We start from the raw sequence: 72089 nt of genomic DNA, 5'->3' as shown, positions 1-72089 counted from the left end.
GAGAGACAATGGACTTCAGTGAGGGTCTCAGCTTGAAATAGATGCTAGATCTCTTGGCCTCTTCTAACTGGAAAATGTTCATTCTTCAGTAAAAATTAAAATGAGGAGACAGTCAATATGGTCAGAAACTCTCTAAATTTGTGTTTTGTTATATTGTCCTCTGAGAATTCCAGGTCTGTGGCTTCTTTCTTGCTTTTGTTTATAGAGAGGGAAAGAGAACCTTGGAGCACAGGAAAACATCTTTTGTTTATGTACGTATGTGTGAGTGTGTGTGCATGTGCGTGTATGTGTGTGTGAATATGAATGTGTATAGGTATATGTCTGCTACAGGTGAATGCATATAGATCTGCATGTAGGGTAGTAATATTCTAGCTTAGTGAATTCTGGAGCTCTGAGTTTTGTCAATGCTGTTAAAATGGTGGAACTGTGAGAGTAAATGATGGAATATTTGGAAGACTGGAGAATGAATTCTAATCTTGACTTGGGTTCATGCTTTGGGGAAAAATTGGGAAAGTGGCTGAGGTCTAGCAGAGTATTTCTGGCTAAGTGGGAGAGTGAAACAGTTATATTTAGCTGTCCAACTATCTATCTAGATATCTATCTATCTATCATCCCCCTTGCAACCTGCCTCTCTCTCTCTCTCTCTCTCTTCTCTCTCTCTCTCTGTCTCTCTACATATATACATACACAACACACACTCATATGAACATATGAATACTATTTTATATATATATATATACATATGCACAAAATTCATGTATGTTTATATATATATAAAGTACACTTCCATATATATACACATATATATACATATACATATACATATATATGTGTGTGTGTGTGCGTGTATATATACATACACATACACATATATGCATGTCTGGATGACACTCCAACAATATTTTTATTGATATCTATGGCATCAATCTGTATATCTATATATCCATTCATTTATCCATTATCTATGTCTCTCTATGTATATTTTTATATCAGTATATTACTCTTTATCTCTACCTCAATCTTTCTGTTTCTCCATCATCTCCATCTACATCTCTACCTTAGCTGTATTTGCATTGGGAGACATAGTTTTCTCTCCAGCAGGTGCTCATAGAAATAAAATCACTACTCCATTCCTAATTCCTTTTCTAAGGCAATTAACTCTTGCAGTAGTTCATCCTCATAGTTTCTGATCTGGAAAATGGATTACTTTCACACAATAAGAAACAGTATGCAGACAACAAGCTAATTTTACAGATGCTGGGCCTTATGCCCAGAGCAAGCTGGTAGTGAGAGATGAAGAGGTGACACTAAGGGGGAAATGCCTAGGAAGGGGTAAAAATAACTCTAAAATTCAGATCTCTTGAATTGCCTGTTCCAGCTACTGATCATTGAACCAGATGGAAGACATGGGCTAGCCTCTGCCTTGGTCTTGTCTAACTAGGGGAAAAATGCTCTCACAAGAAGAAGGAAAAACCTTATTCACCTTATTTAAAGAAAAGATTCTAAGTGAATGAGGGTAAAGAGGGAACTTATTCAGGTGGGAAATCTTCAGCCTGGAAAGAAAAAGCCTTCTGCTAGCCATCAGTTTTGGACCACAAATGGGACATCTGTTTCTTATCACTAAGCAAAATCATTAATGTGGACAGTCTTAGCAAGAATGAGGAAGGACATCTGAGCAGTAAAATGCTGAATAGTTGCTTTCTTACAACCTCAGAATGAGAGCTCTAGAAATACATGCAAGTGCAAAAAAGTCTGGGCTAGAGAGATAGAAAACAAACAAAAATATGATGAGCTTTTTGGAAGATAGGACATTTCTACCATGTCAGGTTCTTTCTAGTTTAAGTCTAGAACATAACGATTAAACAGTAGATATTGAGTTGAATAGGGGATATTTTGTGAGTTCAAATCTGGACTCAGATACTTGCTGGTTGTGTGACCTTGAGCAAGTTACTTAACTCTGCCTCAGGTCCTCATCTATAAAATGAGCTGGAGAAGGAAATTTTAAACCATGCCAGTATCTTTACCAAGAAATCTTTACCCAGAAAACCCAAACGGGATTACGGAGAGTTGGACACAACTGAAAAATGTCTTTACAACAACATCAGAGTAATCCCTTTTACTATTTCTGAAGTTATTTGTATTTTGATTTTTTTTTCTATAAGAGGGACACTGCATTTGAAGTTAGAATAATTGGTTTCACGTTCTGACGTTACTACTAATGGTCTTTGTTACTTTGTAAAAAAACTTCTGAATCAATTTGGACCTTGCTTTCCCAAGCTGTGAAACAATACTACCAATAAAATTAACTTAATGTATATAAAGTTTGAATGTTTTTAAATCATTTTCCAGTACATATAGGAAGTATGTAAAAAAGTATTAATATTTCCCTCATCCTCATCTTTCTCAGTTTCTTTATCTATTATTATAGAAAAATAAATATAAAGATATATGTATAGATATAGATATATTTAATATCAATATATACATGTGTGTATACAAATACATGTTTTTATAAGTGTGTATAAATGTATATATGTATGTGTGTGGGGGGGTGCATGCATGCGTGAATGAAATCCATTTCTACTCTTGGTGGTGATAGTCCTCTTTATTAATTTTGTAGTGGCATTATTCACTTTCCTAATGTTCATCCTGCTCCTTTGGTCATTCTGCAGAGCTAAGTATTTAAAACTCTGTTCCAGAAATGTTGGAAGCATCTACTACAAGCTCTGCCTTTATCTGGTTTTGTCATTCAAATATAATCTATTTCTGATTTTGTTCATTTTAATGTGACAGAATAGTTTTCAAGTTCCTTTTGAATAACTCTTTTAATTCCTTCTTCTTTCCAACACTGTTTCTGCTACTCATGGTGTGATTTTATTTTAGTTAACTTACAGCTCAGCGGCAGGGATGGGCAACTTCTCAATCATCACAGAATTCCTCCTCATGGAGTTTTCCAGCAGGCGGGAGCTGCAGGTCTTACATGCTCTTCTGTTCCTATCAATTTACCTGGCTGCCCTGATGGGCAATCTTCTCACCGTTGCTGCAATTATTACTGATCCACAACTTCACTGCCCTATGTATTTTTTTCTGATCAACTTATCCGTACTGGATATCTGTACTGTCTCAGTCACTCTTCCTAAATTTATTGTGAATTCCTTGTCTGGCACTCAGTCCCTGTCCCTTCTTGGCTGTGCTGCTCAGGTCTACTTTGTTCTCTGTTTTTCAGCAGCGGAGTTTGCTTTGCTTGTGGCAATGTCCTACGACCGCTTTGTGGCCATCTGCCAGCCCCTTCACTATGGCATCATCATGACACCAGCACGTTGTGTCTGGGCAGCAGTTGGCTCATGGCTCAGTGGGCTTATTTATTCAGCTCTACACACAGGGAACCTATTCCGCCTCCCCTTCTCAGGATCCAATTTGATCCACCAGTTTTTCTGTGATGTCCCTCACATCTTGGAAGTCTCAGTCTCTGGTGTGTTTAATACTGAATTTGAATTAATTGTAGCAAGTTTGTTCTCTTTGTTATTCTGCTTTGCCTTTTTAATTGTATCATATGCTCGCATATTCTGCAGCGTGCTCAAGATTCCTTCTGTGGAAGGACGCTACAAGGCCATTTCAACCTGCTCCCCTCAATTGATGATCCTCATCTTATATCTCATTTCTGTAATGATTGCAGGCCTCAGCGGCACATCAGACACATCTCCTATACAGAACCTTTTAATTGCAATGACCTATACAATATTGCCTCCACTGATGAACCCTTTCATCTACAGCCTAAGGAACCAGAAAGTCACAGCTGCCATGAGCAAGATGATCAAGAGGATTTTATTTCACCATCCTTGAAAACCTAAAAAACACCTGAAGAATATATACTTGGGCAGCAATATGTTCAAAGTGATAGATGAGGTTGCCTAACAGGGAGAAATGGTACCAAAAATACCACTCAGGAAAACAGATCCTTAGATGAAATGTTACATAGGATGGAATGAATCCATCATTTATTTTAGAATAACATAGACCTATTCTACAAGTGGCTGTTGTCCGTAGTAGAATTATTATGACACCAGCCCCCATCATCTTGGGCAACAGTGCCATCAGAAAAATGGATGGATCACTCGTTGATCCCTAGAATATCAGGAGATAAGCTTAACCAAAAGTGGCTATCAGGATGGTTCAATTGTTTCTCCCCCCAATATGAATCTTGCCTTGTCAGTTGCATACTTTTGCTTCCACTCATCTTCCTGATGGTAATGATCTTCTCCTTTTTTGTATGTTGAAGGTGTATTCATCTTTCCAAACACACATGTATATCTACACACGTATACGCACATATATACTCATACATACATATCTGTGTAGTTGTGTGCATGTGTGTGTGCGTGTGTGTGCGTGTGTGTGTGTGTGTGTGTGTGTGCGCTTTAGTTCCCTCAGTGGGACTCTTTGTTCCTAAGTTTGCTCATTTGTAAAATGAGGGTGTTCGTCTTGATGACCACTATAGTTCCTTCATCTCAATTTTGATGCTCTGATTTTTCACAAAATTTTTCCTCATCCATCAAGTTGGAATTAATCATCTTTACACCTAATTTTATAGATTATTTGTCTTTTTATGTGCTTATTACAATTTATTTTGTATTAGATCTAAAAGTATAAATGCCTTATGTCTTCTGGTGGATTCTCTATTCCTTTTCCAATAGCATATAGTTACCTTAGTTGGTAAAAAAAATGGCACTCTTGAAGTGATCATACATATTCCAATTGAAACAGTTTGATATTACAATCATGTAAAATATAGTGATTGGTTCTAGTCCAGGGGAAATGTCTGCTGAGAAATTGAAAAATACAGCCACCTCAGGGGATAATTTATTTATTCTCATTAAGACCTAGTTAAATCTTTGATGACAAAGACCATTTCATTTTTACTTTTATATCCTTAGCATGGGTTATTTTGCATACAGTACGTGCTTCAAAAATTATTCTTTATTAAATTCGAGTTTCTTGAACAAGAATCCTTCCCTTAACTTTCTATTTTTCTAACACCTAGCATAGCATCTCTTTCTTAGGAGGCAATTTATGAAAATTTGTTCAATTGAAAATCTGGGAGAGAGAGAGGGAGAGGGAGAGAGAGAGAGAGAGAGAGAGAGAGAGAGAGAGAGAGAGAGAGAGAGAGATTGCAATAGGAATAAATGGATGAATGATTTTATAGAGAAAAAAAAAAAACATTCCTTACATGCTCACTTTTATGCATTTTAAAATGGTAGAGATTGCTAGAGATACATGGCAAAGTAAATACAGGAACTTACCTGAGGTCTTCCAAAATCCCCTCCAAAGAACTTTAAAAAGATGTGTAAAATTAAATTCTAGAGTAGCATAATCAATAAAAGGTCAAGATAAGAGAATTTTCCAGTCCAACATAATTTAAGAGGTTGGCAGTAAATGTCTGTTTCAGCAGATTGATGGTCAGGCCTGGAGTGCAGTGCAGTGTAGACTACACCCTGAAAAGCTAACAGTGGGCCATGAAAGTGGCTGCATTATTTTTAGGTTTAGGGGCAAGAACTCACTATTTAACAAAAATTTCTGGGAAAACTGGAAAGTATTTGGTCAGTAACTAGGTGTAGAGCAACATCTCACATCATATACAAAAATAAAGTGAAAATGAGTACATGATTTAGACATAAAGGTTGGTATCATAAGTGAATTATGGGAGTATGGAATATTTTACCTCTCAGATCTTTGGATAAGGAAAGAATTTATGACCAAATGAGGTAGAGAGCATTATAGAATGTAAAATGAACAACTTTAATTATATTAAAATAAAAAATTGTCCAATTAGAACCAACATAGCTAAGGTTAGAAGGAAAGCATGAAAGTGGGTTAAAAATTACAGCAAATTTCTCTGTTAAATGCCTCATTTCTCAAATTTGTAGAGAAATGAGCCAAATTTGTAAGTCATTCCCCAATTGATAAATGGTCACTATTGATTAAGAAAAGCAACTCTGAGGTATAATTTCATAACTATCATATTTACTAATATGACAGAAAAGGAAAGTGATAAATGTGGCAGTGGTTATGGAAAAAATATTACACCAATGCACTGTTGGGTGAAGCTGTGAAGTAGTCCTACCATGCTAGAGAGTAATTTGGAACTATGCCCAAAGGGACATAAAACCGTACATGCTCTTTGCCCCAACATTGTGCTATAAGATGTGATGAGCAGGAAGATTTCAGAAAAGCCTGTGAAGGCTTATATGAACTGCTGCAAAATGAAGTAAGCAGAAGCATAACATTGTATTCAGTAATAGTAATATTGTAAGATGATCCACTGTGAATGATTTACTATTCTCAGCCATTCAATGACTAAGAATTAAAAGGAAAAGTGCTATCTACCTGCATAGCAGAACTGATGTGGTCTAAATGCAGATCAAACTCTATTTATTTTACTTCCTTTATTTCTCTTGTTTTGTTTCATTATTTGTGGGAATTTTTGGCTGTGTTTTCTTTTGCAACATGGCTAATACGGAAAGAAATTTTGCCTTACTGCACATGTATAATCCATGTCAAATTGCTTGCCTTTCCAGGGTGTGGCTGGGGACAGATGGAGAGAGTGAGATAATTTGGAACAATTTTTTAAATGTTAAATATGATTATTACAATTAGTTTGAACAAAAAGTTTGTGGCTGAATTTTGTATGAAGGGGTGATTCTAAAAAGCAAACAAAATCAGGTATGAAAAGGTAAAAAGGAGCAATTATCTCATAAAAAAACCCAAATTAAAACCATGGAAGCAGACAGGGGTGGGGAGATGATAATAGTGGAACCTTACTCTCCTCTGGGTTGAAGAGGAAACAGAGTGTACATGTGAAGAGGTTTGGAAGTCTTGTCAACTTATAGAAAGGTGAAAAAATTGGGGGATAGGGTGGGAGAGGGGCTTTTAAGAGGATGTATAGAATAAGATTAAAAGGGGAAAGTTGAGGCGGAGCCAAGATGGCAGCTGGTAAGCCGGGAATAGCATGAGCTCCCTACCGAGACCCTCCAAAAACTTATAAAAAATGGCTCTGAACCAATTCTAGAGAATGGCAGAACCCACAAAACAGTAGAGGGAAGCAGGGCTCCAGCCCAGGACAGCCTGGATGGTCTCTGGGTGAGGTCTATCCCACACAGAGCTCGGAGCTGGGAGCTGGGAGCTGGGAACGGAGTGGAGCAGAGCCCAGCCTGAGCGGCATGGACCATCCAGACCAGAAGCCAGGTGGATGGGGCCCTAGCGCCCTGATTCAGTGAGCTGCGGCAGTTACGAGACTTCTCAACCCACAAATACCAAAGACTGTGGAGAAGGTTAGTGGGAAAAGCTGCGGGAGTAGAAGCAGTTCGCGGTTCGGCTTCCAGCCCCAGGGGCAGTGGAGGTGGGGCAGCTACAGCTGTTGTTACTTCTGGCTCCAGGCCCACCTGGTGGGAGGAATTAAGTGGTGGATCAGAGCAGGGGTGCACAGCCTGCCTAAGATCTAAGCCCAGTTCGGGTTGGGGGTTCTTGGGGAAGGAGCAGTGTGGGTCTGACAAGCTGGCACCTCCCCCCCAAACGTGAAACATAGAACTCGTTAGTCTACAAGCAGTCATACCCCACTGAAAAACTCAAGGGTCAAGTTAGTTGGCTGGGAATATGGCCAGGCAGTGAAAACGCACCCAGATTCAGTCTCAGACTTTGGATTCTTTCTTTGGTGACAAAGAAGACCAAAACATACAGACAGAAGAAATTAATAAAGTCAAAGAGCCTACAACAGAAACCTCCATGAAAAACAGGAACTGGTCCCAGGCCATGGAAGAGCTCAAAAAGGAGTTGGAAAAGCAAGTTAGAGACATAGAGGAAAAATTGGGAAGAGAAATGAGAAGGATGCGAGAAAACCATGAAAAACAAGTCAATGACTTCCTAAAGGAGACCCTAAAAAATACTGAAAAATACACTGAAGAAAACAAAACCTTAAAAAACAGACTAACTGAAATGGCAAAAGAGCTCCAAAAAGCCAATGAGGAGAAGAATGCCTTGAAAGGCAGAATTAGCCAAATAGAAAAGGAGGTCCAAAAGACCACTGAAGAAATTAGATTGGAGCAAGTGGAAGGTAGTGACTTTATGAGAAATCAAGATATTATAAAACAGAACCAAAGGAATGAAAAAATGGAAGACAATGTGAAATATCTCCTTGGAAAAACCACTGACTTGGAAAATAGATCCAGGAGACATAATTTAAAAATTATTGGACTACCTGAAAGCCATGATCAAAAAAAGAGCCTAGATATCATCTTTCAAGAAATTATCAAGGAGAACTGCCCTGATATTCTAGAGGCAAAGGGCAAAATAGAAATTGAAAGAATCCATCGATCACCTCTTCAAATAGATCCCAAAAAGAAATCTCCCAGGAATATTGTCGCCCAATTCCAGAGCTCCCAGATCAAGGAGAAAATACTGCAAGCAGCCAGAAAGAAACAATTTGAGTATTGTGGAAACCCAATCAGAATAACCCAAGATCTGGCAGCTTCTACATTAGGAGATCGAAGGGCTTGGAATGAGATATTCTGGAGGTCAATGGAGCTAGGATTAAAACCAAGAATCACCTACCCAGCAAAACTGAGTATCATGTTCCAAGGCAAAATATGGATTTTCAATAAAATAGAGGACTTTCAAGCTTTCTCAGTGAAAAGACCAGAACTGAATAGAAAATTTGACTTTCAAACACAAGAATCAAGAGAAGCATGAAAAGGTAATCAAGAAACGGAAATTGCAAGGGACTTACTAAAGTTGAACTGTTTTGTTTACATTCCTACATGGAAAGATGATGAGTATGATTCATGAGACCTCAGTATTAGGGTAGTTGAAGGGAATATGCATATATATATGTTTATGTATATATATATGTGAATGTGTATGTATGTATGTATCTATGTGTATATGTATGCATGTGTATGTATGTATATATATATGTGTGTGTATATATATATACATATATATATATATATATATGTAAAAGAGATAGAGCAGACACAGGGTGAGTTGAAGATGAAGGGAAGATATCTAAAAGAAATAAAATGAAATTAAGGGATGAGAGAGCAACATACTGAGAGAGGGAGATAGGGAGAGATAGAATAGGGTGGATTATCTCGCATAAAGGTGGCAAGAGGAAGCAGTTCTGTGGGAGGAGGGGAGAGGGCAGGTGAGGGGGGAATGAGTGAACCTTGCTCTCATCAGATTTGGCCTGAGGAGGGAATACCATACATACTCAGTTGGGTATCTTACCCCACAGGAAAGAAGAGGGAGGAAGATAAAAAACAAAAATAAAAGGAGGGGGATGATGGAGGGGAGGGCAGATGGGGGTGGAGGTAATCAAAACAAACATTTTGGAAAGGGGACAGGGTCAAGTGAGAAAATTCAATAAAGCGGGATGGGTTGGGAAGGAGCCAAATGTAGTTAGCCTTTCACAACATGAGTATTGTGGAAGGGTTATACATAATGATACATGCGTGGCCTAGGTTGAAGTGCTCGACTTCTTAGGGAGGGTGGGTGGGAAGGGAAGAGGGGAGAGAATTTGGAACTCAAAGTTTTAAAAACAGATGTTCAAAACCAAAAAAAAAGTTTTTGCATGCAACTAAAAAATAAGATACACAGGCAATGGGGTGTAGAAATTTATCTTGCCCTACAAGAAAGGAAGGGAAAAGGGGATGAGAGGGGAGGGGGGTGATAGAGGGGAGGGCTGACTGGGGAACAGGGCAACCAGAATATATGCCATCTTGGAGTGGGTGGGAGGGTAGAAATGGGGAGAAAATTTGTAATTAAAACTGTTGTGAAAATCAATGCTGAAAACCAAACATGTTAAATAAATAAATTTAAATAAAAAAAACTGGAAGTTGAAAAAAAATGTATAAGCAAGGAAACTACATCTGCTAGAAGGTACCATAGATTATGAACTAATATCAATACTAAGCATATATGCAGGAAATATTAAATGAATTAGAGGAGTTAATATGAAGTAAAATTATGCTAGTAGGGAACTTCAACTTTTACCTGTTAAATTAACCCTTAACCACAGAATAAATAAGAAGGTTTTTAAGGAGATGGATAGAGTTTTAGAAAAGTTAAATGTGATAAACATCTAGAGAAATGGAATGAAAATGGAAAGGAATATACAATTGATAACTTTAGCAAAATTGGAGCACAAAAATAAACTCACATAATTCATCAGTATTTTTGTATATTACCACCAAAATACCAGCAGGACAAGGCAGGAAGAGAAAAAGCTTTTAAACTAGCTGTAGATAATATAAAATGCTTGGTAATCTACATACCAAGACAAACCCAAGGACAATGTGAACAAAATTACAAAATAAAACACAAGATAAACTTCGTAAACAGATGAAGACAGATCAAATCAATGGGAAATACATTAATTGCTCATGAGTGACTCAAGTCAATATGATACAAATGACAATTCTAATTAAGTTAATTTATTTACTGCCATAATCAATCAACTAACAAAGAATTATTTTATACATGGAGAGAAAACAATAAGAAATTCCAAGTGGAAGAAGAGAAGGTGGAGAATATGAAGGGAATAATGGAAAAAATGTGAGGGAAAAATATCTACCAGGGCCATATTTTAAGCTATATTATGAAGCATTAATAAAAAAAAACTATCTGGCACTGGCTAAGAAAGAGTATAGGAATAGTTGAATACAACTGGTACCCAAAACTATAGCAAATGGCCATAATAATACTGTGTTTGACAAATGTAATGTACATAATTGCAATATTTGATGGTGATCAACTGTGTAAAACTTAGCTTCTATGATCAACACAATATAGAAATACAATTTCAAAGGGAACATGATAAAATGTACTACAAACCTACAAAGAAAAGTGATGAATTTTAAGTATAAATTGAAGCATAATTTTCCAGTTTCTTTATTTTTTTCTAAATTTTTAGGTGTTTGGTTTTGTGACATGCCTAATATGGAAGAAAAATATTTTACGTGACTTCATGTCTATGATTGATATCATATATTTGGTATTCTCAATGGAAAATGAAGCTTTTCGAGAGAAGGAGAAAATTAGGAATTCAAAATTTTAATAAAATTTATGCTAAAAATTTAAAATGTAATTTAAATATTTAACATATAAATTACATAACTGAAGTATATAATGATATAATACCAGATTGTTGTTTTTAGGACCAATTCCCTTGGGCATGTGCAAATGGATGTAATGATGGACCACCATGATCTCTGAAGGAAGAATATTGTTAGACGCACAGAGAATAATGAAGAGACATTTCAGCAGCATGAATAAAGTGTGGCAAAAGGGAATCAATGACTTTTTATAAGAAATATGTATGGGTGTGTGTATGTGTGTATAATTTATGATTTCTTTAATGCATGGGCCAATTCTCTTGTCCCTTGGAGTAATAGACTTTCGCCCAGACAAAAAACTGGCAAATTCTTTTGTATCTGTCTCTTCTTTATAGCTCATTACCTGATTGTTTCACTAATTGGATTAAAAAGAGAGGATGTATCATTCATCACAACATTTTTTGTGTGTCTACATAAATGACCCATTTTAGGTATCTGATGAAATTTTATGTTATGACAATGAATTGAATTGAAAATATAAATAATGTGAATTATTAAGGCATAGAGTTGATTTGGAGGGCAAAATAATCCCAGACTCAGGAAGGAAATACCTAGTATTTGAAGGTCATATTAAACACAGAATTGGATGGAACTTTTAGCAGAGACTGGTAGAAGCAAATGCTAGGTGTTAATCCACAAAGGAAAAATTAAAAATTCTCAAAATAACATGAGTCAGAGTCTGAATTTAATATTTGTTAAGGATTGTTTATGTTGCAAGGCACTGTATTAAATGCCCAGGAATGAAAGCACACAAGATACAGGACAGTTCTTGCCCTTGAGATGCTCACAGTTTAATGGGGAAAGACAACAGGTAAAGAGAAGCTATAAAGGAGGGATGAGTCAGCAAGGTCTCTGATGCTAGGGCACAACTAAGTCTTAAAGCCATGATGGGAAAAGATCTGAGGAACTAAGAGTTTCAGAGTTGATTTAATCTTGAAGAATAATGAGTTTGTGGAAATCACTAATGAAGAAAATCGGGTGGGAAATGTAAAAAAAAATACAGAATAGTTTTCATGGGAGTGATTTGAGATGAGGGATAGAGAGACATCCCTCTCACTTCTGAAGTCTTGGGAATCTTAGACAAAAATAAAATGATGAAATCAGAGTCAATTGACCATTATTTTGGTAGATGTTTATGTGAGCCTGAAATAAAATAAACTAATAAATAAACTCATCTGCAGAACAGAATTAATACCCTGAGAAGGGCTGATTTTCACCCTTCTTTGTATTCCTCCTTTTTAGCACAGTACCTGACATAACTACTTGATAAATTCATGTTGTCTGAGTGATACTGCAAAATGAAAGATTCTAATACATTTGATGCTGTAAGGATAAAGAGCATAATGGAAAGCAAATGGGTAGCAGTGTTGGCCTCCTTACCTGTGGTATTTTATAGAGTTCTAGCACCTTGGCAAATGGTACGGACAGAGAAGCAGCTAGCCCTCCAATGACAGCCACTGACTTTTGCTGCCTATCACAGCTGTAGTTAGGGATGGTCCTACCCTTCCCTGACAGCCATATCAAGGAGCTCTCCACAGCTAGAATGCTCTCATGGAAGTTATTGAGGAGTTGGTATCCCAGGGTAATGTTGGGCAGCAAATGGGGGTCCTTGTTGATCTCATCCACAGCAAATTGGAAGGCCAAGAAGTGTTGGTAGTGTTTAATCATCTCCCTACATTAATGGGAAAAAGTTAGACAGCTAGGCAAAATACGTAATATGCATAGAGGACATAATAGACTGAGTGATGAATATGGAGTCAAGAAAACTTAAGTTTAAATATTATACCTTATATTGACTTGCTATGGGGCCCTGGAGTCTCCTATAATCTCTTGTATCCTCAGTACCTTGTCTTACATAATGTAGACTTTGATTGAACTAAATATTTCCTAACTTCCTTTCAATCTCAAAATGAATCATCTTCTGCTTCAGACTTTATCACAGTACTAGACATGAAATGAACACGAACACACCAAGTGGTCCATGAAGGATTTTCTAACCAATGTCTCTGAAATTAAATTTGTGTCAAGTTAGAGGCAACTTCAGTTCTGAAGTTGATGTCCAGATCTTTTTGATGACCCTCTGGAAATGTGAATACATAGTTACCTGTGGATAGAAAACTTTCTTGATTACTTTGCATTGAGAATCTTAGTAGTGGTGTTTGAAATCAAAGGGTGAGAATTACACTACCTGTCTTTCAACAGAAGTATTTTCCTGTTCATGAGAGTGTTAAACTGAAATAGTTAAGCTTATCTCACTATTGCTGAAATGCCTGAATTATATAATGGAAAGTCTCAGAAGTTAGGGCTTCAGAGAATATTTAGTGTATTATTAATACGTGGTACTCATCTCCATTGCAAAAACAGGACCAGGCATTCCTTAGATAACAAGAGCCACAGTTTGCCAGAATTTATGGCTAACATTGAATCTGTAGAGCACCGAGCAGAAATGGAAATTAACAAATCTGGATCTTTGTTCCAGCTTTTAGGAGCACATTTTCTGGAGCTAAATGCTTTTTTTTGTTTTCTTTACTGAAGATGTTCAGCTTCTCACACCTGGGAAGATAGTCACTCTATCAAGATAAAAAGCAAAAACCAGGAAAGAATGAGGTCTATTTAGGGGAAATTTTTTGCCTCCTGGATATTATTCTAAGATTCCCTGTGGATAGATTTGGAAAAGTGGTCCATTTTCATGTCTCATGGATGCAAGATAAACAAATATATTGCCTATAGTCAGTGATTTGAGAGCTCTGGGGATCATCTTTCCCAGCAGCTCTCCACCTGCATCCTTCTACCCAAATGAACAACAGAAGTGAAAAATATTTTTTAAATCTAATTCCCTGCTTTGGGTTTCTGAAATCTTAACAAGTCTCAAAAATTCAAACAGATCTACAATCCTCTATTTTTTTTTAGCTCTTCTAGGTTAGGAGTACTGAAATAAAACAAAGAAACCACCAAATCTCTGCAGTGACTCTAGTTTGGTCATATTACAATATATTATTCCTGTTGCTGAAATAAAACGAACAAAAAAACCACCAAATCTGTGTAGTAATTCTAGTTTGCCAGAGAATGCATCACACAGGGGCTTGAGTGTGATGAAAAGGCAAGAAAATGTTAACAATAATGACAGGGCATGGGCACACAATATGGCAGACTGAGATGAACTTGGCATATTTGTAGCCTTCATGATATCATCCACAGTGCTTTAGCCTGGAGAAGTGTGGCATAAACCTTTGTAGAATGAATTAATAATGGTAGTAACAATCCAAATCAATAATATTGTGAGTCTGATAAGCCTGATAAATCACAATAAGTACAATAGGGTGGTGTTCCAGAAGCTAACTGAGAAGGCTACCCCTAGAGTACGGAACAGAGTTCTGTGATGAGAACAGGTTCTACCGTCTTTGATTTGTTTCACTTAATGTTCAGTGAGTGTGAGGATTGTCATGGTTTGTATTAATCAGTTTAAGCTGAAGCTGCATTGTGAGCTCGACTCCCGAGAGACAGCTCTTGAGGAAACTAAGTTTTTATTCATTACAAATATCATATTGATACATACGAAAATTATAAATTCCCTTCTTGTCTTTAATATAAGGATTCAAAACTATTCCAAAGGACTTGTTATGAACAATGCTATCCACCTCCAGAGGAATTCCTGATGGAGTCTGTATGTAGATTGAAGCATATTTTTTCAAACATTATTTTTCTTTTATTTTTCATTTGTGTTTTTTATTACAGCATGGCTAATGTGGAAGTGTTTCAATGACTGCACATGTGTTATCTCTTCTGTTAGCCCCATTCCCCTTTAACTATCCCTTTTTCCTCCTTCTTCCCTGTAGGGTAAGATAATATATTGTACCCAACTGAATGTCTTTATGATTCCCTCTTTGAGCCAATTCCGGTGAGAGTAAGATTTTCCACAATCTTTATCTCCATTAAAAAAGAAATCTTCCTTTCTCACATCTTTTATGTGAGATATTTCCCCCACTCTTTCTGTCCCTTTCTGCTTCTCCCAGTGCACTACTCTTTTTCAACCCTTCAATTCACATTTTTTTAAACTATCACATCGTGGTCAACTCACACCCCTCCCTTCTGTCTATGTTTATTCTTTTTTAACTTCCTTCATAATTATAAAATTCTTAAGAGTTACAATTACCATCTTCCCTTACAGGAATATAAATATTTTAACCTTATTGTTTCCCTTAATATTTCCATTTAATTTTTATTATTTATAAGTGTATCGAATCTTGTATTTGAAAGTCTAATTTTCTATTCAGCTCTTATCTTTTCATCAGCAATGCATGGAAGTCTCTTATTTCATTAAATATCCATGTTTCTCCTGATGGGTCATACTCACCTTTGCTAGATAAGTTATTCTAGCTTTTTTGCCTTCCAGTATATAATATACTGAGTCTTATGATTCTTAAATAAGACAAGGGCTTCCATATTGGAATTTCTTTCAGAAGGTGATTGGTGTATCCTTTCAATTTATGTTTTTCCTTGTGCCTCCAGAATTTTAGATCAGTTCTCCTTGATAATTTCTTGAAACATGATGTCTAAGGTCTTATTTTTTGATCACGGCTTTCAGGTAGTCCAATAATTCTTAAATTATTTTTCTTTGGTGTATTTTCCATTTTACAGTTTTTCCAATGAAATGTTTCATATTTTCTTCCTTTTTTCTTCCAATTATTTTATTATTTCTTGGTATTTCATGGAAATATTAGCTTTGATTTACCCATTCCTAATTTGTAAAGAATAATTTCATTCAGTGAAATTTCATACATCTTTTTCATTTGTCCAATTATATTTTTTGAAGAGTTGTTTTCAGTAGAGTTTTTTTTACATTTTCTTTTTTTTCTTTTTTTTTAATTTAAAATTATTTATTTATTTTTAGTTTACCACACACGGTTCTACATAATTTTGAGTTTCAGATTTTCTCCCCTCCCTCCCCCTTCCCCCACCAAGATGGCCTGGAATCTCATATAACTACCATGTATAACTTCGCATTGAATTAATTTATACTCTAGTCAAGTTGTGGAGAAGAATTACGACCAAAGGAATGAATCATGAGAAAGAAGAGACAGAACTAAAAAAAAAAACAACCCAAAAACAAAAACAAAAGAGAAGAAAAAAAGGCGAGCATGCAGTGCGCCTCAATCTGTATTCAAACCTCACAGTTCTCTCTCTGGATGAAGATAGCATTCTCCATCATGAGCCCCCTGGAGTTGTCCTTGCACCTTACGTTGCTGAGAAGAGTGAAGTATGTCAGGGTTGGTCCTCACGGAATCCATATATCTGTGGTTGTGTACAGTGTTCTCCTGGCTCTGCTCCGCTCACTCAGCATTATGTCGTGTAGGTTTTTCCAGGTTGTTATGAAGTCCGTATCATCCCCATTTCTTATGGCACAATAGTATTCCATTACCTTCATATACCACAGCTTGTTCAGCCATTCCCCAATTGATGGGCATCCCCTTGATTTCCAATTCCTGGCTACCACAAAAAGAGCTGCTATAAATATCCTTGTACATATGGGTCCTTTTCCCGCTTGTGTGATTTCTTTGGGATACAACCCTAGAAGTGGTATTGCTGGGTCAAAGGGTATGAACATATCTATAGCCCTTTGGGCATAGTTCCAAAGTGCTCTCCAAAATGGCTGGATCAGCTCACAACTCCACCAGCAATGCAACAATGTTCCAATTTCCCCACATCCTTTCCAGCATTTATCATTTTCCTGTTTTGTTATTTTAGCCAATCTGACAGGAGAGATGTGGTATCTAAGAGTTGTTTTGATTTGCATTTCTCTAATCAGTAGTGATCCAGAGCATTTTTTCATATGCCTATAGATAGCTTTAATATCTTCCTCTGAAAACTGCCTGTTCATATCCTTTGACCATTTCTCAATTGGGGAATGGCTTGTATTCCTATATATTTGGCCCAGTTCCCTGTATATTTTAGAAATGAGGCCTTTATCAGAGATACTAGTTGCAAAGATTTTCTCCTAATTTTCTGCTTCCCTCCCAATTCTTGTTGCATTGGCTTTTTTTGTACAAAAACATTTCAATTTGACATAATCAAAATTATCCATTTTGCATTTTGTAATGCTCTCTATATCTTGTTGGGTCATGAATTCTTACTTTTCCATAAATCTGATAAGTAAACTATTCCTTGCTTTCCCAAATTACTTATAGTATCAGCTTTTACTCCTAAATCATGAACCCATTTTGACTTTATTTTGGTATATGGTGTAAAATATTGGTTTATGCCCAGTTTTTGCCCTACCATTTTCCAATTTTCCCAACAGTTTTTGTGAAATAGTGAATTATTAGCCCAGAAGCTGGCCTCTTTGGGTTTATCAAAGAGTAGATTGCTAAACTTGTTGATTTCTCCTACTTGTGTACCTATCCTATTCCACTGATCCACACCCCTGTTTCTTAACCAGTACCAGGCAGTTTTGATGACTGCTGCTGTGTAGTACAGTTTAATATCTGGTGTGGCTAAGCCATCTTCTCTAGCATGTCTTTTCATTAATATCCTAGATACTCTAGACCTCTTGTTTTTCCAAATGAATTTTGTTATTATTTTGTCCAGCTCAGTAAAAAAATTTTTTGGTAGTTCGATTGGTATGGCACTGAATTGATAGATTAATTTAGGTAAAATTGTCATTTTTATTATATTAGCTTGGCCTAACCATGAGCAACTGATATTTTTCCATTTATTTAGATCTGATTTTATTCGCGTGAAAAGTGTTTCATAGTTATGTTCATATAGGCCCTGGGTTTGTCTTGGCAAATAGACTCCCAAATATTTTATAGTGCCTTCAGTAACTTTGAACGGAATCATTTTCAATAAAGTACTATGGAAAAATAAGCTAAAAACTAATTGGAAACTAAATAATTTAATTCTAAAGAATGAGTGGGCCAAAGAACAAATCAGAGAAACAATTAATAATTTCATTCAAGAGAATGACAATAATGAAACAACATACCAAAACTTATGGGATGCAGCAAAAGCAGTTCTTAGGGGAAGTTTTATATCTCTAAAGGCCTACGTGAATAAAATAGGGAAAGAGGAGATCAATGATCTGGGCATACAGCTGAAAAAGCTAGAAAAAGAGCAAATTGAAAACCCCCAATTAAATACCAAATTAGAAATAATGAAAATCAAAGGAGAGATTAATAAAATTGAAACCAAGAAAACTATTGAATTAATAAATAAAACAAAGAGCTGGTTTTATGAAAAAACCAATCAAATTGATAAACCTTTGGCCAATTTGATTAAAAAAAAAGAAGAAAATCAAATTACCAGTATCAAAAATGAAAAGGGTGAGGTCACCTCTAATGAAGAGGAAATCAAAACAATAATTAGGAATTATTTTGCCCATCTGTATGCCCATAAATTTGACAACCTTAGAGATATGGATGAATATCTACAAAAACATAAACTGCCCAGGCTAACAGAGAAGGAAGTGAAATTTCTTAATAACCCCATATCAGAAAAAGAAATTGAGCATACCATCAATGAACTCCCTAGGAAAAAATCTCCAGGTCCAGATGGTTTTACATGTGAATTCTATCAAACATTTAAAGAACAACTAATTCCAATACTTTGTAGACTATTTGGGAGAATATGTGAAGAAGGAGTCCTACCAAATTCTTTTTATGACACAAATATGGTACTAATACCCAAACCAGGTAGAGTTAAAACAGAGAAAGAAAATTATAGACCAATTTCTCTAATGAATATTGATGCAAAAACTTTAAATAAAATATTAGCAAAAAGATTGCAGCAACTCATCACGAGAATAATACACTATGACCAGGTAGGATTTATTCCAGGAATGCAAGACTGGTTCAATATTATGAAAACTATTAGCATAATTGACCATATCAACAACAAAACTAGCAGAAACCATATGATCATCTCAATAGACACAGAAAAAACCTTTGACAAAGTACAACACCCATTCCTATTAAAAACACTAGAAAGCATAGGAATAAGTGGAACCTTCCTCAAAATTATAAATAGCATCTACCTAAAACTATCAACAAGCATTATTTGTAATGGGGATAAACTAGATGCATTCCCAATAAGATCAGGGGTGAAACAAGGATGTCCATTATCACCCCTATTATTCAATTTGGTACTAGAAACATTAGCTGTAGCAATAAGAGAAGAAAAAGAAATTGAAGGAATTAGAATAGGAAAAGAAGAAACTAAATTATCACTTTTTGCAGATGATATCATGATTTATCTAGAGAATCCTAGAGAATCAAGTAAAAAACTACTTGAAATAATAAACAACTTTAGCAAAGTTGCAGGATATAAAATAAACCCACATAAATCCTCAGCATTCCTATACATTACTGACAAAGCCCAACAGCAAGAGATAGAATGTTTATTTTTTAATTGAGTTAAAAATTTTAATTTACAACACGCAGCTCCATGAGTTTTTGAGTTCTGAATTTCCCCACCTTAACCCCTAAGACAGCATGTAATCTATTATAGGTTGTACATATACCTTTGCATTAAACTTATTTACACAATAGTCAAGGTGAAAAGAACAATTATAACTAATGGAATGAATCATGAGAAAGAAGGAACAAAACCAAAAAAGAATGAAAAATAGAGAGCAAAGACTTTGCCTCAATCTGCTTTCAAACTCTGTAATTCTTTCTCTAGATGTGGACAGCTTTTTCCATCATGAGCCTTGTGGAGCTGCCTTTGAATCTTTTATCCCCAAGAAGAGTCAAGCCTATCAAAGTTAGTCCTTAAAGATATCGTGTGTCTGTAATAATGTATAACATTTTCCTGGTTCTTCTCCCCTCAATCAGTGTGAAATCATACAAGTCTTTCCAGGTTACTATGAAGTCCATCTGCTCCTCATTTCTTATAGCACAATAGTATTCCATTACATTCATATACCACAACTTGTTTAGCCATTCCCCAATTGATGGGCATCCCCTTGATTTCCAATTCTTTGAAACCACAGAAACAGCTGCTATAAATATTTCTGTACATATACGTCCGTTTTCCACTTGTGTGATCTCTTTGGGATACAACCCTAGAAGTGGTATTTCTGGGTCAAAGGATATAAACTTTATTTTATAGCCCTTTGTGCATAGTTCCAAATTGCTCTGCAGAATAGCTGGATCACTTCACAGCTCCACCAACAAGGTAACTGTGTTCCAATTTTTCCACATCCAATCTAGCATTTACGATTTTCAAGTTTTGTCATGTTAGCCAATCTGACAGGAGAGATGTGGTACTTAAGAATTGTTTTGATTTTAATTTCTCTAATTGATAATGATTTAGAGCATTGTTTCACGTTGCTATAAATATCTTTAATTTCTTCCTCCGAGAAATGCCTGTTCATATACTTTGACCATTTCTCAACTGGGGAATGACTTTTATTCCAGCAAATTTAATTCAGTTCACTCTATATTTTAGAGATCAGAACTTTAAAAGAGACACTGGTTGTAAAGATTCTTTCCCAGTTTTCTGGGAAAATTGGGAACTCCACAAAGTCTTCCCTGAACATTGAACTTCATAATAATATTTACCTAGACATTTCAAAGAATTGTTTCTACCTCATATCATAAAGTCCCTTCCATTACACCACCTAATATTCATGCTGAATAATTCTTGATGAAAGAGTAGCTATTTAACAGCCAAAAAATCCTCAACTTTGGCCTTATTCACATAAGAGAGCATCAGTGAACTTATTGGACTGAATAGAAAGCCTAGTGATTCATGTGGTCTCTTTCTCTTATCACATTTATTTCTTTACTTTAAATTTCTCTAATGTATATATTCTATACTGTTGGGTATTCTGATTGTCTACGAATAAGAAATTAACTCCCTACTTGACCTCATAAGCCCAATGAGAACTAGATAGATGTGTTGTTCTTTTTGAATAATATTTTGCTTAACATCAGCCTGAGAATTCTTGCTGAACTTTAAATGACAACTAGTTATGATCGATATGTTATGGGTTGTAGTTTACTTATTTGTTGTCATACTGGTTATTTTTAAAATGTCTGCTTATAATTTTTTTCTTCTCAAATTATCTTATATATTCTTTCCTGTTTATAAATTGAATCCCCAAGTGAAAGGTGGTCTCTCTGAAGGCATGGAATGTTTTTAATTTTTAGTTTTATAAACCTAAAAAGAATCATATTGTCTTTCACACAGCAAATAATTAATAAATATTGGCTTAATTTGTTGATATACTTTCTTTCCATTAATATTGTTTTTGGATAGAATGTGAGACATACAGCATTGGATTCATCTATTTTTTTTCTAGTTCAGCACTGAGTTGGTTTTAATAACAATTTAGACACTAATTGTTTATGGACTTTGTGGAAATACTGTTTCTTGATTATATCACCTCTGAAGTTTAGTAATTTATCCAGAAGACCTTCATGTTTCCTATAAACTCTAACAACTTATAGATCTATTAATTATGTGCTGCAAAATATTCCTTTTTCAATTGAGTTCTGTTAAGGTATTGTATAAGCAAACAGTCAGATATTTTTCTGATGTCCTATCTTAATAGACTATTGACATTAAAAAAGAAAAAGAAAAAGCATCATCATCATCATCACTACCTTCAGGTTATTATTTTCTCACACTTAAATTTCCATCTGCTCTGACTGTGGATATCATCATTTTCTACATAGTTACATTTTCATTCCACATTTTGATGGGGATTTTAAGTCTTTAATGGAAAACTTAATTCAGGTTGTTTATAATAATTTGGGTTACCACATGGTTACTACATTATTATATTTGTTGGCTTGGTCTTTTTTGTTTTTGTTTTTATGTTTTGGCTTTTCGGTCATCGTTCTAACCATATCATTTTATCTATACTAACCCAAATTCTGTCATTGCGGAAGCCTACATTTCAATGTCAGTTTCTTTTAAATAATGAACCACTGAGACATACAAGGAGAACTGTCTTCAATGTTCAAGAGTGACTTCTGAATATTATAATGAGGCAAGAGATAGTAGAGCTCTCAGAAGCTCAGTCAATCACAACCATTTCATGGAGTACCTCCTCTGTGTAGAGTTATGGAACAAGAGCTGTCGGTATGGCACTATCTAGGTACCTGTACTGGTTTGACATTGACTCATCAAGGGAACTCTAATGCGTTATAGAGTGGGAACATTCAAAGACCAGATTTCATCTGGATAAGGAACTTAGAGAAAGCATAATTTTAATAAATGTTTTCAGAGCTAATTCTGGGTATTTGGAAGCTTTTGGTGCTTCCAGGTAGTGTGACCTGAGGAGAGGTATGGTCATTGCTCCTCTGGCTAACACTCTGGTCTTTACCCAGGAAGGGCCACTGATCCCTTGGGACTGGAAGTGACATTACCCCCTAGGCCTTCCACTCCCTCTTGACAGAAAAGCTTCTTCCTGCCCTTGCACTATGTCCCAGAAGTGGTTATATGCAATGGAGTTGCCCAAGAGTCTCTGGTCCTACATCCAGTGCTAGCAGAGCAGACCCCTGTATTCTCTTTCAGTTGCCAGCTTCCCTTGTCATCTCTGACTTGGGCATTCACAAAGCTCTTGATACTTCTGTCATCAGCACCTAATCTTACCACTGGTGTTTCATCCATGTGGTCTCTGGGTCAGTTTCCACCCCTATATCATAGGTATCTTTTTCTGAATTCCAAAGTTGTCTTGACCTAGAAGAATGTCTCATTCTGAAATTTTGTTGGCTCTGCCACTGAAGACTTTGATTTGAGGCATTATTTTAAAACTGTTTGGAGAAGAATGTTGGGAGAGCTCTGCTGAGTAACTTCTCTACTCCATAATTTTGGCTCTACCCCTGTAAGTCTCTGGGTTCATTTTGGAGAAATAAGCATCTCCCTCAAACTCTTTTGTCCAAGGATTTGATTTGACTTAAGCCCGCATGGGGGATGGGGTGGGGATAGACAGTAAAATTCTACAGTCTGTAATATAAGAGAAGTTTTAACCATACTTCACTCACTGGTCATCTTCTTAGCAGCCACCATATTTTCTTCACCAGAAAACACTTTACAGAGAAGACTGAGGAGTTCCATGGGGAATTGGGCAATTTGTTTCTCTTTTAATAGTGAGGTTACTGTGTGTCAGATGTCAAAACAACCAATTAAATAAAAAAGGGATGGAGATAAGTATAACCTCGTCTGAGATAGAGAAATCAAGTGGAAAATTAGATACAAATAAAAATAGCTGGTATCTGCCAATGTTCTCATGATTTGCAAAATATTTAAAGTTCAATTAATAGCAATGAAAATACCTAAATGGAATTTTGTATTTATGTTCCAAAAATCAGTACTTGATGAAAAATGATTCTGTCAAATATCCTTCATGAAATTAATGATATTAATACTCAGACAAGGTAGGACAAAGAAGGGATAGTGAACTTTAGGCTGAACTTAGTAATTAATTTTGACCAAAATTTTTAAATACGGTTTTAGCCAATTCAATTAGATGCACCTTTCTCTACCTAGATTTGCTCTCCCCCTCTCTCAAGATTGTGAGTAAATACCCAGTGAAACGCATTTCTTTGGAGAAAGTCTAACTTATTATGAACAGGTTTTCTGCCAATAAAATAATTGCTGTCTTAAATATTCTCATTATAATAACATCATCAGTATAATTATATATATATATATATATATATAAAATTATGAGGCAGCATGAAAGTAGCTAGAAAAATTACCTTGTAGGAAAAAAGACATAAATTCATATCCATATTGTGACAGAAACTGTTTTGTATTCCTCTAGACAAATCATTTAACTCTCTAGTACTTGAGGCCACTAAGACTATTATTAGTTGGTATCACTGAATTTGCAGGAGAGATTTTCTCTCTTGCTAGATTCCGACTTTGATAAAATCACACATCTCATTAAATATTAATATTAAAATGCATATACTGTATCAAATATATGCATACACACATAATGCTTATATACATACATACACATATATATCTACACATACGTGTAAATGTACGCTTTAAGAGCAAGGGCCTGTCAGATGTTCTTCTCCTTTTGAATGGCTTGGATTTTGGCTCTTTGTCTTGAATACACATATCTAATGTCACCAAAAATTACACACTCCAAAAACAGGGAAAACATAAACTAAATAATCCAAGTTATTAAAGGTAAGACAAGAAAATAAAGACTGTCCTAGAAATATCTCTGAATGTACATGTGGTGATTTGTGTTACTTAGAGGAATGAATACATCTGAATTGATTAATTGTATCAATAATGTCAGGGTGATGAACATAGATGTGAGAAAGGAAGAATGTAAATCTACTGGAAGCAAAAGTCTTTACAGGAAATACTTAGAGATGATCAATGGACAGCAGAGGACAATGAGATACACTATCAAAACCACTTTTAATGGCTGAGGAATTTTTTGTTACTACAACAAATGATAATGACAATAATTCATTAGAATTCATTCTGCTATCTGTTTTATGTAAAATAAGCTAGAGAAGGAAATGACAAACCACTCCAGTATCTATGCCAAGAGAACTTTAAACGGGGTCATAAAGTGTGAAACACAACTGAAAAAGACTGAACAACAACAACATAATAGGTGTTTGAAGTGTGTCTCACCACAGCATAGAGAAGGTTTCTCTCCAATATGGATGTCTCAAATATAGTAAGCAATACGAAGTAAGGCAAACCTATTTTACATACATTATATAAATAAAGCTTCTCTCTAGTGTGACAAACCTGAGAAGAAATGGTCTGAAATGTGTAGAAATTTTTTCCACTTTTATTACATTTTAAGATATCTCCCTAGTAGAGATCACCTATTGTTCATTAACTTGACTGTCAGTAGCTTGTATCAAAGTCTGCCCACTTTTCCTTGCTGCCTCAAGAACTTGATCTCTTATCTCTGATTTTTCCAGAATGGTATTCCCAAGACTGTGTCTTTGGAGTATCACTTCTTCACAAATATTCTCCTTTAGGGGTGCCTCCTTAGTCTCCTGGATGGATTCCTATTTGTGGCATAGGAGAAACCTGGAGATTCATCATCAGGGATTGTCGAACAAATTCTGCTGAGTTCCTCACCTGAAGAACACTCTCTCAGGGTTAGCTAGTTTTTAGATTTTTTCTACAATAGACCATGACTCTACAGAGACATGATTGATGGAAAGCAATGGAAGATACGGCGGATTCATAGTGCAGTGCATAGAGTGCTAGGTTTGAAATCATAAAGACAAATATTCTTGAGTTTAAATTTGATCTCACACACTTAGTAGCTGTGTGACTTTGGGCAAGTCACTTAACCTTGCCTCAGCTCCTTGTCTGTAAACCGAACTGGAGAAGGAAATGGCAAACCACTGTACTATCTTTACCAAGAAAACCCCAAATGCATGGGATCTTAGAGATAATTGAAAAATGAGTAAAGAACAATGGGAAATATAATAACTTCATTTCCTTTTTCATTGGTCACAAAATGCTTTATTTGGTAAATTCATTGCCCATTAAACATTATCCAATAAGTTATATCTCATGCATGTGTTCAATTCATCTAATGCAATTGGCAAATGGAATGACTGCTATAACATAGATGCAAAAATTGTAGAAAGAAACTGTAAAAAAGATTGTAATTTCAACTTTGCAAATGAGAAATCCTTGAGTCAGAATCCTAGATGGACTTATCCAGGGACAGAAATTTGATAAATGCTAAATCAGGAATTGGAAACCCAGTCATCCTATTTTAAAATTTATTTATTTTTTCCATATTACAATGTAGTCTTTATTCAATACGTATGTATGTATGTAGGTATGTATGTATGTATCTATGATACTTCAACACAAAAATTTTTGAAATTCTGCCTCCATTCAGAAATTCCCCAATGTGACTGCCTTCACAAGGATAATAGATTTAAATGAAAAATAAAGAGATGATGGAAACTGAAAATACATGCTACTAGTGATAGACACATTTGAAAAAAAATTTAAGACTACAGGAGGTCAGGAGTTACCTCTGTGACTAAGTGGGCTGAGAACACCTTAATCCCCCAGAATTAGCTTTACTTTTCAGTATCTCCAGGGTATTTCTGTCTGCCCTCAGAAGGATCACATAGCACTTGGGAGCAAAGATGCAAGTTAGAATCCCAACACTGGAGGTCAAGATGGAAAAGACTTCCACAGCCACCATGGCCTTGCCCTTGGTGCTCTGATATGTGGGCAGAAAGGATATCCAGACACTGCAGAATACAAGCATGCTGAAAGTCAGGTACTTGGCTTCATTGAAAATGTCTGGTAGGTTCCTTGCCAAGAAAGCTGTTGTGAAGCTCCCCAAGGCCAGAAAGCCCATATAGCCCAGGACACAGTAGAAGGCAAGGATGGAGCCTTCATTACACTGAATGACAATGTGACCAAGCTCAGAGTGCATATCCACCTCCAGGAATGGGGGATATGTCCCAAGCCAGATGCCACAGAGACACATTTGGACTAGAACACAAGTAAGGATGAGAGAAAAAGATGCTGTGGAACCCAGGTACCTCCTCAGATTACTTCCTGGCTTTGTGGCCTTGAAGGCCAGGACTACAGTGATGGTTTTTGCTAAAATGGATGCAACGGCACCTGTAAACACAATTGCAAAAGTGGTTTGTCGCAGCAGGCAGGTGGCTGTGGTAGGACGACCAATGAAGAGCAAGGAGCAGAGGAAGCATAGGGTGAGGGAGATGAGCAGAGTGTAGCTGAGACCTCGGTTATTGGCTTTGACTATGGGAGTGTCTCTGTGCTTCACAAAGACTCCAAGGACCAGAGCAGTGAGGAAGGAGAAGCAGACAGCAGTACAGGTCAGAGTCAATCCAAGAGGTTCTTCAAAGGCCAGGAAGATCACATTCTTTGAGAGGCATCGATCTCTCTCCCTGTTTGGGAACTGATCTTCAGAGCATTTCAGACACACTTCTGCATCTATGGAGAGTGATAGACAGACAGACAGACAGACAGAGAGAGAGAGAGAGAGAGAGAATCTCAGTATATCCCATAATAAGAGTTTCTTTTCTATAATCAACATAACATTTCATCTTTCTATGAAGGTGATTAATTTTTCTACAAGTGGTCCTCAAGTTCTTGTTTTTTGCCAGGCACTGAGCTTGGTTTTAGAGATATTGGGGAAAAAAGACAAAAGTGCTACTCTTATAATGCTTCCATTCAGTTTTGTAGCATGTAGTTACTGATGATAATAATAACTGAAATTGGCATAGTGCCTTAAGGTATCCAAATGTCTTTAAATATACTATGACATTTGATTGTCTCCAAAACCCTGGAAGCAAAATTCGAGATGATCTATCAGTACTGCAAGATTCGTTATATTGATGGTGACCATGAATCTACCTGTGTAGTTTGGAATTACAAAATATAAGACACTCTCTATATAGAAAGCAGAAGAAGTAAAATATTTATTCAGACACCAGAGGATGTAAGCCATCCTGAAACTTCCCTCTGTTGGGGCCTTCCCTTAAAACACTCACTAATGAATTCTAACTGTGTGCTTGCCTGTATCCTCTCTTCCTGAAGTTCTGAGAACTTGCAGTTCTGAGAGCCCTTGCAGTCCTCTCTGTCTCTTTCTCTGTGTCTCTCAGTCTCTTTGTCTCTGTCTCTCCTCTTTTTAAAATTTATTTTATATATTAAGTTTTCAGTATTGATTTTCACAAGAGTTTGAATTATGAATTTTCTCCCCATTTCTACCCACCCACCCAATCCAAGATGGCATATATTCTGGGTGCCCCATTCCCCAGTCAGCCCTCCCTTTGCTCAACCCACTCCCCTCCCATCCCCTTTTCCCTCACTTTCTTGTTGGGCAAGATAAATTTCTATGCCCCATTGCCTATGTATCTTACTTCCTACTTGCATGTGAAAACATTTTTTTTGTTTTTGAACATCTGTTTTTAAAACTTGGAGTTGCAAATTCTCTGCCCTCCTCCTTCCCCACCCACCCTCCCTAAGAAGGCAAGCAATTCAGCATAGGCCAAATGTGTTTCATTATGTATAACAATTCCACAATACTCATTTTGTGAAAGACTAACTATATTTTGCTCCTTCCTAACATATCCCCCTTTACTGAATTATCTCCCTTGACCCTGTCCCTTTTTGAAAGTGTTTGTTTTGATTGCATCCTCCCCAATCTTCCCTCCCTTCTGTCATCCCCTTTTTTTAAATCCTTTTCTTGCTTCTTTCCTGTGGGTGAAGAAACCCAATTGAGTGTGTATGTTATTCCCTCCTCATGTCAAATTTGATGAGAACAAGACACACTCATTCCCTCTCACCTGCTCCCTCTTCCCTTCCTACAGAACTGCTTTTTCTTGCCCCTTTTATGCGAGATTATTTACCCCATTTTGTGTCTCCCTTTCTGCAACTCTCAATGTATTCCTCTCTCATCCCTTAATTTGATCAGTTTTTTTAGATATTATCCCTTCATATTCAACTCACACACACACACGCACACACGTGTATATTCCCTTCAGCTACGCTACTACTGAGGTCTCATGAATCATACACATCATCTTTCCATGTAGGAATGTAAACAAAACAGTCCAACTTTAGTAAGTCCCTTGGGATTTCTCTTTCTTGTTTACCTGCTAATGCTTCTCTTGATTCCTGTGCTTGAAAGTCAAATTTTTGTATTCAGTTCTGGTCTTTTCACTGAGAAAGCTTGAAACTCCTTTATTTTATTGAAAATTCATATTTTGCCTTGGCGCATGATACTCAGTTTTGCTGGGTAGGTGATTCTTGGTTTTAATCCTAGCTCCATTGACCTCTGGAATATCATATTCCAAGCCCTTCGATCCTTTAAAGTAGAAGCTGCCAGAACTTGTCTTATTCTGATTGTGCTTCCATAATACTCAAATTGTTTCTTTCTGACTGCTTGCAGTATTTTCTCCTTGATCAGGGAGCTCTGGAATTTGGTGACACTATCCCTAAGAGTTTTCTTTTTGGAATCTTTTTGAGGAGGACATCAGTGGATTCATTTAATTTCTATTTTACCCTCTGGCTCTAGATTATCATGGCAGTTCTTCTTGATAATTTCTTGAAAAATGATATCTAGGCTCTTTTTTTGATCATGGCTTTCAGGTAGTCAAATAATTTTTAAATTATCTCTTCTGGACCTATTTTCCAGGTCACTGGTTTTCCAATGGAATATTTCACATTGTCTTCTTCTTTTTCATTCCTTTGTTTCTGTTTTATAATATCTTTATTTCTCATAAAGTCACTAGCTTCCACTTGCTCCAATCTAATTTTTGGGGGGGCAGGGTAATTGGGGTTAAGTGACTTGCCCAAGATCACACAGCTAGTACGTGTCAAGTGTCTGAGGCAGGATTTGAACTCAGGTCCTCCTGACTCAGGGCCAGTGCTCTACTCACTGCACCACCTAGCTGCCCCTCCAATCTAATTTTTAAGGTAGAATTTTCTTCAGTGATCTTTTGCATCACCTTTTCCATTTGGCTAATTCTGCCTTTCAAGGAATGCTTCTCCTCATTGGCTTTTTGGAGCTCTTTCGCCATTTGAGTTAGTCTATTTTTAAGGTGTTATTTTCTTCAGTATATTTTTGTGTCTCATTTAGCATGTCATTGACTTGTTTTTCATGGTTTTCTCACACCACTCTTATTTCTCTTCCCAATTTTTCCTCTACCTCTCTAACTTGCTTTTTCAAATCCTTTTTGAGCTCTTCCATGGCCTGATACCAGCTCTCGTTTTTTGGAAGCTTTTGATGCAGGCTATTTGACTTTCTTGACATCTTCTGTCTATATGTTTTGGTCTTCTTTGTCACCAAATAAAGAATCCAAAGTCTGAGACTGAATCTGGGTGCATTTTCACTGCCTGGCCATGTTCCCAGCCAGAAGCAACTGCAGCTATAATTCTGTAGCTGCACCTTCCCCACTGCTGCTGGGTCAGTGGCCAAACTGCAAGCTCCTTCACTCTGTCACCTGCAGCTTTCCCCACTAACGTTCTCCATTGTGTTTGTATTTTGTGGGTTGAGAAGTCTGGTTTGTGCCGCAGCTCACAGATTCAGGGCACTAGGGCCTGTTCTGCCAGCCTCCTGGTCTGGTTGGTCTGGGCGCAGTGTACACTGGGCTCTGCTCCTTCTGCTCCCAGCTCTGTGCATGATAGATCTTACCCGATTACCATCCAGGCTATCCTGGGCTAGAACCCTGCTTCCCTTGGCGATTTTTTGTGTTCTGCAGTTCTAGAATTGGTTCAGAGCCATTTTTTTGGTTTTTGGAGGAACGTGGCGGGGGAGTTCAAACAAGTCCCTGCTTTCCTGCCTTCAATTTGGCTCCACCCCTGTGTCTCTCCTGTTTGTCTCTTTCTCTTCGAGGTCCTCTTGTTGTACCAAAAAAAAAAATGCAATCTAGACCCGGATGTAAATTTTGATATGGATTCATTCAATTGCGGGACTGTTAAGAGTAAAGACTCAAATTGAACAGTCCTGAGCAGGGGTAGGGTAAGATTATTTAAAGGGAAAAAAACACAAATTGATTTCCATGGAGATGGGAACACTAACAGTGGGACAAGCTAGTGCAGAATTATTTCCGTGGAGAAGGAAACACAAACAGTGGGGTCCGTGGAGATGAGGGCACAAACACTCGGGTGAGCTGGAACAAAATGGAGGGTAAACTGGTGCGGGGGACAGGGCACAACATTCTCCCTCAGCCATTCCAGTTCTCTTTCTCTCCATCTCTGTGGCTTTTCCAGTTCTCTGTCTCTCAACTTAATGGCTACCCTCAGGATACATACATATATCAATATACACTAACATGCACATATGCGTGCACACACACACACACACACACACACACATACACACACAACTAACAAGGAATAAAAATTACAAAACAGGAGAGTATTTCACTTGACTTACTAAGAGAAAAAAGGGGAAGAAATAAATAAGTAGATAAAATAAAGAAAAAGAAACTAATAAATTAAGAAATATTACAAAAACAATGAAAGCCTTCATAAGTAGGAGAGGAGAGGAGAGTAAGAGGAAGATAACAGGTATTGACTTAAATTACCTTAAGGTAAAATATTGGAGACAAAGTACTTTGAAAAGGAAAAAAAAGGGAGGAGGGAGTATCCCATTTTGGGAGAGGCAAAAAAACAGATAAAAATGAAGAAAAAATATAATTCAAAATCCCATAAAAAGGAAAAAAAAGTCAGATTCAATCGTAAAATAAAACAATACTAATTTGCATAAAAGAAAAATTAGTGAAATTCAAAAGGTAATAAAACAATGTTCGTTTGCATAAAAGAAAAACATCTGAAAAATGAAATTGTACACACAATGACAGTCTGGAAAAAAATTACTCTGCATCAAATGAGTTCTGACAAAGTCAGATTGCAATCATGATTGCAGATATAATAAAAAACATCATTCACAAGAAAACAGGGACTAACAAGGAAACTACCTTATTTTGAAGAGAATCATAGATTATGAAATAATGATATTATACATATGTGCTCTAAATGCCTTAGCCTCCAAATTTATAAAAGGAAAAAAAAACAACTACTAGAAGAAATAGACATTAAAATAGCTCTAGGAGATGTAGATGTTTCTCCATAATTTTTAAAGAAGACTAAAATAACATCTAAATATACATGAAACAAAATATGGATTTGAGGAAAGTAAGGAAGTATCAGAACTTAAAGGCTTATGATGTCTTCTAAATGGAACTATCAAAGAAATATCTGTTAGCACAGTATGAAACTTTTAAAAATAATAAGTGTCTCTTAAAGAGCATATCATTCAAAATAGCAATAGTGTAGATGGTTTGGAAATGAGAAATAAAAGATATGACATCAAATAAAGATTTAGCAATAAAATCCTAAATGTCGAATAAGTCAAATAAAAATATAGAAACAGTTAATAATTATGTGATACAAAGTGACAATCCTGATAAAATACTCCAAGATTTCTAAGATGAGGCTAAAGCACTACCTGAGGGAAAACAATGTTCACAAAAGAAAAAAAAAAGATTAGTGAAATTAAAATAAAAAACAGCTAACATTGAGCAAATATAAATAATAAAAAAAACATTTAATATAAGAGAAATTGATCAATTGAAGAGAAAACAACCTACAGAAATGATAAATAAATGTACCAAGTGGTTTTTTGTAAAGAGTAATAAAATTGGTAAGGATTTCATTAATCTGATAAAAAAAGAATAAAATATCCAAATGAGCAAAAAGCATAGAAACAATGAACTCACACTAATACTAGAGTGGACATTATTCTCAGAATATATTTTGAAAAATTATATTATTTGAACCAAAACTGTAAACATGCAAGATATAAAAGCACAATCAAACCAAAATATTGAATATTCTAACAGAAGATGAAATAGACATCTTAAATAATCTACTATCCAGAAAAAGATAAAATTATTTATAAAGGAATTACAAAGGATGGGAATTCATGCTCCTGAAATAATCATTGGAAAATTTTTTGTGAACAACTGAAGAACAATTAGTAACATTGTTACACAAATAATTCTTGAAAATAGAGAAATCTCCTAGTAGATTCCTTTTGTGAAGCATATGTAGTCCAATACTTAAACCAAGGGAAAACTAACTCTGGAAAAGACCAATACACAATTATTATTTACAAATCAACATGGATTTTAAATAATATCCTTGTCCCTCATACCCAAGTTGGATTTTTGTCAGTGATCCAAAGTTGTTTCACCATTAGAAAAATCAATCACTATTAAATAGTATTAAAATAAAGAATCTAAAACCATATGATTATCTCTTAGTAGATTTTCTACAAAAGCTGTTGTCATAGTGTCACTTATTTATGTAGAAAATGTACAGTCTTGACACAGAGGGATTTATTTATCTAGTCTAGCCCTGTATTGTCCAGCTGCTTCCCACCTTTGATCTCATCAAAATCCCGTTCTCTTTTTCCTAGAGTCTTGACCTCTAGTCATCCCAGTCCCATAAAGATCCTCTTTAGACCCCTCCTCAAGACCCTCCCTAAACCCCTCCTCTAGTCAGCCCAGACTACTTGACTACCCCTCAATCCCTCCCACAATCTTTCTGTATATAAGCTCCATCTTGCCTCCATGAAGGTGCTGAGTGCTGGACTTTTGCGCCTCATTGACCTTATTCGAATGCTGGCCCATACTCATATTGTTCACTTCAGTTCTGGACAGTGTCAGGATATTGCTCTGCTTACCCAAGAATATACTGCAGGGATGGCAGGTCTGCAGACAAAAGGCAAGGCCATAGTCCAAAACAGGCATTTGGACTGCACTGAACCAGATAGTTCAGAGGATCCAGACGAAGATAGCCAGCCCCACTCAATGGGACACAAACTGCTGCTTGCGCTGTCTAAGTTTCCTGGTGCGGGCATTGCTTAACTAATGCAATGGCATACCCCTGTTCTTCATTTGCCCTGCTACGGCCACCAGAGACAAAACCATTTCTTCCAGAACACCATCTAGTCCCCTTTCAGGAATTATATGAGGGATCCACATGGTGAAAAATGCATACTATATTTCTGACTCCTCTGCCCCCTAAAAGTTAAGACATGGTGAATAATCTGATTATTGGGACTATTCCTGTTCCTCATTGAATATTCAAGAGCCAGGCCAAGATTGAGCTGGGAGATCCCTTATGTTATTTCTGGGTACAATTTTTCTATTTGGAGATCAGGAAAACTCAGTCAGGAAACTCCTTCAAAGAAGAGAATGCCTTTAATCACCAATGAACTTTTCACTGAAGAATTAGTATGGAGCTCTTGGTTTTAAAGAGGGAAGGAGATGCCAAAACTTCACACAGTTTCTCTCACTGTGCCAGCGGGGTCAAGTGGAATGATGTGAACAATTCTCCAGCCAAAATATTGTTAATAGTTTACAAACAATTTTGTATTAAAATATTTTCTGAAAATCCTTCTCAAAATTACATGTGATCTGAAGTGTAACCTGTAAAGACTATCGTCAGGCACATCCAGGGAGAGAAGCACTGCAGAAAGTTGGGAGACATTGGTCCAGTCTGAGCTCTGCCCTGGACTGTATGATCCTGGACTCAGATTCCTCCTCTGGAGAATGGTGGGGCTGCACCAGAGTGAAATTTTGATTTGTACCTCATCTTTTCACTGATGACATTGCAGCTTAATGACTTAGAATAATGGCTTTTATTTCTATGGCACTTTAAAGTTTGCAAATCATTCTCCTTACTACAACCCTGTGAGGAAAATTGTGTCTGGAATATTATCTCCATTTTATAGTTGAGGAAACTGTCTTAAGGCCAAGCAATTTTCAGATAGTCTCCGAGCTGGCCAGTCATCATCTGAAAAACCAGGTCTTATTGCTTACTCAGTTGACCAAGATTCTTATGACATCCTGCCTCCTCATACAGTTCCTTACTCAATGAGCTCCTTAATTGAGTTAGTTAGAGGAATATGACCAAAAATAGGAAATTTGGGACAGCAGAGAAGAAAAGAGAAGGAAAAAGGATGATTTTAATCACACATCAGGACAATATATGCCCTGATGAGCTCCAATGTGATATGTGGCCTATATTTAAGATCACATAATAAGAGGAGCAAGGAAGAAATTAGATGTTGGACATGTAGATAGAGGAAGAATTCATAAACAAGTGACTGAGTGGGTCACAGAAGATAAAATGGACAAATTTGATTATATAAAATTAAACAATTTTTGTACAAAGAAATCAGATGTTAAATTAGAAGGAAAGTATGAAAGTGGGGGAGAAATTTTCAGCAGGTTTTTCTGGTAAAAAGTCTCATATTCAAGGCATACATGGAAGTGATCCAAAATTGTAAAGCAACTAAACTAGGGGATGCTACAGTGCACAGAACATTGAACGTGGAGTCAGGAAGACCTGAGTTCAAATCCAGTCTCTGACATTCTAACTGCGTGACCCTGGGCAAGTTACTTCACCTCTACTTCAGTTTCCTTATCTGTAAAATGGGGAAAGTAGTAGCATGTACCTTGCAAGGTTGTTGTGAGGATCAAATGAGATAAAATATATAGGATGTCTTATTAATGTGCTATATGATAGTTACTTTAAGACTAGGATTCATTCCCCAATAGATGAATGACCAAATATATGAAAATAATCATATGAAAGAAAATATCTTAAATTACTAATGGAGAAATGCGAATTAAAACAGCTGAGGTCCTACCTCACACTCTTCAGACTGGCACAGATGATGAACAAAATGACAGATGTTGAAAGGACTATGAGAAAACAAGCATATTAGTGCACTGCAGAGAGGTTAGTAGTGGTGCAGCTACACTGGAAAGTTACCAGACTGCATACATGCCCTTTGACCCAGTTACCCCAGTAGGCCTATACCATAAAGAGATCAAAAACAGAGAAGAAGGACCTATATGTACAAAAATGGAGCAGTTCTTTTTGTCGTAGCCCCAAATCAGAATCTATGGAGGTATTCTGTTGGGGAATGGCTATACAGATGAAGGTGTATTGATGTAATGGAATTACTGTGTCAGAAGAAAGGACAAAATGGACAGTTTCTGAGAAAACTGGGAAAACCTTTGAAGTAATGCAAAGAGAAGTGAGCAGAAGTAGAACCATTTCTATTGCAACATTGAGAAAAACAGCTCTGGAAAACTTCAGGACTGATCAATTCATTGATAAACCAAGAGTCCAAAAGATTGAAGATGTGACTTTCCACTCACCTGTTGTAAGAGAAATAATGAACTTTAAATGCATTGGCATAGCCAATGTGGGCATTTGTCTTGCTGGACTCAGCATGATTAGGATGACGATATTTTTATTGTAATTTTTTATTCAATGGAAGGGGCAGAGGGAATGGATTAAAATGAATGCAAAAATAAATTTATCTTTTTACAAAATGCAAATGCATAGATCATAGAAGTTTACTGGATAAAATTCTGGTCAACTGAAAGGAACCAGATAACAATAAATTAACAAACTTACTGGAATAAAGACAGTATAAATACTTAACATTGTAAGAATTTTTGCCAAGACTCTGCTCTTTCATTATGAATCTTGTAAAAAGAGATTTTTTTCACATTTTTTTCACATAATTATTATTAATCAACAAACATGGGTCACTCTTTGATACTTACAGAAGAAAAAAAACATTAAGTAATGACCTGCATTACTTCTCTAAGCTGTGGTATATGAGGTATGTCTGTTAAGTAGTGTGATTTTTTAACGCATCAAGACCATTGTGTTTACATTATTGAAACCACCTAAAATAGGCTTTAAATTGACCACTGATAGTGAAGCATTCATATTGGGGTATCAGGAGTTTTGAAAGTGGATTCCAAAAACCACTGGCCTATCCTGGGGATGTGTGAACAGATAGAAGAGACACTGCAGTATCTAAAGGGCTACCTTTAGAATTGGAATGATTAGGTCCTGTCTGAGAGCTAACAATGTGCACAAATCTCTTAACCTCTTAGTCCCCCAGGCATCTAGGACTAGAAGCTGAAGGGATGGCATCGCTGGAGAGTTCCCTACACTGATCAAATCATAGGTCTGGACCAAAAGTGGAAAAAAACCCAGATCTTCAGTCAGGACACCTCGGTCTGAAGTCCGGTGTGACAATCTGTGGGACCTTGGGCCGGATGCTTCCCCTTTGTGAGCCTCTTTGCTCATCTAAAATGAGGGAGTTGGACCATGAAGTCTCCAATATATTAAGGCCATCCCTTGAGATGCTGGATATCAGTTCATGGCTGCCATTGCTTAAACCATTTCAGAAATTCCCCTCAAAAGAGAGCATTTGATTTTTCAGAAACAGCCTAAAGTTATTTGAATTCAAATTTGGTAAAATTTCTTTTTTTCTTGATCATTTGTGTAGTTATACAGTAACTTGGTAGGCAATATGAAAAGACCTCCCAAACACGTTTGGAGTAGGGACAGTAGCATTTAGAGTACTTACAGTAGCCTCCTACTGTCAGACCTGTAGGTAAAGCACTTATTTTGAAGTATTAGTTCAGATTTCTTGAAAAAAAAAGTTACTAGTTTGTGGACACACTTAAGAATTGAAGTGATTGTGCAAGGGAAAGGATTCTGTCACTTCCCAAGCAGAGCTCAGTTCTTGGAAAGATCTTTAGTCCAACTTTATTATTCCATTATCTTTTTGAGTTGATTATATTTTTAGAATCATAGCATTGCCTTGCTGACAAATTTTATAAAATGATCAGGCAGTCATTTTTTTTAAAAACAAACTCCTGCAAAGCTCTCCATGTCTGTATCCTAGCAGTCATCACCCAGTCACCCTGATCAGTAGGGTGCCTGAAGAATTAGGGTAATTGTTACACGAATACGTATTTCCACTTAAATACTTTTACCTTTCCTGTATCCTATTTTCTTTCTTTTTTTTTTTTTATTTTCCAGGCCCGAGCCTTGGAGGATGTCACAAAGGAAAATAAACAAAATTGCCTTTGGCCACTAGGGGGAGATGAGCCTTGGTGATCACTAAGAATTTAACACCTGGTCTCATGGCTCCGTGTCTAGTAGTGGACATGATTTGAGTTTCCCAAGGAGGTTCAAGAACTTTGTTACTGGCATTAATAAATGCTTTTAGCCAGGGTGATTGTGATTCTCTCCCAGAGAATCATCATGGTCTTTTGAACTTAATAATGTGTCAAGGGACGAAAAAGGTGGTGTCAATGTTCTATATTTCTGTAATTGATTATCGGTATCTGAAATAAATTGAGTATGCTTGAAAAAAATACATGATAAGTTATCGAACTGGTGCATTTTTTTAATTTACAGAAAAGATAGGACGGTGTTCTTGGCCAAGAGTCATTTTGGGCTTCCACTATGTCCTTTTCCCCTAACACAATGATATCAGAGTGGTGTCACAATACATATTCAATAAAAGTGATTGAATGCAGTTTGTTTTTATTATTAAGAAAATAATAAGAGCAGGAAAAGTGCACAATGGGTAAGATTCCTAAAAAAAACAAATAAAAAACACAATAGTCTATTGTCTCCCCTATTTGGGGAGAAGGAGCGTTTCTCTTTAGGCACCCACCAGTCTGGTTGGAAATCTTTCCATCAGGGCATGGAGTACAGTCAAAGCAGCAGATGGGCTCATTCTCACGGGCTGTCTTCCTGAATCCAGGGACACAGCTCACACTGCAAACAGAACTAGGTGTCTGAGCATATCAAGGAAAGGGAAAGAATATCTTTGTAAGAATGTCTGCTAAAAGATATGTTCTCTAAGAAAATAGGAAGCTCAGTTCTCATCTATTGAAACGTTTAGAAAAAAATACTAGGATTTCTTCAAGGGCAATCATGGCATATTTCTCAACATAGAGCCTTTCTTTAATATCTTCCTTTTCTACTCTAGATTATCAATTTTTCAACTTATGAAACAGCTCACATTCTTAACTGAGTATAATCAAGCTCATTGATTTTTTTTAAAATTGTAATCTATTATCAGAACATTTTTCTTCCTTAAGTACCTCACACTGGTTTATGTCTAAGTTGCATTCTTGCAGGTCAAGCAATACCAGGGTTATTCATTGATCATATAATGGGTAATATTTCTGACTTAAAAAAAATCCCTTCTATCCATTCCAATTCTTTATATTTTAATTAGCAACCATGAATGATTCAGCCAATCATGAAAATAGAGGATTTTACGTGCAATGAACTGATGAAGTAGAGGGAGTGGACTACATCTGAATAAGAATTAGATGATTTTATTGAATGATTTTATTAGGAAGAAAATTATACTTACATTTGAAGACAGCACAGGATAAACTCACAATATTAAAATAAGAAAACCTGAAAGCACTGAAATTCTTGGGAAAACCAACTCATGAGATGAAAAGATTCTGTGGTAGTAGGATTAGATGTGTTAGGTAGCCTCTTGCCACAGTTTGCTTTTAGGAGAAGTATTCTCCACTCTCCATTCTATTCTTGTTCTAGAAGCTTGCCTACAAATTGTGAGACATTCTGACCTCTCCGTGATCTGGAGAATCCTGAACATTACATAGCTTACTTGCAAGGAACTTGAAAGTGGTACTGAAGAAAGGAAATCAAAATTCTCTCCCACTTGGAGCAAAAGTGAAGAGTAATTAGATGTTGCCACTATGTCATAGTTATTGCTGTTTTTCATGCTGAACTCCTTGGAGCAAATGAAGAGACAAGAGTGTCTATGATCTAGACTCATGACTTCTAAAAGGCTGATTTACATCACTCATATTATTCATGGGTCTCTTACCTGAGAAAAATCTTCTGGCCATTCAATGTCTTCTTCAGTAATCCTGAATCCCTGGCCATTAGGCAACTCAGGGGTCACTTTCCCAACTTTCACCAATGTGCCAATTTGATCAGAAAAATAATTAAAATTCAGGATATCATATGTCTCAATAGGCATCCTGCTTCTATCCCCACATGTCTCATCACTGATATTACTGACAGGGTTGATGCACTTCAGGAAATGGTGGAGCTAAATGGAATGAAAGAACTTTGTTACTCTTTAGAGAAAGAAAGATTTATGGAAATATCATCAGCATTAATTATCAGACTTCAACAAGCTCTGAATTCATGCTTGCATGTGTTGTTCCTCTCCTTAGGACTTTTAACTCTTTTTTTTCTTTCTTGCTATGAAATTATAAGCCGAAAAGTGAAAATAAGGTCAGGATGCAATCATTGATCTTATATAATTGTATTTCAGAATTCATCTAATTATTCCTCAAATAAATCATAAATTTCTTCTAAGTATCAATACTGCCTGGTTTTCTAAGTTCTGTTGAAAAAATCTGTAGCCATTTTAGAAGCCAAAATGGTAAAGTAAAAACAGGGACTCACCTGAAGTCTCTCAAAGTCCCCTCCAAACAACTTTAAAACAGTGCCTAAAAATGAATTCTGTAGGGCAGGACCGATAGAACTCAGGGCGAAATGATTTTCCAGTGTAAAGCAACTTAGAAGATTGGCAGAAATGACCCATCTTACCAGTGTGAGAGTGGAACATAGTACAGCAAGCCAGTAGTGGGCCTTAAGGTTGGTTGCTTCACAGGCTGCAACTACCTGAGCTTTCAGGTTGTAGAAAATTGGGTCAGATAACTGATCACAAGGAGTTTATAGGAGGTCCTTTGCTGGCAATGAGTGCAGGACTTTGTTGCTTCATCCATCAAAATAAGAGCACAAGCACATTTGTTCTTTTGGTACAGGGGAGCAGTGATCTTGGTCAAAGTTCCAGGGGAGAAAAGAATGTTGTGGTTGATCACAGACAAGAGCACAGGCAGAGTAGTGACCAGACCTCTCCTTAGATCATATCACCTTGGGGGGCGGAGCCAAGATGGCCGCATGAAGGCAGCGTCTTACCGGAGCTCTCTCACAAGGTCTGTCAGATTCCCATAAAAAAGTGAATTTGAGCAGATTTGAGAGAGTCAGAAACCGCGAGCAGTCTGCGTGGGGCAAATTTCCGAGCCGGGAGAGTCTGAAAGGCCGGAGGAACGAACCTGCAGGCTCGGAGAGTGCTCGGTGCGGAGCTGCTCCAGACCAAGGCGGAAGTGGCCGGCCGGGAAATCCACGTGGGAGACGGGCTGGGAGAAAGCTAGGCGCCCGAAACCGGCAGAGATCCCCAGGCCTCCCAACACAGGACAGCAGTCTCTGGGAGCGACGAGAGGCAGCGCAACGCCACCAGCCGCGAAAACACCCAGTCCTGACGCTTGCAAAACCCAGGAACTCGGCTTCTTGAACTTCCGGAAGACTCAATGGCCAGGTAAATGGCTCTAACCCCTCCCCCCCTCACCCAGAGAATTCCTCGCGGAAAAAAAAAAAAAGAGAGAACTGAAACAGAGGAGAGAGTAGCGGGGCTTCACAGGACAAATACTAGAAGCTCATTAGTCCCAGAGGGGAAGAGTCGGCAGGGGGCCAAGCCAGGAGCCCAGACGTAACCTTGCTCCCCCAGGGGAAGCGCCAGTCATCAGCTCAAACAACAAACAGCTGAGACCATTGCTGAAAAGCAAGTGCTGGAGAGCACCCATAGGGAGTGAGACGCCAGGGAGCCAGACCCCTCCCCCACACCTCAGGAAACTGAAGGTTATAATTCTAGACTCACAACCCCCAGAATAAGAAAGCTGGGACAGAAAGCCCCGAGAGTCACAGATAGAAATTCGTTGTAAAGCCAGCAAAAGGAAAACCAACATGAAGAAGAACACAAAAAAAACCGAGGACAATAGATTCTTTTTATGGAGACAGGCAGGATCAAAATATCGACATAGAAGAAGATAGCAATGACACGGTAGATACATCAGATACCTCAAAAGCTAATATGATCTGGTCTCCAGCCCAAAAAGCACTGCTGGAAGAGCTAAAAGAGGATTTTAAAAACCAAATTAGGGAGCTAAAAGAAAATATGGAAAAAATGGATAAAAGGGAGAAAAAATCCACTGATGAAATCAAGTCCCTAAAGAATAAGATTGGCGAAATGGCTATGGAGATTCAGAATCTAGAGAGAGAAAAGGACAACCTGAGAGGTGAAATCAACCAATTGAAAATGGAGGCTCAAAAGCAAAATGTAAACACTAACTCATTTAAAATTAGACTTGAGCAAGTGGAAGCTAATGAATCTATGAGGCATCAAGAAGTAATAAAACAAAACGTAAAGAATGGAAAAATAGAAAAAAATGTGAAATATCTGATTGGCAAAACAACTGACCTGGAAAATAGATCCAGGAGAGACAATTTGAGAGTTATTGGTCTACCGGAAATCCACGATGAAAAAAGGAGCCTTGACAGTATCTTTGAAGAAATTATCAAAGACAACTGCCCAGAGGTCCTAGAACCAGAGGGCAAAATAGTCATTGAAAGAATTCACCGATCACCCCCTGAAAGAGATCCCAAACTGAAAACACCAAGAAATATTATAGCCAAATTTCAGAGCTATAAACTCAAGGAGAAAATACTGCAAGCAGCCAAAAAGAAGCAATTCAAATATCGTGGAACTACAGTCAGGATCACGCAGGATCTCTCAGTTTCCACATTATAAGACAGGAGAAATTGGAATATGATATTCCGAAGGGCAAAGGAGCTGGGACTACAACCAAGGATCAACTACCCAGCAAAACTAAGCATAATTTTCCAGGCAAGGCGATGGACATTCAATGAAATAAGGGAATTCCAGACCTTCCTGATGAAAAGGCCAGAACTCAATGGAAAATTTGATCTCCAAATACAAACCTCAAGAGAGACATAAAAAGGTAACCAGGGGGAAAAACCCCACAAACTTCATTAACCAATAAGCTTAGGTTGTTTACATCTTTATGTGGGATTATATCATCTTATGTATGTTTTTTATGTGTATATATATATACATACATACATACATATACATATATAAGTCATTCTTGTGAATGGTACAACTATTGTGACAAATGAAAGGGATATACATAGGTTGTGAATGCCTGTATAAATTAAATGATGTAAAGATATAAAATATAAATAAGAGATATAAAGGGAGGGCTATGAGGGAAGTGGTAAGGAGGTTGTAGAAAAGGGTAAATTACACCAAAGGAAGTGGCAAAAAAACATATTATAGTAGAGGGAAAGAAGGGAGGGAGAAGAGCAGTATTTGAGCTTTACTGTCATCTGATCTAGTTCAAGAAGGGAATAACATACTCTGATAAGTTTAGAAATCTAACTTGTCCTACGGGAAGTGGGAGGGGAAGGGGGGAAAAAGGGAGGGGGGAGGGCAGAAGGAAGAGGAGAAGTAGCAAGTGGGTAATGGTAAGATAAGGGAGGGGAATAAAGAGGGAGGGTTAACTGAGGAAAGCGGCAGTCAAAAGCAAAACTTTGTTGGGGAGGAGAAGGGGAAAGGGAGAAATAAAAGCATAAACAGGGGGAATTAGGATGGAGAAAAAGACACAGATAGAAATCATAACCCTGAACGTGCATGAACATTCTCACAAAACAGAAGCAGATAGCAGAATGGATTAAAAACCATAATCCTACAATATGCTGTTTACAAGAAACGCATCTGAAACAGGGGGATACACATAGGGTTAAGGTAAAAGGCTGGAGTAAAATATATTGTGCCTCAGCTAAAGTAAAAAAAGCAGGTGTAGCAATCCTAATCTCAGACAAAGCAAAAGTAAAGATAGATCTAATTAAAAGAGATAAGGAAGGACATTATATCCTGCTAAAAGGCACCATAAACAATGAAGCAATATCATTGCTTAACATATATGCACCAAGTGGGAAGGCATACAAATCCTTAGAGGAGAGGTTAAGGGAGTTACAGGAAGAAATAGACAGCAAAACTATAATATTGGGAGACCTCAACCTCCCCCTTTCTGAACTTGATAAATCTAACCTCAAAATAAATAAGAAAAAAGTTAAGGAGGTAAACAGAATTTTAGAAAAGGCACATATGATAGACCTCTGGAGAAAACTGAATGGGGATAAAAAGGAATATACTTTCTTCTCAAAAGTACATGGCACATACTCAAAAATTGACCATGTACTAGGGCATAAAAACCTCACAATCCAGTGCAGAAAAGCAGAAGTAGTCAATGCATCCTTTTCAGATCATGATGCAATAAGAATCATCTTTAATAAAGTACCATGGAAAAATAAGCTAAAAACTAATTGGAAACTAAATAATTTAATTCTAAAGAGTGAGTGGGCCAAAGATCAAATCAGAGAAACAATTAATAATTTCATTCAAGAGAATGACAATAATGAAACAACATACCAAAACTTATGGGATGCAGCAAAAGCAGTTCTTAGGGGAAGTTTTATATCTCTAAATGCCTACATGAATAAAATAGGGAAAGAGGAGATCAATGATCTGGGCATACAGCTGAAAAAGCTAGAAAAAGAGCAAATTGAAAACCCCCAATTAAATACCAAATTAGAAATACTGAAAATCAAAGGAGAGATTAATAAAATTGAAACCAAGAAAACTATTGAATTAATAAATAAAACAAAGAGCTGGTTTTATGAAAAAACCAATCAAATTGACAAACCTTTGGCCAATTTGATTAAAAAAAAGAAAGAAGAAAATCAAATTACCAGTATCAAAAATGAAAAGGGTGAGGTCACCTCTAATGAAGAGGAAATCAAAACAATAATTAGGAATTATTTTGCCCAACTGTATGCCCATAAATTTGACAACCTTAGAGATATGGATGAATATCTACAAAAACATAAACTGCCCAGACTAACAGAGAAGGAAGTGAAATTTCTTAATGACCCCATATCAGAAAAAGAAATTGAGCAGGCCATCAACGAACTCCCTAGGAAAAAATCTCCAGGTCCAGATGGTTTTACATGTGAATTCTATCAAACATTTAAAGAACAACTAATTCCAATATTTTGTAGACTATTTGGGAAAATAGGTGAAGAAGGAATCCTACCAAATTCTTTTTATGACACAAATATGGTACTAATACCCAAACCAGGTAGAGTTAAAACAGAGAAAGAAAATTATAGACCAATTTCTCTAATGAATATTGATGCAAAAATTTTAAATAAAATATTAGCAAAAAGATTGCAGCAACTCATTACGAGAATAATACACTATGACCAGGTAGGATTTATTCCAGGAATGCAAGGCTGGTTCAATATTAGGAAAACTATTAGCATAATTGACCATATCAACAACAAAACTAGCAGAAACCATATGATCATCTCAATAGACGCAGAAAAAGCCTTTGACAAAGTGCAACACCCATTCCTATTAAAAACACTAGAAAGCATAGGAATAAGGGGAACCTTCCTCAAAATTATAAATAGCATCTACCTAAAACCATCAACAAGCATTATTTGTAATGGGGATAAACTAGATGCATTCCCAATAAGATCAGGGGTGAAACAAGGATGTCCATTATCACCCCTATTATTCAATTTGGTTCTAGAAACATTAGCTGTAGCAATAAGAGAAGAAAAAGAAATTGAAGGAATTAGAATAGGAAAAGAAGAAACTAAATTATCACTTTTTGCAGATGATATGATGATTTATCTAGAGAATCCTAGAGAATCAAGTAAAAAACTACTTGAAATAATAAACAACTTTAGCAAAGTTGCAGGATATAAAATAAACCCACACAAATCCTCAGCATTCCTATACATTACTGACAAAGCCCAACAGCAAGAGATAGAAAGAGAAATTCCATTCAAAGTTACTGAAGGCACTATAAAATATTTGGGAGTCTATTTGCCAAGAGAAACCCAGGGCCTATATGAACATAACTATGAAACACTTTTCACGCGAATAAAATCAGATCTAAATAAATGGAGAAATATCAGTTGCTCATGGCTAGGCCGAGCTAATATAATAAAAATGACAATTTTACCTAAATTAATCTATCTATTCAGTGCCATACCAATCGAACTACCAAAAAATTTTTTTACTGAGCTGGACAAAATAATAACAAAATTCATTTGGAAAAACAAGAGGTCTAGAGTATCTAGGATATTAATGAAAAGACATGCTAGAGATGGTGGTTTAGCCACACCAGATATTAAACTGTACTACACAGCAGCAGTCATCAAAAGTGCCTGGTACTGGTTAAGAAACAGGGGTGTGGATCAGTGGAATAGGATAGGTACACAAGTAGGTGAAATCAACAAGTTTAGCAATCTACTCTTTGATAAACCCAAAGAAGCCAGTTTCTGGGCTAATAATTCACTATTTCACAAAAACTGTTGGGAAAATTGGAAAATGGTAGGGCAAAAACTGGGCATAGACCAATATCTTACACCATATACCAAAATAAAGTCAAAATGGGTTCATGATTTAGGAGTAAAAGTTGATACTCTAAGTAATTTGGGAAAGCAAGGAATAGTTTACTTATCAGATTTGTGGAAAAGTAAGAATTCATGACCCAACAAGAGATAGAGAGCATTACAAAATGCAAAATGGATAATTTTGATTATGTCAAATTGAAATGTTTTTGTACAAAAAAAGCCAATGCAACAAGAATTAGGAGGGAAGCAGAAAATTGGGAGAAAATCTTTGCAACTAATATCTCTGATAAGGGCCTCATTTCTAAAATATACAGGGAGCTAAGCCAAATATATAGGAATACAAGCCATTCCCCAATTGAGAAATGGTCAAAGGATATGAACAGGCAGTTTTCAGAGGAAGAAATTAAAGCTATCTACAGGCATATGGAAAAATGCTCTGGATCACTGCTGATTAGAGAAATGCAAATCAAAACAACTCTTAGATACCACATCTCTCCTGTCAGATTGGCTAAAATAACAAATCAGGAGAATGATAAATGCTGGAAAGGATGTGGGGAAATTGGAACATTGTTGCATTGCTGGTGGAGTTGTGAGCTGATCCAGCCATTTTGGAGGGCGGTGTGGAACTATGCCCAAAGGGCTATAGAAATGTTCATACCCTTTGACCCAGCAATACCACTTCTAGGGTTGTATCCCAAAGAAATCACGCAAGCGGGAAAAGGACCCATATGTACAAGAATATTTATAGCAGCTCTCTTTGTGGTAGCCAAGAATTGGAAATCAAAGGGATGCCCATCAATTGGGGAATGGCTGAACAAGCTATGGTATATGAAGGTGATGGAATACTATTGTGCCATAAGAAATGGGGATGATGCAGACTTCATAACAACCTGGAAAAACCTACACGACATAATGCTGAGTGAGCAGAGCAGAGCCAGGAGAACGTTGTGCACAGCCACAGATATGTGGATTCCGTGAGGACCAATCCTGACATACTGCGCTTCTCTCAGCAACCTAAAGGGGCAAGGACAACTCCAGGGGACTCACGATGGAGAATGCTATCTTCATTCAGAGAAAGAACTGCGAAGTTTGAATACAGACTGAGGCACACTACACGCTTGCCTTTTCTGCTTCTCTTTTGTTTTTGTTTTTGGGGTTTTTTTTTTTTTTTTTTTTTTGGTTCTGTTTCTTCTTTCTCATGATTCATTCAATTGGTCAAAATTCTTCTCCACGACTTGACTAGAGCATAAATTCAATGCGAAGTTATACATGACAGTTATATGAGACTTCATGCCGTGTTGGGGAGGGAGGAGGGAGGGAGGGGAGAAAAACTGGAACTCAAAACTATGTAGAACCGTGTGTGGTAAACTAAAAATGAATAAATAAAAAAAAAGAAATGTAGATCATATCACCTTGGAAGAATCAAACCCTATAGACCCCTGGAACTAGCTGTGAAAACAGCAGAACACACAAAAACATAAAAACATCCTAAAGTAGTGCTGCTTCAACCCAGAATTTAAAATAAGTTAAAAAGTAAAGAAATAGACTTGAAAAGGAGAAAATGATGAAGAAAGTAAAGGAATCTAAAAAGTTACTTGGTGAAGGAGTAAAGTTCAACAAAATCTCAAAGGAAAAAAAAAGTGAAAAGAACTCAATCCAAGGCCTCAAAAAAAATGTAAATTTGTCTCAGGGTCAAACAAAATACATAGAAGAGCCATAATGGATGTTAAAATTCAAATTAAAGAAAGTAAAAATTGGCAAAAAGAAATCAGAGTGACATAAGAAAGTAATGGAAAAAAGATCAACAATTTGGCAAAGAAGGTGAAAAATTTGAAGAAAATAATGCCTTAAAACAGAAATCAAATGGCAAAAAATCCTTACAAACATATAATGAAGAGAAGAATACCTTAATAGTAGAAATGGCCACGTGGAAAAAAAGCTACAAAATTTCACTAAAGGAAAAAAACAACTCCTTAAAATAAGATTTGGCCAAATGGAAAAAAGGTACAAAAGTACAATGAAGAAAACTATGTCTTAAAAATTAGAACTGGACAAATGTACACTAGTGACTCCATGAGATGTCAACAATAATAAAAAAACAAATTAAAAGGATGATAAAAATAGAAGAAAACATGAAATATCTCCTGGGTGAGAGGTTGAAAAAGAAAGGACTGAAAAATAAATCTAAGAGAGATAATTTAACAATTACTGGACTAACTGAAGCCATGATTCCAAAAAAGAGCCCTGCCCTGATATCTTATAACTAAAGTGTAAAATAAAAATTAATCTCTTGATCTCCTCTTGAAAAAGTTCTCACATTGAAACCTCTCAGGAATATTAGCCAAATTCCACAACTGCCATGTCGAGGAGAAAATATTGCAAGTAGGCAGAAACTAATAATTCAAAAATTGTTGAGTCACACTTAGATAACAAAAGACTTAGCGTTTCCTGTATTAGTGGGTCAGAGGGTATTTTATGTGATAATCTGGAGGGTGAAGGAGCTAGAAGTACAGCCAAGAATAACCTACCCAGCTAAACTAAGAATGATCCTTCAGGGATAAAAAATGGATCTTCAACGAAAAAGAAGATTATGAAGCATTCTTGATGAAAAGACTAGAGCTGAATACAAAATGTAACTTTCAAATACAAGACTCAAGGAAAGCAAAAACAAAAGGTGAACAGGAAAGAGAAATTGGAAGCGATTCAATAAGGGCGATCTTTATGTATTCCTATGTGGGAAGATGATACATGTAACTCCTCAGAACTTTACTATTATTCATAAAAAAGTAGAAGTAGGCATACACAGAGGGTACAAGTGTGTATTGACTAAGGTAGGATGATATTAAAAAAATAAGGGGTGATAAAAAGGAATGCACCAGGAGATGAGGGAAGGGAATGGTAGAGTTGAGAAATTATCTCACGTAAATGAAGCATGATCAAAAGGGCTTCTGGTAGGTAGAGCTTGAACCTCATTTGCGTCAGAATTGGTTCAGAGAAGGAATCTTATACAAACTGGTTTGGTTATAGAGATGCTATCCTGCAGGAAATTAGGAGAAAAGTTTAGGGATAACAGAAGGTAGTCTTGATAGAAGGGAGAGCAGATTGGGCGGAAGCTACTTAGAAGGAAAATACTTTTGAGGAGGGACAACACGAAAAGTGAAAGGAGGATAAATAGGGTAAAAATTAAGAGAGAGGGAAAATATACATGTGAATGTGAATGAGATGAACTCACCCATAAAATGGAAATGGATAACAGCATGGTTTAAAAACTAGAGTCCTAAAATGTTATTTGCAAGACACATACTTTAATCACAGAGACACACAAAGTAAAGATGAAGGGTTGGAGCAGAATCTATTATTAATTGGCTGAAATAAAATAAAAACCAGAGATATCAATCATGGTCTCAGACCAAACAAAAGAGAAAACAGATCTAATTAAAAGAGATAAGCAAGGAAACTATATATTTCAAAATAGTACCATGTAAAATGAAATAAACAAATATTCACCAAACTGTATAGCGCTTACTACTTAAAGAAAAAGCTTATTGAGTTAGAGGAGGAAATAGAGAATGTAAATTATAGTCCTGGGGGATCCCAACTTTCCCCGCTAAGAACTAGATAAACCCAGCCTAAAAATAAACAAGAAAGAAGTTAAGGAGAGGAATAAAATACTACAGAATCTAGATATGTTAGACTTCTGGAGAAAAGTGAACAGGGATAACAAGGAATATACCTTTTTCTCATTGGTACATGGAACCTATATAACAATTTACCATATATTAAGGTATAAAACCTCAGAAACAAATGCAGAAAAGAAGTATTAAATGCATGCTTTCCAGATCATTCTCCAATAAAAATCACATTCAACAAAAATTAATGGGAAACTAAATGACTTTTAAGAATGAGTGGGTCAAAGAATAAAGCATAAAAGCAATAATATCATCAAGAGAATGACAACAATGAGACAACATTTGAGAATTTATGGGATGATGCAAAGTTAGTGGTGTATAAGATATTCCCTATCCATTAATAGGCCTCATGTGGAATCCATTAAGGAAAGCTTGCTTAGGGGAGCCTTGCTTGTAGGAAGGCTTTCACACTTTTTGTTTCTAAGTTGACTAGGCACTGAGTCACAAGGGTTGTGATGCCTTCTGGCTCTGAGAAGTGTATATATACTCTGAATTGATATTTTGCTTTGGGGGTTCGCTTATGAAAGGGATCTTTTGATTCCCTGTTCAAGACTCTGAGTAGCCATATGTTCAGAGCTCCTTGAGTGCTCAAATGTAAAGGCCCTTTCAAACCAGTAGTGTATGTAAAGTGCACAGCAATATTGCTTTGGTTCATGCAGTTAAGAGCCCTGTCAGTTGTTCTTTATGCTGTTTTTTTCTGCTTGTATTTTTTCTGACATACAGGGTGTTGACACTTCCACTGAACTAGTGAATGTAATTAAAAGTAGGATTGTTACCCCTATTTGAACAGACTTTCCTAGAAAATCAGATTAAAGAAGCTGTGCTAGCAGGCCATCCTGGGTATTCTCAGGTTCTTGCTGTTACAGATGCAACCAAAACAATACTAACGGAAAATGTATATCTCTAAAATTAAACAGTGAAAAAAGAGACGAATGAATTGGGCATGCAACTAAAAAACACGTAGAAAAAACATTAAAATCACAATTAAACTCAAAATTAGAAGTCCTAAATATTAATGAGAAATTAATAAAGTTGAAAGTAAGATAACCATTTAAGTAATTAATAAAGCAAGGAATTAATTTTATGAAAAAAAACAGATAAAGCATTGGTTAATTTGATTAAAAAAGAAAGAAAATAAAATTACCAATACCAAAATTAAAAGGCTTATTTAACCACCAATGAAGACAGAATTAAAAAAAATTGTGACATATATCAATAAATCTAACAAACTAAGTAAAATGGATGAAAATTTGCATAAATATTAATTGTCCAGATTAATAGAAAAGGAAATGGAATACTTACATAACTCTATCTTAGAAAACATATTGAACAAGACATTAATGAGCTTACTAAGCAAAATCCCCAAGATGAGACAGAGTCACAAGGGTATTCTACCAGATATTTGGCAATAAATAGCTCCAATTATCTGTAAATTATGTGGAAAAAAATAGGCAAAGGAGTCCTAACAAATTCTTTTTATGAGAGAAATATTGTGCTTGTGCCTAAACCAGGAAGTGCAAAATCTGAGAAAGAAAGCTATAGACCAACTTCCTTAATGAATATGGAAGCAAAAATTTTGAATAAAATTCTAGGAAGGAGATTACAAGAATGTATCACAAAATATTACACTATGACCAGGTGGGATTTATATTACAAATGTAGGGTTTTTATGAGCATAACCAGATAAAACACTGTACAAAGTAGCAGTAACACTGTATGACAATCAACAATAAATGACTTTGCTGTTCTCAGCAATAAAACAATCCAACAACATTACAAAGGATTCATGATGGAAAATGCTATCCACATGTAGATAAAGAACTGACAGACTCTAAAAGCATATCAAAACATACTATTTCCACTTACTTTTTTCCATGTTTTTTTTCCCTTTTGGTCTATTTCTTCTTTCACAATTATGAGTACTAGGGAAATGTTTTACATGATTGTACATATATAGTGTACCAAACTGGAAGGAAATGTAGGGAAATCTCAGTTGCTTTCTCTGCCCCATCTTCTTGGCTCAATCTCTGTAAGTCCTCAATTTCCTTCTTGAGAATTTCCTATCTATTCTGGGATGACTGCTTGCATAGAACTTCAGTCCATATCAATTAACCTTCTTAGAAAATTTTGATATATAGTTTCCAAAATCAAATTTGTATATCATTTTATGTAGAAATTTCCTTATCTATGTCAAAATTTTCTATGAGATCATTTCCTATTCCCCATGTTTCTCGTTATTTCCATTTTAGCAACCAGTTTCTCAATGTCCTGTACAAGCAGATGGGTAATACAATTTGCAAGGATAGATTCCTTGATCTTTTCTTTTTTAAAGAAAGACACCATTAAAGGAAATGTACCTATGCAAATATATCCATTTATTAGTAACAGCTGAGGGAAATTATTAAATATGTTTAAATAGGTTTAAAAATGTAACGACTTGCAATGCATTATTAAATGGGCAGGGCCTCAACCAAATCCACCTCTAATTCTCCAACTTGAAATGCATTCAGTGAAACTCTTCTGGTATATAGACACAATCACAGACCTAGGTGTCATCTGTCACTCCCTATCATTCACTCATACATTTTCAATTTCTTGTCAAAGAGGTTGGTTTTTACATTTATAACATCGCTGAAATATATCCTCCTCTCCCCTCTAACACTGTCAGTACCTTTTTACAAGTATTCATCATATCATGACAGAATTATTGCAATAGACTATTGGTGAATTTGCCTGCCTTAATTGTCTTCCCCACTCCAATCCATCTGCCATTCAGCCAACAAAATGAATTTCCTAATGTGCAGATCCAACCATATCCTCTCCTACCCAAAAAATCAAATCACTACCTATAAAGATGAGGACCAAATACTAAATCTTCTAGTGTGAAAGCCCTTCATTCACCAGGCCGTCCGGTCTTTTTGGTCTTATACCATTTTCCTCCCCACTATGGTATTCTTTCATCCATGATATTGTCTCCTTGCTATTTCAGGCATAAGAAACTGCATCTCTTGGCTTCAATATTTTCTTTAGCTGGTTCTTTATGCATAAAATGCTGTCCCTTTCCATCTCAACCTATGTGTTTGTGCAGCTTTCATTTTACACTAAAATCCCACATCCTTCATAAAGGATATTCTAACTCCTCTTCTAGGTCATTCCCTTATGAAATTACATCCTGGTTATCCTATAAATGACCTATTTGGATATATTGGTTTACTTGTTCTCCCATACATATTATGAATGCCTTGAGCATACAGACTGCCTTTACCTCTTTTTAAAATCTCTACCAGGAAGCATAGTGCCTTTTATAATACAGGCACTTGCTAAATAGATATTGAATGATTAATTGATTTAATGTATAGAAAGAAATCATTGACAATTTCACAAAGTTTACCAATAAGTTTAGAGGATATGGTTATTACAATAGGGAATCTCTTTGTATTTAATGATAATAATATGTAGTTGTGTATAAAAACATAAAGGGAAAAATAACATAGGAAAATTGGGAAAACTGCAGTCTCAGGACTTTGTGATAATATCCACTGAACAGACAACTAGGCCTTGAAAGATAAAGAACTTCCTGTACTGAACCTAGGGACAGAATAAAAAATGTTACCTTCCATGAAATTTCTGGGATTGCTCCAAATTCTGATATTTCCTTTGACTGAGTCTGGAGGATTTCATGGAGAGCACGAGCTACAACATACACAGCACTATAGACATTAAAACTTAGATCAGACATGACCATGTCAAGAATAGCAGGGTTAACATCACTCAAGGAATAATATTTGGGGCAAGCATAAAACGTCATATCTCCAGGTCTTTTTTCTGAAAGTGTACACCCAAAGGCTGTCTCCCAGAAAGTCTTTAAGAAAATGTCTTCAGGATTTTTTATGGGATTCACTGAGTTTAGGAAATCTGTGAAACCAGGAACCTCAGGTTTAACACGGGAAAATATTATCATACCATGAAAGTTTTCATTTGTTTTAGTGCTAGAATGTACACCAAAATCCCAGGAGGAAGTAGTGACCAGCAACTTCCCATATAGTGGAAAATCATTGATTGTTGGAAAAAGTTCTCGTAGAGAATTGGTGTCTCCATAGATGAAAATCACCTTTGAAGATGATACAAGGATCCTAGAGAGAAGTTTTGCTTCTCTATCAGATTTATACATCAAGTTTTGAGGAACTATTTCTTTAATGGCCACACAAACACCATTCTTAACCATCTCCTCCTTCACATCTCTGAAGAAATTCTCTCCGCTGATGTCATCTGAAAGAATCAGCCCCACCCAAGTCCAGCCAAAGTGCAACATCAATTGGACCATTGCGACGTGAAGAGTGGTGTCTCTGTTTGCTGACTGATAAACGTATGGAAGTTTGACCTTATCAGACAGTATTGGATCAAATGGACCATAGCTGATCTAAATGGATTAAAAGAAGAAATAACAGTAATGATGAGGGAAGCTGATTTAGAGTTGGATATTTTTCCTATTTAACATTTCTATCTAAGGACTCTATTAGAGTTACTGGCACATAGAAAACACTGAATAAATTTCTTTTCATTAAGTGATATTGGTGATGTTGGATCATAAAGAACATCAGGATCTTTCACATCATAAAATTATAATTTAAGGAATCAACTCGGAACTTGTGCTTGATCAATATTTGTCCAACAATGTCTCCATTAAAAAGTCTTTAATTCTCTATGTGATATTTTCTACTGGGGGAAAAATTCACTTTCCTCCAAGAAGGTATATTCTGCTTTGGTCAAAAAAGAAAAAAACCATCAAAGCACAAAATGGCCAAAAGGGAGAAAATGTTTAAATATTTAAAAGATCAGGAGAAGCGAAAGTAAGGAGTTGAGTTGGTACATTAGGAACAGAGCAGTCTCCCTATATTCCTCAAGGTAATTTAATGTATTTTGTATTGTAGAATAGCAGAATAATTGCTTGCATGTTTGTGAAAATGGGAGATGTGAGTCAGAGAGAAGTCAGTGTGAAACTGAATGAAGTCTGTGGTTTTACAATGAGGTCATAGAGATTCCTCTCCTCTCCTTGCTACAGCGCATTTAAAGGAGAATATAATGGAAGCATTGTAGAGGAGGTACTTCATATTTCAAGAAGTTATAAAGGAAAACTGTCCTATATCCTAGAAAGAGAAGATAAAATATAAATTGAAAGAATATACGGATCATCCCCTGAAAGAAATCCCGAAATGAAAACTACCAGGAATTTCTAGCCAAATTCCACAACTCCCAGACCATGAATAAAATACTTCAAGTAGCCAAAAACAAACCATTCAAGTATCACTGAATCATGGTCAGGATTAAAGAAGATTTAGCAGCTTCCACATGTAAGGAGCAGAGAGCTTATTCCCAGAAGGCAAAGGATCTAGCATTGCAATGAAGAATAAGCTACAGAACAAAAGTAAATTTTGTACTTGAAAGGGAAAATGGATGCTTAATGAAACGGAGAACTTCCAAAGATTTCTGAGGAAAAGAGTAGAGAGGAATAGAAAATCTGACTTTTGAATACAAGAATCAACAGAAGCAGAAAAAGGTAAACATGAAAGAGGAAATCATAAGGAACTCAAAATGGTTAAACTGTTTGCATTCCTGTATGAAAAGATATCTGTAACTGCTAAGTACTTTATTATTATTTGGCCAGTTAGAGGGACTCCATGTATCCAGAAGGCAAGGAAGTGAATCAATTATGCTAGGGTGGACTAAAAAAAATGGATAGACAAGTAGAGACATGCGGTAGGGAATGAAGAAGGGAAAGGAAGAATTTTTTAAGCTGTCTTATATAAAAGTGTCATCTGAGAAAGAGATTTTAAAGAGGAGAGGTAACTGGGGATTATGCACATTTTTGAACCTCCTAATGTGAATAAAATAAAAATATATGTATAGATGCAAATAAATACAGAAGCCTATTTTCACCAATAATGAAGTAAAAGAGTAAGGGCCTAAGAGAAAGAGTGGTACTATAAAAGGAAAGGCAAATAAGGCAGTAGTCAGAAGTAAAACAGACTTTTGACGGGGGACACGATAAAATGAGAGGAAGAGGGAAGGAGAAGAAAGTAAGATGGACGTTAATGGACAGTTAATAATGGTAATTGTGAATGTGAGCAGGTTGAATTTACCCACACAAAACACACAGTAGAACTGATTAGAAGCCCAAAGCCAACAATTTGTTATTTCCAAGAAGGACGCCTGAAACAGAGAATGCTACAGAGTTAAAATAAATGGATGGAGCACAGTCTATTCTGGCCCAACGATAGAAAAAAGGCAGGCTGTTATAGAAATCATAATCTAAAATAAAGCAAAATTATAATAGATGCAATTAAAATGTATAAGCAAGGAAACTACATCTGCTAGACGGCACCATAGATTATGAACTAATATCAATACTAAGCATATATGCAGGAAATATTAAATGAATTAGAGGAGTTAATATGAAGTAAAATTATGCTAGTGGGAAACTTAAACTTTTACCTGTTAGATTAACTTTTACCACAGAATAAATAAGAAGGTTTTTAAGGAGATGAACAGTGTTTTAGAAAAGTTAGATGTGATAAATATCTAGAGAAATGGAATGAAAATGGAAAGGAATATACAATTGATCACTTTAGCAAAATTGGAGCACAAAAATAAACTCACATAAATCATCAGTATTTTTGTATATTACCACCAAAAACCAGCAGGACAAGGCAGGAAGAGAAAAAGCTTTTAATCTAACTGTAGGCAATATAAAATACTTTGTAATCTACATACCATGACAAACCCAAGGGCAATGTTAACAAAATTACAAAATAAAACACAAGATAAACTTTGTACACAGATGAAGAGAGCTCAAATCAATGGGAAATACATTAATTGCTCATGAGTGTCTCAGGTCAATACGATACAAGTGACAATTCCAATTAAGCTAATATATTTACTGCCATAATCAATCAAGTACCAAAGAATTATTTTATACACAGAGAGAAAACAATAAGAAATTCCAACTGGAAGAATGGAAGGTGGAGAATATGAAGGGAATAATGGAAAAAATGTGAGGGAAAAATGTCTACCAGAGCCATATTTTAAACTATATTATGAAGCATTAATAATTAAAAAAAAAGCTACCTGGCACTGGCTAAGAAAGAGTATAGGAATAGTTGAATATATCTGGTACACAAAACTATACCAAATGGCCATATTAATCTTGTGTTTGACAAATGTAATGTACATAACTGCAATATTTGATGTGATCAACTGTGTAAAACTTAGCTTCCATTATCAACACAATGTAGAAATATAAGTCCAAAGGAAACATTATAAATAGTGCAAAGAAAAGTGATGAATTTTGAGTACAAATTGAAGCATAATTTTCTAGTTTCTTTATTTTTTTCTAAAATTTTAGGTGTTATTTGATATTCTCAATTGAAGATGGAGATTTTGGGGACAAGGATAAAGTTAGTAATTCAAAATTTCAATACAATTTCTGCTAAAAATTTAAAATGTAATTTAATTATTTACCATAAAAATTACGTAACGGAAGTATATAATGGTATAATACCAGATTGTTGTTTTTAGGACCAATTCCCTTGGGGCATGTGCAAATGGATGTAATGATGGACCACCATGATCTCTGAAGGAAGAATATTGTTAGACGCACAGAGAATAATGAAGAGACATTTCAGCAGCATGAATAAAGTGTGGCAAAAGGGAATCAATGACTTTTTATAAGACATATGTGTGGGTGTGTGGGTGTGTGTATAATTTATGATTTCTTTGATGCATGGGCCAATTCTCTTGTCCCTTGAAGGAATAGACTTTTGCCAAGACAAAAAACTGGCAAATTCTTTTGCATCTGTCTCTTCTTTATAACTCATTACCTGATTGTTTCACTAATTGGATTACAAAGAGAGGATGTATCATTCATCACAACATTTTTTGTGTGTCTACATATATGACCCATGTTAGGTATCTCATAAAATTTTATGTTATAACTATGAGATGAATTGAAAATATAAATAATGTGAATTATTAAGGCATAGAGTTGATTTGGAGGGCAAAATAATCCCAGACTCAGGAAGGAAATGCCTAGTATTTGAAGGTCATATTAAACACAGAATTGGATGGAATTTTTAGCAGAGACTGGTAGAAGCAAATGCTAGGTGTTAATCCACAAAGGAAAAATTAAAAATTCTCAAAATAACATGAGTCAGAGTCTGAATTTAATATTTGTTAAGGATTGTTTATGTTGCAAGGCACTGTATTAAATGCCCAGGAATGAAAGCACACAAGATACAGGACAGTTCTTGCCCTTGAGATGCTCACAGTTTAATGGGGAAAGACAACAGGTAAAGAGAAGCTATAAAGGAGGGATGAGTCAGCAAGGTCTCTGATGCTAGGGCACAATGAAGTCTTAAAGCAATGATGGGAAAAGATCTGAGGAACTGAGAGTTTCAGAGTTGATTTAATCTTGAAGAATAATGAGTTTGTGGAGATCACTAATCAAGAAAATCAGGTGGGAAATGTAAAAAAAAAATACAGAATAGTTTTCATGAGAGTGATTTGAGATGAGAGGAAGAGAGACATCCCTCTCACATCTGAAGTCTTGGGAATCTTATACAAAGATAACATCATGAAATCAGAGTCAATTGACCATTATTTTGGTAGATGTTTATGTGAGCCAAAATGACCAGCATGAAATAAAATTAACTAATAAATCAACTCATCTGCAGAACAGAATTAATACCCTGAGAAGGGCTGATTTTCACCCTTCTTTGTATTCCTCCTTTTTAGCACAGTACCTGACATAACTAGTTGATAAATTCATGTTGTCTGACTGATACTGCAAAATGAAAGATTCTAATACATTTGATGCTGTAAGGATAAAGAGCATAATGGAAAGCAAATGGGTAGCAGTGTTGGCCTCCTTACCTGTGGTATTTTATAGAGTTCTAGCACCTTGGCAAATGGTACGGACAGAGAAGCAGCTAGCCCTCCAATGACAGCCACTGACTTTTGCTGCCTATCACAGCTGTAGTTAGGGATGGTCCTACCCTTCCCTGACAGCCATATCAAGGAGCTCTCCACAGCTAGAATGCTCTCATGGAAGTTATTGAGGAGTTGGTATCCCAGGGTAATGTTGGGCAGCAAATGGGGGTCCTTGTTGATCTCATCCACAGCAAATTGGAAGGCCAAGAAGTGTTGGTAGTGTTTAATCATCTCCCTACATTAATGGGAAAAAGTTAGAGAGCTAGGCAAAATACTGTACATGCATAGAGGACATAATACACTGAGTGATGAATATGGAGTCAAGAAAACTTAAGTTTAAATATTATACCTAATATTGCCTTGCTATGGGCCCCTGGAGTCTCCTATAATCTCTTGTATCCTCAATACCTTCTTTTGCATAATGTAGACTTTGATTGAACTAAATATTTCCTAACTTCCTTTCAATCTTAAAATGAATCATCTTCTGCCTCAGACTTTATCACATGAAATGAACATGAACACACCAAGTGGCCCAAGAAGTATTGTCTAACCAATGTCTCTGAAATTAAATTTGTGTCAAGTTAGAGGCAACTTCAGTTCTGAAGTTGATGTCCAGATCTTTTTGATAACCCTCTGGAAATGTGAATACATAGTTACCTGTGGATAGAAAACTTTCTTGATTACTTTGCATTGAGAAGCTTAATAGTGGTGTTTGAAATCAAAGGGTGAGAATTACACTACCTGTCTTTCAACAGAAGTATTTTCCTGTTCATGAGAGTGTTAAATTGAAATAGTTAAGCTTATCTCACTATTGCTGAAATACCTGAATTATATAATGGAAAGTCTCAGAAATTAGGGCTTCAGAGAATATTTAGTGTATTATTAATACGTGGTACTCATCTCCATTCAAATAAAAAATGTTGTTCCTATTCTCTATATGAGACTCTTGAAAGCTAAAGTCACATTGTAGTAAATAGAAGGAAAGATACTGAAAAGTTCCCAGTGAATAAAGACTGAAATGATTAATCACCCAAATCTGTAAATCGTCTAATAATAATTTGTGAAACATTTACTATATTGTAGTCATGAGCTAAACAGAAAGAGACAATAGGGAACAATCCCTGACATCAAGGAGATGCTGATACCATGTTCAGTAGCAGTACATTAAATCAGATACTAAAAATCAGATACTAAAACAACAACAGCAGCAAAATCATGATTATGGGGGAAAATCATTAGCAACTCAGGGTGAGTAGGAAAGGTCTAATGGCAAAAGTGGTCCTGGAGTGCTGCCTTAAAGAAACGAAGAATGTTAGGAAGAGGAAGAAAGGAGAGAGTGGATTCAAGGTATGTATATAGCCTTCTTAAAGCCTAGAGATGAGAGATGGGGTGTGGAATGACAGGAAAGTAAGAACGTCAGTTCAGTTGCATTAAAATAATCAGAAAACAATGAATAAGAAATATTTACTGACTATAATGTTTATATTTGAATAGAGAGGTAAGAGGAAACAACTGGAATTTAGTAAGCAGGGAAGTATAATGCCAAGGCCTGTGCTTTAGGAATATCCCTGTGACAGTTTTATGGAAAATGACTGGAGTCAGGAGAAGCTTGCAGCAGAACATCAATTAGGTGACAGATGCAATAGTTTTGAAAAGTGATAAGTAGAGACTTAATTTGGGTGGTCATTGAGTGAGTGCAAAAAATGGAGCAGATATAAAACTTTATGTGTACTTAGGATTTATGAGTGGGTAAGTGATAGGATACAGAGTGATTGAGAATTAGAAATTGAGAATGACACATTTTTTAACCTTGGGGGATTTGAATGAAGGTTGTGCATTCTAGGAAAGTAGCAACCTCTAAATAGTGGTATGTTTATGCAGAAACATAATGAGTTCTATTTGGGAAATGTCAAGCATGAGAAGTCTAAATGATCTTCAGTATGAACTTTTGAATAAGTGGATGATTATAATGGACTAGAAAAAATATGCAACATATATATTATTCATTTATGTGCATGTTTGTGTGTACATATGCATATGTATCATACATATATGCTGTATGTACACATATAAAACATAGACAAATATGTACAAATATATTGAGAGATACAATTTTATGCATAAAACGTGATTCCTCTTAATAGAGTTAATAATTAAGAGCATATGTACTGATGAGTTCAACAGAGAGTTTATCAAAAACAGATAATGAAGAACAAGCCTGGGCAAATCCCTGTTTTATACACATAATGATCTATTCAAAGAGGCTGAGGAGAAGTGATCAGATGGAAGCAGAAGTGTGATAGCTCAGTTACAAACAATTCAGTGGGGAGTGACTCCAGTACTAGAATACAGGCAACACTTGAAAGTACCATAAAAAGGTAAAAAAAAATAGGATTGCAACTCAGTCATCAGATCTGGAAATTAAGTGCTTAGTATGAATGAACTGAAAAAATATTTTGTAAGTGAAGAGCTCAGCAATTGGATATCACAGAGTTTAAAAGTATGCGATAGAGGAGGAATGGAGTCAATGAGAAAAGTGCAGTTTGTTATCCTTTGCAATGATATCTTTTATGTGACTTTCTACCACAATGAGTCAGAGATATGTCTGACTGCTTTTCACCCAATCAGAAGGAACAAAAACGATCACTTACCTTGTTGCTGATCTAGGCAAGATTGGTGGATCTTGGAAGGACGTTGGTCCATTGAAACTATAATACTGCTGGAACACAGAGAAAAAGGCTCCAATAACCAGATCCCCATCTTTGCTAAACGTAGGGTTGTAATTTCTTTCCAAGTGACAAGGATCCTGCACAGTCTGGGGGAAGGAAAGATAAAATTGCAAAAACAAGACCAGGCATTCCTTAGATAACAAGAGCCACAGTTTGCCAAAATTTATGGCTAACATTGAATCTGTAGAGCACTAAGCAGAAATGGAAACTGACAAATCTGGATCTTTGTTCCAGCTTTTAGGAGCACATTTTCTGGAGCTAAAGGCTTTTTGTTTTCTTTACTGAAGATGCTCAGCTTCTCACACCTGGGAAGATAGTCACTCCATCAAGATAAAAAGCAAAAACCAGGAAAGAACAAGGTCTATTTAGGGGAAAGTTTTTGCCTCCTGGATATTATTCTAAGATTCCCTGTGGATAGATTTGGAAAAGTGGTCCATTTTCATGTCTCATGGATGCAAGGTAAACAAATATATTGCCTATAGTCAGTGATTTGAGAGCTCTGGGGATCATCTTTCCCAGCAGCTCTCCACCTGCATCCTTCTACCCAAATGAAAAACAGAAGTGAAAAATATTTTTTTAAAATCTAATTACCTACTTTGGGTTTTGGAAGTCTTAACAAGTCTCAAAAACTCAGAGAGATCTACAATCCTCTATTTTTTTAGCTCTTCTGGGTTAGGAGTACTGTTACGTTGTATTATTTCCATTGCTGAAATAAAACAAAGAAACCACCAAATCTCTGCAGTCACTCTAGTTTGGTCATATTACAGTATATTAATCTTGTTGCTGAAATAAAACGAACAAAAAACCCACCAAATCTGTGTAGTGATTCTAGTTTGCCAGAGAATGCATCACACAGGGGCTTGGGTGTGATGAGAAGGCAAGAAAATGTTAACAATAATGACAGGGCACGGGTGCACAATATGGCAGACTGAGATGAACTTGGCATATTTGTAGCCTTCATGATATCATCCACAGTGCTTTAGCCTGGAGAAGTGTGGAATAAACCTTTGTAGAATGAATGAATAATGGTAGTAACAATCAAAATCAATAATATTGTGAGTCTGATAAGCCTGATAAATCACAATAAGTACAATAGGGTGGTGTTCCAGCAGCTAACTGAGAAGGGTACCCCTAGAGTACGGAACAGAGTTCTGTGATGAGAACAGGTTCTACCATCTTTCATTTGCTTCACTTAATCTTCAGTGAGTGCAAGGATTGTCATGGTTTTTATTAATCAGGTTAAGCTGAAGCTGCATTGTGAGCTCTACTCCCGAGAGACAGCTCTTGAGGAAACTAAATTTTTATTCATTACAAATATCGTATTGATACATATGAAAATTATAAATTCCCTTCTTATCTTTACTATAAGGATTCAAAACGATTCCAAAGGACTAGTTATGAACAATGCTATCCACCTCCAGAGGAATGCCTGATGGAGTCTGTATGTAGACTGAAGCATATTTTTTCAAACATTATTTTTCTTTTATTTTTCATTTGTGTTTTTTATTACAGCATGGCTAATGTGGAAGTGTTTGAATGACTGCACATGTGTTATCTCTTCTATTAGTCCCATTCCCCTTTACTTATCCCTTTTTCCTCCTTCTTCCCTGTAGGGTAAGATAGTATTTTGTACCCAGTTGAATGTCTTTATGATTCCCTCTTTGAGCCAATTCCAGTGAGAGTAAGATTTTCCACAATCTTTATCTCCATTAAAAAAAATCTCCCTTCCTCACATCTTTTATGTGAGATATTTCCCCCACTCTTTCTGTCCCCTTCCCCTTCTCCTAGTGCACTACTTTTTTTCAACCCTTGAATTCACATGGTTTTAAACTATCCCATTGTGGTCAACTCACACTCCTGCCTTCTGTCTATGTTTACTCTTTTTTAACTTCCTTCATAATTATAAAATTCTTAAGAGTTACAATTACCATCTTCACTTACAGGAATATAAATATTTTAACTTTATTGTTTCCCTTAATATTTCCCTTTAATTTTTATTTTTTATAAGTGTATTGAATTCTGTATTTGAAAGTCTAATTTTCTATTCAGCTCTTATCTTTTCATCAGCAATGCATGGAAGTCTCTTATTTCATTAAATATCCATGCTTTCTCCTGATGGGTCATACTCACCTTTGCTAGATATGTTATTCTAGCTTTTTTGCCTTCCAGTATATAATATACTGAGTCCTCTGATTCTTAAATAACACAAGTGCTAAATTATATGTGATTCTTTCTGTGGCTTCATGATATTTGAGTTGTATTTTTATGGTTACCTGCAGTATTTTCTTTTTGACCTGTGAGTTTTGGAATTTTACTATAATATTTTTGAGGGCTTCCATATTGGAATTTCTTTCAGAAGGTGATTGGTGTATCCTTTCAATTTATGTTTTTCCTTGTGCCTCCAGAATTTTAGATCAGTTTTCCTTGATAATTTCTTGAAACATGATGTCTAAGGTCTTTTTTTTCTCATGGCTTTCAGGTAGTCCAATAATTCTTAAATTATTTTTCTTTGGTGACAGTTTTTCCAATGAAATTTTTCATATTTTCTTCTTTTTTTCTTCCAACTATTTTATTATTTCTTGGTATTTCATGGAAGTATTAGCTTTGATTTACCCATTTCTAATTTGTAAAGAATAATTTCATTCAGTGAAATTTCATACATCTTTTTCATATGTCCAATTATATTTTTTAAAGAGTTGTTTTCAGTAGATTTTTGTGCTGATTTTTTCCATTTAGTTAATTCACTTTTTAAGGTGTTATTTGTTCTGTATATTTGTGCCACTCTAACCCAGATGCTGACTCTCTTTTCTTAATTTTCTTTCATCCTCCTGATTTCTTTTACCAAAATTTCTTCTACTTCTCTTATTTAAATTTTGAAATATTTTTAAGCATTTCCAAAGATATTTCTTGGTTCTGTATCCAATGCACATTTTTCTTTGAGGCTTTGCTTGTATGTGCTGTAACAGTGTTGTCTTCTCTGTTTGTGTCTTGATCATCCCCTTCACCCTTTCACCACAGTAAATTTTTTATTATCAGGTTCTTTTGTTGTTGTTTGATCATTTCCCCAACTATTTCTTTACTTGTAACTTTATATTAAAGTGGGGCTCTGATCTGAATGGGGGAGGAGGCACTGTCCCAAGTTTCATATTTGTTTTTATTCTTCCTGGTCTTTTCAGAGCTAGTTCTGGGGAGGCAGGTGTTATGTTTTTTATGCTTTCACAGTGTTATGATCTAAGGAAAGGTGCAGTCAATGCTCTCCTAATCTGTTCTCTGGTTTTTAACCCAGAAGGAAATTTGTTACACTGAGAGCATCAGCACTACAATGCCTCCTGCACCTGAGAATGTGACCAGGTTTCCCACTTGCCTGCTGCCACAATTACTAGTGTTCCCCTCTGTTGTGGAATTGAGATCAAGATCCCTACTCCTCTCTAAATGACCACAAGGACTCCTATTTTCCCTGACATTGCAGCTTGTGCCCCTAATTCCCTGAAGTAACAAGGGTTATCACTCCTTTTGGCCCTAGTACTGTGACTGGAAACTCCATAGGCACAATGCAAGAGGGTCCTGAACACAGCATCATCAAAGAGTACCTTGTAATCTCTTTCTGACCATTTGTCTGAACCCCACTCCATCCATGGGCTGAGAGCTTTTAAATCTGACCTTGCAATGCAGTAACTTACAAGGCCTTCTGCTGACTGGCAGGACGCAGGCTGTGCTGCATTATCTGCCCTGTCTTCCAGGCCAGCCTCACTAACACTCTGATGAGACACATTTTCCTGCCACCTTGTAATTTGTCTTAATCGTGGAAATTGTTTCACCTAATATTTTGCTTTCAGTGGTGGCAGAAAAGTAAGATCTGTAAACAAAAATACCATCTACACTTAATACTATCCTGCTGCTATTCTCAAAAATTGCAGAAGACACACATGAAGATGTTGAGTTCCATATTGTTGAACATAGTACTCTGAGTAGATTTTGATTGACTCTAACATTAAGTCACTGGATTAAAGAAGGGTTAGTCACTGGGAGTAATCAGGATTTGGTATTTGGCAAGGCTCAAACTGTTTTGGGAGTCATGGAATCACATAATTTCCACTGTGGAGGAGACTAGCAATTGGGCCATTTTCAGCTGTATTTTGTCATTTGTTTATTCATTAAATGCACATTTACTAAATATTTTTATGTGCCAATCACTATTCTAGATGCTAAGGATCAAAATATAAAAAATAAATAATCCTGTGTGTTTGTAGTTTATATTTGGTTCTTGAGACCTCAACCTGTAGACATAGATAGAACATGAAATACAAAATATATACACAAAAATACATAAAAAGAAATTCTTGGAGTTTGGTTAGAGTAATAGAATGGCTCTGAAAAAACTCCTTGGGGCAAGTGGCACTTGGGATCAGTTCTGAAGTAAAGGATTTTCGGTAGTTGAATACCCATGTTAGCATCTTCCAGACATGCATAATGGCCTGACCAAAGATACCATTATGGATATAGGAGTTATGAGTTCATGTATGTAGTACAGACACTAAATCAATTTGGATGTACATTACGTAAAGGGAAATGTTATGTAATAAGGCTACAAAAGGAGATGAGGCATATGTCAGAGACTGAAACGTTACTAAGCCCCAAAAATGAGCTCTTATTTCTTTGTTCCTGTAGGAGAGGAGTGACATGGGCACATGTGTTTTCAATACTATCCTGGCAGCTCTGTGAAGACCCAAACCATATTTCCTAAGGTTAATATCTACAAAATATATGGAAACGGGTTTTCTCTTCTTTCATTTGAGATCATTGCAGAGGACTCCACAATTTCCTAAGGAATCCCATTTCATGTTTAGATAATGTTAACCATTAGTATGTATTTACTTCCATTTCCAATTTCTCTCATTATAAATTCTAACCAATTCTCCTAGTTCTAAACTGGAGATAAAAAAATGATATGGGTCTTCCAAATCAATAGCCTTCCACTAATTATAACATGTTTCCGATGAGTTTTTGGAAGCGCTGTGATTCATCCTAACTGATTTGTAGGTAACATTGACTCAAAGCCCTTCACCATATGTCTTGCCCTTTCTGACCATGTTTCCAACTTGTTTCCCACATTTTCACACTTCAATGCCCATAAAGTACCACAATACAACAAAAATGGTCTTATTACAGTTGTGTACTGAAAAACCATCACATGTTTCATACTAAGAGAAAAGTCTTCTTTTTAAATGATTTAACATTTTACTACAATTCTCAAAGATTTTTTTTCCTTATATAGTAACCACACCACAATGGTGATGTTCTTATATGGTTAATTTTGAAGGTAGAGTTAAGAATGTATTCAGTTGTATTAAACATCTTAATTAAAATAAACTTATAGTCAATTGTTTTAAGATATGCTTAACTCATGACAAAACATAGCATGATTGCTGCAGTATTTTTTCTGTCCTCAGAGTAGAGTTAGAGTGAGAATAAAAAAAAACAATGAAAAAATTCTGGCAGAAGAGAAGGAACTTATTCAGTATGTCTAATTGGAAGAAGTGAGGAGAAGAACTTTGAGGGAGGAATATGAGAAGTTGTAATATCTTGCCATGCAAAATTGTAAAGAATTAAATAAGAATAAGGAAAATAGATCCAGAGGTTAAAATAGTCATTGAAAATAGTCATCGAAAAAACCCACTAACCACTGCATGAAAAAGATACCAAATTGAAAACTCCCAGCAATATTGTAACCAAATTCCAGAATTATCAAGTCAAGGAGAAAATATTCCAAGCACCCTGAAAGAAGCAATTCAAATATTGTGAAACTACAGTCAGGATCACACAGGGCCTAATAGCTTCTACATTAAAAGACAGGAAGGATTGGAATATGTTATTCTGTAAGGCAAAGGAGCTTGGACTGCAATTAAGGATTAAGTACCCAGCAAAATTGAGCATAATCTTTCAGTCAAGAAGAGGGACATTTGATGAAATAAGGGAATTCCAGACTTCCTGATGAAAAGACAAAGCTCAATGGAAAAGTTGATCTTTAAATAAAAAACTGAAGAGAGACATAAGAATGCAAAGAGAGAGGAAAAAAAAAAACCTCATTATTCAATAAGGACAAAACATTTACATCCTTATATAGGATGTATCATACATGATATATATATATATATATATATATATATATATATATATATACACATACATATATAGATATAGATATAGATATATGTGCTAATCTTGAGAATGGCATGGTTATTATGACAATCTATACATAGACAGAGACTGTGAGTATAAATTAACTGATGTGATGATAAGAAACACAATAAAGGGGTGCAAATGGATTGGTCTGGGAGAAGACGTAAGAAGGAGTTAGAAAAGTGTAAATTGCATCACCTGAAGAGGCACAAAAACATATAATAATAGAGGGAAAGAATGGAGGGAGAAGAGCAGTGTTTGAGCTTTACTCTCATTGGATTTGGTTCAAGGAGGGAATAACTTACTCTCATAAGTACTGAAATCAAACTTGTCCCACCGGCAGTAGGAGGGGATAAATGAAAGAAAAGTGCGGATGGGTAAAAGGGAGGAATGAAGCAGAAAGTGGAAAAGCGTAACATACGGGGGTTCTGAAAGTGCAGGAATATGGGGGGAGGGGATGGTCAAAAGCAAAACTGTTTTGAGGAGGAGCAGGGAGAACGGAGACATAGAAACATAAACAGGAGGGGAGAAATAGGATGGAAAGAAAGAAACAGATAGTAATCATACCTGTCAATATCAATGGTACGAACTTTCCCATAAAACACAGGCAGATAGCAGAATGGATTAAAAACCATAGTCCAACAATATGTTGTTTATGAGAAACAGATTTGAATTGGGGTATACACACAGGGTAAAGGTAAATGGCTGAAGTAGAATATATAATGCTTCAACTGAAGTTAAAAAAAAAAGCAGGAGTTTGAACCAAGGCTGGTTCAATATTAGGGAAACTAATCTCAAATAAAGCAAAATCAAAGATAGATCTCATTAAAAGACATAAGGAAGGAAACTACATCCTGCTAAAAGGCAAGATAGACAATGAAGCAATATTATTATTTAACATCTATGTGCCCAGTGGTACAGCATCCAAATACATAGAGAAAAAGTTAAGAGAGTTACAGGAAGAAACAGACAACAAAACTATACTATTGGGGGACCTCAACCTCCCCCTCTCTAAACTTGATGAATCTAACCTCAAAATAAACAAGAAAGAAGTTAAGCAAGTGAATAAAATTTTAAAAAACATAGATGTGATTGACCTCTGGAGAAAACTGAATGGGGATAAAAAGGAATATACCTTTTTCTGAGCAGTACATGGCACATACTCAAAAATTGACTATGTACCAGGGCATAAAATCTCACAATCCAGTGCAGAAAGGCAGAAATAATCAATGCAGACTTTCCAGATCATGATGCAATAAAGAAAAATATTTGTAATAAAGGACCATGGAAAGATAAACTAAAAATTAATTGAAAACTAAATAATCTAACCCCATAGAATGAGTGGGTTAAAGAACAAATCATAGAAGCAATAACTCCAGTCAAGAGAATGAAAATAATGAGACAACATACCAAAATTTATGGGATGAATCAAAAACAGTTCTTAAGGGAAGTTTTATATCTCTAAATGCTTATATGAATAAAAGAGATAAAAAGGAGATTAATGAATTGGGTGTATGACTGAAAAAGTTAGAAAGAGAACAAATTGAAAATCCCCAATTAAATACTGAATTATAAATACAGAAAACCAAAGGAGAGATTACTAAAATCGAAATCAAGAAAAGTACTGAACTAATAAATGAAACTATGAGTTCATTTTATGAAAAAAAAATTAATTAACCTTTGGTAAATTTGATTGTAAAAAAGCAAGAAGAAAACCAAATTACCAGTATCAAAGTGAAAATGGTGAATTCATGCCTAATGAAGAAGAAATTAAAACAATAATGAGGAATTATTTTGCCTAATTGTATATCCATAAATTTGACAACCTGAGGGAAATGGATGAATATTTACAAAAAATATAAGTTGCCCAGGTTAACAAAAGAGGAAGTAAAATTTCTAAATAATCCCATCTCAGAAAAGAGAAATTGAGCAAGCCATCAATGAAGTCCCTAGGAAAAAATATCCAGAGACAGATGGTTTTACATGTTTGTTCTATTAAGCATTTAAAGAACAATTAATTCCTGTACCTTATAGACTACTTGGGAAAGTACGTGAAGAAGGAGTCCTATGAAATTCTTTTTATGACACAAATATCGTATGAATACTTAAACCAGGAAGAGTCAAAACAGGGAAAGAAAATTATAGACCAATTTCCCTAATGAATATTGATACAAAATTTTTAAATAAAATATTAGCAGAAAGATCACAGCAACTTTTCTCGAGAATAATACACTATGACAGGTAGAATTTATTCCAGGAATGCAAGGTTGGTTCAATATTAGGAAAATTATCAGTATAATTGATCACGTCAACAACAAAACTATCAGAAACTGTATGATTTTCTTAAGGGATGCAGAGAAAGCTTTTGACCAAATACAACACCCATTCATATAAAAATCCTAGGAATAAACAGAGTCTTCCTTAAAATTATAAGTAGACTCCACCTAAAACCATCAGCAAGTATTATATGTAAAGGGGTAAGCTAGATGCATTCTCAATAAGACCAGGGGGTGAACCAAGGATGTCCATTATCATCCCTATTACTCAATTGAGTACTAGGAATATTAGCTTTTACAATAAGAGAAGAAAAAGAAATTGAAGGAATTAGAACAGGAAAAGAAGAAACTAAGTTATCACTCTTTGTATACGATGTGATTTTTTGCTTAGAGTATCCTAGAGAATCAAGTAAAAAGTACTGGAAACAATAAATAAATTTAGCAAATTTGCAGGATATAAAATAAACCCACATAAATCCTTGGCATTCTTATATATTGCTAACAAAGCCCAATAGCAAGAGATAGAAAGAGAAATTCCTTTTAAAGTTCCTTTTGAAACTGTAAAATATTTGGGAGTCTACCTGCCAAGACAAACCCAGGAGCTATATGAATGCAATGATACAATTTTTAAGGCTAGAGTCAGTTAAAATTATTTGTCCCCTAATTCATGGCCTACACGTGGTGTCAAATTGTTCAGTTCAGTGTAATTGTCCTAAAGTTGCTATTGACTAGATATAGAAGGGGTCAAAACAGTGCAATCAGTGAACCTTGTCAATGATCTGATATGGATGGCAGCTGTGGTCATTGTAAACTTTATTTTTTTTCTTGTAATATGTATAGTTTAATGTTCTATTTATACTGATAGGACTCCAATATGGAGTCACTTACACGGTGTGGACCTAAATCCAATAAAAACTTTTAAGCAAGACAACATTTTTTACTTTTCCATGGTTAATATCCTGTCAGGTAGATGAGGCTTGAAGTTTTGATTGAATGAAATTCTGGAGTGACTGCAGTATTCTGAATGAGTTACTTTCTGGTGTCTTAGATAGATAGTGTTAGGTTATTTTCCCAGTTTGTGGTCTAAAGTTACAGAAACTCCCCCTACCCATACCTCACTTAGGCCTTTCATTGATAAATGTCCCAGAGAATTGCAACATGTATAGGTTTGATAAGTAATAATCTTTCCTTACATTGGCAGCAATAACATGTTTTCCACCAAGTCTATTCTTGGGGAATAATTTTACTACCTGAATTCCACCTTTGAGTGTATTTTCTCCCTGAAATATTTTTTAACACTTGTCCTGGGTGACTATCCTGCATTTGTAGGGATAAATCTCTGGCTGATTATGTTGCCAAATAGGGCAGATGTATGTTTGTATGATATTTCAACACAGTTATTGAAATTCAACCACTATTCAAAAATCCCCCAATGTGACTGCCTTCACATAGTTAATAGTTTTGAATGAAAAATAAAGAGTTGATGGAAACTGAAAATACATCCTACTGGAGTTAGACGTATTTGAAATATATTTTAAGACAACAGGAGGCCAGGAGATACTGCATTGTTATGCAATGGGAAGATCTTTCCCATCCATTAATAGAACCATGTGACCTGCTTTATTCACATGGAAGCCTGTATCACAGGAGTCTGTGGTGGAAGAGCTTGCTGAATGGGTGGAGCAGGAAGGGGTGGAGCTGGGAGGGTGGACCAGAACTGAGAGGACCTGAAACAAAGCAGTCAGAACTGGGAGAGAGAGACAGAACCAGCAGCAGCTGGTATGAGTGAAAAAGGCAGTGTTTTTGCTTAACAGAGATGATTTGTTGGAAGTCCCTAATGTATGGAAGGCTTGTGGATGGCTGTGTCCCCTCCATTGATAATGTGTATAGATTTCTTTGTTGCTTTGATAGATTTAGCTTTCTGGTGTTGGGATTTGGCTTTCTGATAGTGGAATAAATGTTTTGATTTCACCTTCAATGAAGAGAGTCTGTTACATTTTGCAATTCAGAACTAAGCTGGCATATTTATATCAGCAAGTGAGAAAACCAACAGTTGAGGTCAAAATTGAAAAGATTTACACAGCCACCATGGCCTTCTCCTTGGTGCTCTGATATGTGGGCAGAAAGGATATCCAAACACTGCAGAATACAAACATGATGAATGTCAGGAATTTGGCTTCATTGAAAATGTCTGGCAGATTCCTGGCTGGGAAAGTTACTGTGAAGCTCCCCAAGGCCAGAAAGCAGAGTAGAATTCAAGGATGGACCCCTCATTGCAGTGAACCTCAATGTGGGCAGGCTCAGAGTGTATGTCCATCTCCAAGAATGGGGGATATATCCCAAGCCAGATGCCACAAAGATACATTTGGA

At 36.0% G+C, this 72089-nt stretch overlaps 2 protein-coding genes across 2 annotated transcripts; one reads left to right on the top strand and one right to left on the bottom strand.

The window, feature by feature from the left end:
- Positions 1–2907: 2907 nt before the first annotated feature.
- LOC118855096 (olfactory receptor 14I1-like) lies at positions 2908–3843 on the top strand. Its single transcript, XM_036765215.1, has one exon. It carries the CDS (start codon positions 2908–2910, stop codon positions 3841–3843), a length of 936 nt encoding a protein of 311 aa, XP_036621110.1.
- Positions 3844–26169: 22326 nt separating this feature from the next.
- LOC118855095 (vomeronasal type-2 receptor 26-like) lies at positions 26170–61331 on the bottom strand. The gene is made up of 6 exons (XM_036765214.1): positions 61186–61331; positions 58478–58769; positions 53163–53969; positions 39385–39612; positions 38188–38311; positions 26170–27101 (listed from the first exon to the last, which is right to left on the bottom strand). Exons 2-6 carry the CDS (start codon positions 58763–58765, stop codon positions 26170–26172), a joined length of 2379 nt encoding a protein of 792 aa, XP_036621109.1. The 5' UTR covers positions 58766–58769; positions 61186–61331.
- Positions 61332–72089: the final 10758 nt, after the last annotated feature.

Source organism: Trichosurus vulpecula, chromosome 6, assembly GCF_011100635.1.
Source record: "Trichosurus vulpecula isolate mTriVul1 chromosome 6, mTriVul1.pri, whole genome shotgun sequence".
NCBI classification, from domain to species: Eukaryota; Metazoa; Chordata; class Mammalia; order Diprotodontia; family Phalangeridae; genus Trichosurus; species Trichosurus vulpecula.
This window is presented reverse-complemented; position numbering and strand designations above follow the sequence as displayed.

What these genes read in the sequence shown, in the direction of transcription:
- LOC118855096 (XM_036765215.1), top strand. Translation starts at nt 2,908, where the DNA reads ATGGGCAACTTCTCAATCATCACAGAATTCCTCCTCATGGAGTTTTCC.
- LOC118855095 (XM_036765214.1), bottom strand. Translation starts at nt 58,765, where the DNA reads ATGATTAAACACTACCAACACTTCTTGGCCTTCCAATTTGCTGTGGAT. An exon ending in AACTCTATAAAATACCACAG is followed by an intron (nt 53,970 to 58,477) that starts GTAAGGAGGCCA and finishes TAATCCATTTAG; the next exon opens with ATCAGCTATGGTCCATTTGA. An exon ending in AAAGATTTCCAACCAGACTG is followed by an intron (nt 27,102 to 38,187) that starts GTGGGTGCCTAA and finishes CACTCTCCATAG; the next exon opens with ATGCAGAAGTGTGTCTGAAA.